This window comes from Struthio camelus, chromosome 1 (genome assembly GCF_040807025.1).
Source record: "Struthio camelus isolate bStrCam1 chromosome 1, bStrCam1.hap1, whole genome shotgun sequence".
NCBI classification, from domain to species: domain Eukaryota; kingdom Metazoa; phylum Chordata; class Aves; order Struthioniformes; family Struthionidae; genus Struthio; species Struthio camelus.
The window spans coordinates 124,373,689-124,444,885 of record NC_090942.1 but is presented as its reverse complement, the minus strand read 5'-3'; the positions used below and the strand labels follow the sequence as shown (position 1 = coordinate 124,444,885).

Genomic DNA, 71,197 nt, shown 5'->3' with positions numbered 1-71,197 from the left:
AAAGAAAACGGACCCAAACGGACAGCGTCGGCCAGGCGTTACGCACCAGGCGCCACCGTTGTGCCCTCTGCGGGTCAAATCAAAGCTCTTCCGTAGGAAATGGGGATTTCTGGTGAAATACGGCAGGCAAGGGGCGCAGGCCGCCGTGCCCCGAAGTATGCCTACAGAAGCGCCACCGTGCTTTCCAGCCAGAGGCCCTTCCTGGGTGAATCCAGCGATACCAGCATGGTCGGAGTTTGACTCTGCAGTCCCTCCGTACAGAGCATTCGTGTTTAGTGCTGCACTTCACCTTACCCTCATGCGATAACCAGCCCTTTCTTTCATCAACTCTCACATCCACTTCTCAAAGGCCACGTTAAATTTGTTTTGCGCAGGAGCAGGAGGCTGCAAGCCCACGCGCCTTCCTTCGGTTGCAGCAACCTGTCTCCCTCCCGCTGCTGCCCACAGGCGGACAAAGTCATCAACCAGATCACTGAAACCACGTAATTTCCTTTTTACTAATGGAAAACTCAACTCCAAGATGTCACATTCCTCCCTTTTACTTTGAAAACAGTGTGTCCATGGGCAGGTTTGTGATGAAAAGACTGAAAAGCAAGACCAAAAGAGAGAATAACCACAACCTGTTTTCCCTCTCCTCTGTTATCTCATAGCCCTCCAAGACAGGCCTCCACCAAAAGAGCTGCTAAAGGGAAGTCACAGTAATCAAGTCCTTTAGCCAGCATGACATGTTGTCTTTTGTAAAACAGCGATGTGCACCAAGGCAGCAAAAGGAGAACTCCCTGACACTCACTCCCACCTTTGTGCTGCTGCTGCAAGCAGTAAAAAGGAGATGCAAAGCAGTCGGGAAGCCCTTGGAAAATCACAGCTGCAGGTAGCTTTCCCACAGCGCTGAGCTAGAGAGGTCTGGCTCTGCAGAAGAGAGTGGTTTCAGCTGTATTTCAGGGCACGTCATTGACTTGCATTAGGGGGTTGTTGCCGCATGGCAATTTTGTTCTGGTGCACCGACCTGGACAGGCACTTTTTTTAGTGGGGGAACAAATCAAGGCAGCTTTCAGGGTCGTTCAAATTAGCATGTGGAGATACAACCTGCTTCTCCTCACTGCTCCTGCGCTGGATCTCTACTGATGCAATAATAATGTGACTTAGCTCGTGCAAATAGAGAAAACAGCAGCTGGGACTTTTCTGTGGCGAGTGACTGGTTGATGTGGCACCACAATCTGCCTTGCTGCTTCCAAACATATCTTCCAAAATAAGAGACCTATCATTTCTTCAAGAGGGACTAAACACTGTTCAAAATTAGAGAGATAACAAGGGATAGTGATCCCAAAATAATACACTGCAAATAAATGGGCATCATAATGGTCAATAAAAAGTTGCATACAACAGTTTTGGCTTTTGTCTAGCTGAAGAATGGGGTCAGCTGTGCTTGGTAAAGTATTTCACAGAATCACAGAATGGCCAAGGTTGGAAGGGACCTCTGGAGATCATCTAGTCCAGATCTGTTGATCTGTAGCCTTTCAGTACTGACAGGTCAAATAGCCCTCTTGTTTTGAGAAGCTGCAGTCCCTCTGTGGGCAGCAGCATTATGTCCTGTGTTCCAGATCTGCCTGAGAAGGAGCCTCTTTCTATTCTTCTTTCTTCTTTACATTACTTCACAGCCGTCCAGTTATGCGTACACATCCCCTTCTGGTTTCTATCTCCTTTAACTTACCTCCTTTTCAGTTCATCTGCTGCTCCTCCACAGGACTATCTTACACACCGCTTCTGCTCCCCTTAAACGTTTCTCCTGGCCTTCAGACAAAGCCTGTTACTTGCCCTCTGCCTACCTGTACGATCTCTGTTGTTTCTTGTCCCTCAGCCTCCAGTTCCCGGCCTCTCCTACTTCCTTTGCAATATCTGCAGAATTGAAATATATGGTACATGAGTTATTTAATTCTGAGGTGAAAGACATGCCACAGTTTAAGTCATCAGATAACTAGCTTTTAGTCAGAGGAGGGCAGTGCTACAAAACATGTTGGTTCCTGCTGCCACACTTCACTGCTCTTCCTCCTCCCGGTGCAACTGTGGCCTATGTTTGCGTTCTGAAGTGATCCAGGCTGAAAAGAAATACACTCAAAAGAAAAAGAAAAGGAAAAAATAGGAGATTTGTTCCAAGTCATTTCAGTGATGTGGCTTACAGCAGGGCCATGCTGACATTTGTACAGAGGAGGCAGCAGATGCTGTGGCCAGGGAATGAGCAGCCAAGGACAGGAAAGGAACTTCTCAAGCAGAATTCCTCCACCAAAGGCAACGTGTGGCTGCAGCCCAAGATTTCTGCATTTTTTTAAATCTTGAGATTTTAGGTTGGATTGATTTGGCCTCTTGTGTACATTAGAGTCCCTTTATGTGTACCTCACTCATTTATCTTGCTCACTAGCTGCTTTCTCTTCTCCTAAATTAGTTACCATGAATCATTGGTTCTGCCATGGGACAGTGATTTCTTTCTTTGAATAAGCAAGCGACAAAGATGACAATTCCTGCCTCAGTGTAGACATAGTGGCCAACCTCTAGCGTATGTTAAATCTAACAAATATTTCATGATCTTATTTGGGGGGAATAGGTGAACAGAAAGTCCCTTCCTTAAATCCAACTGAAAGCCATTCAATAGCAGGCTGTTTTGCCAAGGTAGAAAGGAAGTTATGTACATATCCAGGGGCATTTCTTTTTTGAACAAGCCCATTTATGACTTAGAGTTCATTTTCAGTGCAGTACACTGAGCAACAGCCATGGAATTTCCATTACTAGTAATATAAATGTTGTGGCTAATTGCATGGGAAACATTCCTCTCCCCCAGGTTTATTCACACTCAGGATCTTTTCTTCTGCCAGTCTAGCTCTCAAGTGACTCCCAGTTCTACAGATAAGGAACTGAAAACTACCAAGAAGTCTCCAAAGTGAATAATAATGGGTAACTGGAACACAAAATAAGGAGAATGTTCAAATGCATTTGCCATTTCATGACTGCAAGTTGGATTAGGAGGGGCCACAGCTGAAGAAGGATCGTGTGGATCATCTGGAGTGTGTAGGCTGAGGATATATGTGGAGGCTTTACCAGAAACTGGAGAGGAATCCTGAACTAGCACATTCCTCTACAGCTTTAGTGGTGACACTTACATAGGTACAGAGGGCCTGTGACTGATCAAGCATCTTGATCAGTCACAGTTTTTCAGAGAACCATCTGATTTAGGCAATTCTATATGGAGATGGATTTTGAAAGTTAGGAACTACACTGAAAATTTTTTGCTGTTCTACTTCTGGATGCTCCCACAGAGTGCTTCACAAACCCCTACAATATAATTAACTGTAGGGCCAGAAAATCTAATTGACTCTTTCTTACAAAATAGTTAAGTGACATGCCCAGGTTCTTAGAATATCTCAGTGGCAGGGAGAGCAGCAGAGCTGCAGAAGATTAGGTGATCTGATCCTTGGTGCAGTCGGACACACGGGAAGAGCAGAGCATACCTTTTGTCACATATTGGGAGTACTGAATATCAATGTGGCTGATCCCATGATGTTCCTTGCACCAACAGTTATGACTAGTACTCCTCTTCATTACTAGGCTGGTATGGCATTAGACCTTTGCTGATTTAATGGATACTTGGTCTCACTCTTAGATAGAAGCCTCACTCTCCCTCTTTTTCTCTTTGCCTTTGTGCCTAGCCATGTGCTTTGAAAGTCAGTCTCAAGCCAAGGAAGATATGGGTGCTCCAGTTTTTAGTAGTCATTTGATCAATTTAGCTTAATGTCAAACTTCATGTGTTTTTTCTTACGCACTGCTATTCCCCTACAATTCAAATGCCTTAAAATATAAAATTTGTATGGTTAATGGGAATACTAATTATGAAGTGAAATAGCAAGGTAATTGTTACCTAAGGTAACAACTAATATCTGTAAATTACAGTCAGATGATCAAGAAATGAAACGCAGAATTAAAATGATTTCTTAATCGTTTGCCAGATAATGGCCCTAAGACCGTTTACACTCATAATGACTCTAAGGGCTTTACAACTCCTCTTTAGTTGCCAGGCAACAGTTTTGTAGCTTAAAGGAGTGTAGCCGTGTCCGTTGTTCTGGTGTCATTCACCTCATACAGTGGCATCATTTAGGGGTTTATATACATTTATTCAGCTTGTGTGCTTTCAGGAAAAGCAATTGTATTGCTTCAGTACTCTTTAGTCTGTAGATTACTTACAGGATATGTACTGTTAGTGAGTCAAGCACATAAAAAGGAACCTGTTTTGGATGCAAAATCTTAAAGTGATGCTGAAAATACATACATAGGTAACATTCAGAAGTGGTTACTAGAATTGGTAATTTCCCTAGAAGTAAATTCAGTGACACTGCCTGTAAAGTAGCATTTGAGCCTGAGAAACTAACTTCTGAACTGGGATCAGCTAAACTTAGATCATTCTCAACAGCTGTTTGCCTTGAAAGGTTGCTTAGATTCCAGTGACTAAAGTGTATAAAACCAGGTTAGACCATCTACTTCTATGCTACTGGTAACATGGTTTCCCTAAGCGTCCATCCTAAAATTTATGCCATATTGTATAAATCTGTTAGCATGGAGAACTCTCCTTCCAGCTTTTATGCACTTGCAGAATTTACATTCCCCCTCTGCTTTAAGCTAAACAAAACTTAATTGTGTGATGTTTTCTTGGAAGTCATGGAAGAGGGATTATGCCACTGATCTTTCTTGTTGCTCTCCTCTGGACTTTTTTTTAAATGAACTGCATCCATTCCTGAAATGGTGAACCCAAAACTTCAGGCCAACACCAACTTCTCACCAACCCTAAGCAAGGAGTAGGGATTCCTTCCCTCCTTTCAGGCTCTCTTCCTATTGATACTTCCAGGCTGTGTTTATTTTTTTTTTCACAAGAGCATGACATTGGTGGTTGATGCTCAGCTTTTGGTCCGCTGTAGCCCTAGGAGTCTTTTCTGCAGAATTTGCTACCATTTTGACAGTGAACCACCACTGAGAACTGCTCTCAGGCCATGGCTGTCCACTTGAGTTTTCACTCCTGCTCTGCTACAGTAGTTTTATCAAGCTTAAAATGTTTCACTGGCATATCTACAGAAATGTAATTAAAGAAATAGTTAACAGTCATGAAATATAAAATGAAATTGTCACAAAAAGCAATGTGTGCCTCTGTCTGTGTTAACCTAAGACAGGCTATTACCTTTAAGAAAGAGTAAAAGATTAGAAATTTGTAGCATTAAAAATTGATTTCAAAAGCCTTACTCAGCTCAAGACAGAGTGCCAAAAGGGAGGAATCAGCCCCAAATGCAGGTATCTTAAGCTTCTGTTATTGACTTAGTCTCCACTGAGCTACACAATGAGCAGCATCTTTAGAAGAATTAATCTCATTCTAGTGTAGAAATTCAGCTTACAAGAAGACATCTACACTGTGGAAACCCAAGCTTAGGCATCTGTACCTGGCATCGAGTCCTATCCCTGTCCCTCTGTCCATCAGCCTGTCTATCTATTTACGTGTAATATCTACCTCTACCTTTGGTCCACAAAGCCTATTCCCCAGTCACAGAAGGGAATTAGAGTGGTTTGTCGTGTAGAAGGTTTTGCTGAGTTAAAAGGTGGGATTTGATGAGTTAAAAGGTGGGATTTTCTTCCCTAAAGTCCAGTCCCACTCACCCAGGATGCCACACTAAGTAAGCCAATACTGCGCCAGAGAAAGCACAAAACCAGGAACAGAAAAACCACGGGCTGATGAGCTTTTATTTATATGTATATATACCACCCCCTTTGTTCTCATTGAAGACATTCTCATTGATTTGTTCTCATTTTGTTCAGATCTGGAGAAATGTCAAATGCAGATGGAAAATGGTATGTGTGAAGGGCAGGGAAAGAAGGGAGAGAAATGTAAATCCCCAGTTAACCCTCTTTTCTGATTAATGTTACTGAGAAGGGGGAGAAGGGGGAGAGAAGAGGCTGTATGGGTTGAAATGTGAAGCAGGATTTATCATCTCAGCTAGAATTTAATTCCATTAACCACTAGCTAAGTGGAGAATCCAGGTGCCTCCATTAGCTGTAATAGCTTCCAGGGTTACAAAAAGAAGAAGAACATAGGCCCCAACATGGTTATGTCCCCAAAGTAAGTGGATATGGCTCCATACACAGCTGGGCAGAATTGAAGAAAAAGAAATTATATTTTGAAAAATGTATAACTATTTTTTCATAATATTTATGTTATTATCTATTTATAGTTATTTTTTCAGCCATTTTTATACCTGATCTGCGGTTTAAAAATAACACTTTTTAGTCATTCTTCTCCTTCAGAGATTATTAACTGTGTTACCTGTTCTCCCAGTTGTGACTGGAAAATTGAACAACGCAGATGCAAAGGGAGAAAAATGGAGCAGATCCAAAAAGACTGATGCAAGCAGTACAATTACCTGTGATAAATTATAATGACATGTTGATTTAGATTAAAATACAGTCTTGATGTTTATTCTGTCCTCTTAAGGCAGAGCACTGCCTGTACAGCATGTTTTCTGGATGAGAGGTGCTGACATGTGTCCTGCTGATCAATAACTGCTTGTTGGCAGATAGACCCTGTCAGGGCCATGCAAACAGCACAACAAAGGTATGTGTAACACACACATAGAGCTGGCTGTGTACATTTTTAGGCCAAGTGAAGCCATATTTCTTCCCTCCCTATCTTTCCTCTCTTTTGGCAGGAGACCCAGCTGTTCCCTGTTTATATAAAAGGTAACCTGTTTTCCCCGTCTTCATAGTGTCTCCTGCAGTATTTATTACATTTATCCTCACAAAATGGCAGGCAACTACTGTCAGCTCCCATTTTATCAGTTGAGAGAAGGAAGCAAAGGAAAACTGTGGTTAAATCTCCTTGTAGAGCCAAAGCACTCAAGTCCACTGAAAGGTATTGGTTGGTCACAGGGTTGTGATCAGTGGCACAGTCTAGTTGGAGGCCTGTAGCTAGCAGTGTCCCCCAGGGGTCAGTACTGGGTCCGGTCTTGTTCAACTTATTCATCAGTGACCTGGAGGAAGGGGCAGAGTGCACCCTCAACAAGTCTGCTGATGATACTAAACTGGGAGGAGTGGCTGACACACCAGAAGGCTGTGCTGCCATTCAGAGGGAGCTGGACAGGCTGGAGAGGTGGGCGGAGAGGAACCTCCTGAAATTCAACCAAGGCAAGCGCAGGGGAGGTATAACCCCATGCATCAGGACAGGCTGGGGGTTGACCTGCTGGAAAGCAGCTCTCTGCAGAGAAGGCCCTGGGAGTCCCGGTGGACAGCAAGTTGAGCATGAGGCAGCCATGTGCCCTTGTGGCCAGGAGGGCCAATGGTATCCTGGGGTGCATGAGGCAGAATGTTGCCAGCAGGTGGAGGGAGGTGATCCTGCCCCTCTACTCAGCCCTGGGGAGGCCGTATCTGGAGTACTGTGTCCAGTTCTGGGCTCCCCAGGACAAGAGAGACATGGCACCGCTGGAGAGAGGCCAGCAGAGGGCTACAAAGATGCACCTCATGTATGAGGAAAGGCTGAGGGAGCTGGTGCTGTTCAGCCTGGAGAAGAGAAGACTGAGGGGGGATCTGATCAATGTGTACAAGTGTCTGAAGGGAGGGTGTCAAGAGGGTGAGGCCAGACTCTTCTCAGTGGTGCCCAGTGACAGGACGAGAGGCAACGGGCACAAGCTGAATCACAGGAAGCTCTTTCTGAAGATGAGGAAAAAGTTCTTTGCTGTGAGGGTGACAGAGCCCTGGTGCAGGTTGCCCAGAGAGGCAGTGGAGTCTTCTTCGCTGGAGATGTTCAAAACCGGCCTGGATGTGATCTTGTGCAATGTGCTGTAGAGGTCCCTGCTTGAGCAGGGAGGTTGGACTAGATAATCTCCAGAGGTCCCTTCCAACCTTGGCCATTCTGTGATTCTGTGAAATTCCCCAAACTCCCACTCAACTCCATCCTCTGCCCAGTGTTTCTTTCCTTTAGACTCCTACAGGGTCCAGAAAACTCTGGTTGTACCTATCCATTTTTTCCTGCTTTCCTATTAAAATTAAGAAATTTGGTAGGGGGAAGAGACTGTGAAGGAGTACCCTGGCACGTGTACACCTCCTTCTAGGGATCTTTCCAAATATAGAGCCTCATGTTCTTCACAAGCATTTGTGAATTCACCTGAATACGTTACCTCCCCCTTTCAATTACAATTACCGCAAGTCCTTTGTTTGAAATGGTTATTTTATATTAAATATTAAATTTGTTCTGTGTAACATGAACTTCTCAGAGTCCCAAAACCCAGCACGTGTTAGGCATAGTCTACTGGCTACATGCCAAAGGGGAACACAGTTGTGCAACTACTAATTATAAGATTATAAAATAATAGCACTCTAGTAGCTGAACAGCCCAAAGGAAGTGTTATTATTCAAAGTTTTGGCTTATTCATATTACAAGGCACCAAAGGTCACCTTCAACTCAAAACATTCAACTTTAACTGTTAATAACTTTTATCATGTTACAGTAATTCAGCAGGCAACCAGGCACACATGAAAAAGATATTCTCTTGTTTACAGCTAATTGGGAAATTACATGTTCTAACATCAAACTTCAAACAAAATAAACTATGACTGTCTTGCATTTGCAGAACAGTTGTACTATAATTAGGTTTTAGTTTAACTTTATGCCAAAATAAGCTGCTAGGTGCACTGCCTTCTTCATAAAGTTAATTTGGACAGACAACTGAATAGAAAGAAAAGCTGTGGAAAAATGCTTTATATGCTTAAACAACATCTACTTGAATTCCAAAAAATAATGAAATAATGAAAACATGGAGAAATAGACCTGGATGTATTTTTATGAAGTATTAGCAACTGGGTCATCTGCCTAACACAGCGCTCCTCCCTGTAAAAGATACTTGGGAGTTCTCTCCTACCAAGAACGTTTCCTTGGAAGCTTGTTCTAAGGACAAATATATATGAAAACTTTCTTTCTGGTACTCTTTCTGGAACTCAGGCTAATTTTTCTTCCTCTTATCTCATTCCCTAGCTATGTTCTTGAACTATGCTATGCAAATAACTCTCTACCCTTGCTACAAGTGCCCTATAAGCTTTTGGGAACTGAACAACTGAAGAGATACTGTCACAGGCCTAACAAGCTAATTGTGTCTAGATACATTTAACTATTTTTATTTATAAAACATCCTGTCCAGGTCTTTGACACTCTTTTTGCACTTCTTAGAACTGCGTCAAATTTGTCCTCACCCGGCTACATAGTGAGTAAAACAACATTCAAACATCCTAGAATACCAGAAAGAATCATAGAATCACAGAATAATTGAGGTTGTAAGGGAAGTCACCACTCATAACAGGGCTGATTAGCTCAGGTTGCCCAGGGCAAGTCCAGTCAAGTTTTGGTTATCTCCAAGGATGGGGATCCCACAGCCTGTCTGGGCCCCTCTTTCAGGATCTCACCACTCTCATGGTGAACATTTTTTCCTTGTACCTAATCAGAATTTCTCATGTTGCAACTTTTATGCCTGTTGCCTCTTGTACTGTCACCCAGGACTTTAAGAAAAGCCTGGCTCCGTCTTTTCTGTATCCTCCCATGAGGTAGGGCCAGACACCAAAAAGGTCTCCCATGAGCTTTCTCTCCTCCAGGCTGAGGAGATCTAGCTCCTTCCACCTCTCCTTGTACGTACCTCCTATGCTCCAGCCCCTGACTGTCTTGTGGCCCTGTGCTGGACTCGTTCCAGTATGTGCATATCTTTGTTGTCCTGAGAAGCTCTGAAGTGGACACAGAACTCCAGATGTGGTCTCACCAGTGCTGAATAGAGGGAAAAGATCACCTCCATCGACCTGCTGGCTACACCCTCTGAACACCAGCCATGCCCTGAAGCATTATCGACTGCTCCCTGCAGCTTGGTATCATTCACAAACTTACAGAGCTCATGCCATCCCTCTGTTCACGTTATTAATGAAGGCATTAATCAGTACAGGTCCCAATATTGATCCCTGGGGGATGCTGCTAGCAACTGGTTGCCAGGTGGACTTTGTACCACTGCCTAATTGTAACCCTCTGAGCCTAGCAGTCCAGCCAGTTTTCTACCTACCTTATTGCTCAATTACCCAGTCCATATCTCACCAATTTATCCATAAGGATATTGTAAAAAACAGTGTCAAAGGCTTTGCTAAAGTCTAGCAATACAACATCTACGCCTCTCCCATCATCCACAGAGCCAGTCATGTCATCATACAAAGCATTCAGACTCGAAGGGCACAATTTGCCCTTGGTAAATCCATGTTGGCTGTTCCCACTCATCTTCTTGTCTTTCTTGTGTTTGGAAATGGCTTCTAAGAATACTTGGATCAAGGTGAGGCTGAGCACTCTGTAGTGCCCTAGATCCTCCTTCTTGCCCTTCTTGAAGATGGCTGAGATGTCTGCATTTTTGTAGTCATCAAGGACCTCAAACAATCACCGTGACCTGTCTAAGATAACAGAATGGCCTCTCAATGACATCAGCTAGCTTTCTTAGCACCTTTGGGTGCATCCCATCTGGTCCCATGGGCCTGTGTGTGTCTAATGCAGGCTCTAGTGGAGAGAGAAAGTCCAAATTAAACTACCTCTCCCCCTCACCTCAAAATCCCACTCCACAGTTCTCTCACACACCCATAAACTATGGCGAACTCTGCTTCAAATATTTCCTAGATTTGTTTTTATTCTGACTCCTGTGATACACCCAGCTTACTTAATAGCATGCAAATGCATTTTTAAAAAATGTAAATATATGCATATTATAAAAAATATTGTTTGATAGTTAAACAGCTCGTGGCCAAAACAAAGCAATTACAGTAGTGGAACGGTAATATGCATTTGTTCTCTAAGCATACAGTTGAAATTTCAAATAACCATAAATAGCATGTAAAATAGTGAAAGTAGAACTAAATAATGTGTAAGAAAATCCACAGCTCTTGATGTAATTTTAATCATTAATTTCTATTTACCATCAGGAGTTAGGTGCAGGCAAAACCAATTACTTTCATCATTTTAATTTTCTTTAGCAATAAACAGCATCCTTAAGACTCCCAGCTTTAACAAGATATACAGTACAATTACATATAATTTTCTTACCTCTATGCAGAAAAGCTCCTTCACCGGGTAGCAATGAATAATGAAAATAGCAACAATGATGGCACTAAACCCACAGACTTTTGTTCTTCAAAAACACAGATCCATCTATGTATGTAATCTTTATGTAACTATCTGTGTATCAGTCTATCTGTTTAGGAGTCAAACATGTGGTCTCTTTTACTTGTATAGCATTTTTCCACATTCAGCAAAAACAATTCACTTAAGAATTTTCGATATCTTTTCAGCTTTTTTTACCACTGATTCATTTTTAAAAAAACTTTTTTATTTTAGGTAAATCTAGATATAGATAATTCAATCAATCAAGAAATAAAAATTAGGGGAAAAGGTGCAGAAGATCCATGGTGTTTATTCCAGAATTTAGGAATGCTCCAAAGTGTATTGAAGAAATAAAATTTTCAAGTTACCTGACTGGGTTTGGGTTTAAAAGTGGAAGATCTGACTTTCTGAAACTCCATTTCTGAGAGCTGAATCAATTTTAAGAATTTGTTCCAAAAATCAAAGGGAAGGAGGGAAGGCATTAATGAAAGTGAAGTTCTTCATTTGGCAAATTATATTCTTCTGTGTAAGAGATGAGTCAAACTTTTTCCCAAAGAATGCTTACATCTTGTAAATAGCCTGAATTTTTCATTATGGTTTCAGTTAAGCTGCATGCCCTCCACCTCCCAGCCCCTGAGAAAAGATCATTAAACCGTCCCCTTAAATGCCCAGCTTCACTTCGGATCAAGCCCTTACACAGTCATTCATTTTGCCGTCAACAGTGATTTTAGTGTGGGCATCTTGTGGGTTTCTGCTTATGATCATAATATGCAATACAAGGGCCACCCATTTCCCCCACACTAAGCATCCACAGCCTGGCATCACTTTGAGCAGCACAGTGCTGGCACTATCCCCCCATGCCCACATGTCCAATCAGAGGAATGTCTGGGATCTTATCTGTACTGCGAAAAATGCATGAGGTTAGAAAGCAGAGGTCTCGCCACAGTCATTTTATTGCCCTCAGCATTTCCCACCCGCCACAGCAGCAGCTCTCGCTGCAGCAAGCATTGCCCCAGATGAGAGTGCCTTGGGGGCAGCGCCCCCAGCAAGCGGCCCTCGGCTGAGAGTGTCTGTTTGCTCATAGAAATTGCAGTTCTTAAAATTGATAGCCAGAGCCACATTGCAGGTATTAACTGTACTTCACCTGTGTTGCAATCAAGGGCAAAAATGCTCCTTTACAATCTCAAATTTGCGCTTTTAAGCAAGATGTTCCAGCAGATTAACTGCAAGAGGAAACAGTTATAAACTATGTATGCTTGTGAATACTGAACTACAAAAAGCCAGCTTGTGTTGATAAGGATGAAGGTATACTTTATTCCTTTAAAAATGGGGTAACTTACTTAAGGTGCGATGCAGAAACTGGATTTTGAAGGAGCTGGCTATTGCAATTTATTTTCAAAGCATTAATTTTTGTGTTTTCAGCACAGGCTGTGAGAAACTGCTTGCTCATTGTAGATATATAGTTGGTCATATGAATATCATCTCTTAAGTTTTAATATTAAAAAGTTATTTATATAGTGACAAAAATGGACTTGGCAGAGGTTCACAATGAGATGCAAATAAAGACAACTCTTATTCTGAAAATCTCAGCCTCTGAGACGACACAGGCACAGAGAAGATTTCCCCTTCCTGTTGCAACAAGCAGTGGGTTATTATTATGGAAGTAAATTTTTAGAAGGGCTTGGATGCAACAATGTGATGGCCTTACAAATTTAAGATTAGGAAAACATGGAATAGAAAAAGGAGGGGCAAAAGGGGGAAACCGGGCAGGTAATCTGTACTGGTTTTGCCGGAAAAGCAGAAGAGGGGTATGGATCACATTGCTGGGCGTTTGTACAAGTGAGGTAGATTTTCAGGCCAGCAAGTCGCACAGGCTCAAATCTCAGCAACTCCTGCCAGCACATCTCACGTCATACATGAGACCATACGTCATAAACCAAAACAGCTCCCAGGCTGCTCACTCCAACAATATAGGCAGAGAAAGCTGCCAAGGATGACACCTGTGCACTTCAGCGTTACCTGTGTCTATGTAATGTCACTCTGTGAAGCAAGCTCCGTCTCACACTGATTAAATTAAAAAGCTGGTCCTACACCATCACCCTATGGAGTGGAAAGAACAACTTGAAAGAAAAGTGAAGTGAATTCTGTTAGATTCATGAGCTGAACAGGTCAGTTAGACATATGCCTGCTACACACCTGGACCACACAGGGCTGGGTCATTTTAAATATTAGAGGCGAAATCCGGGTCAGAGAAAGGGGAAAGAGGAAGAGGGGGAGAAGGTGGCAGCCAACAGATGGAAAGTATGAATAGGTAAGCCTATTTAACCAAGATGGGAAGAGGAAAAAGAGAAGTAGAGTGCAGGAAAGTAGTCTCCAACAGCAAATCAAGTAAGATAGTTGAGGAGTGAAGAGTTCTAGCTTGCATCCTCTGGCTATTACAGGATATGTGCACTTTTCCCCAGTCCTGAATTTCTCAATGTGTGACTCCCTATTTGGCTTACCTGTCTGTGTGATGCTGAAGGCCCCAAAGCATGAAGAAATTCCTACCTTTTCTAAAAAACACACTTTGCAGACTACTTTTTAACCCTCTTGTTATCCGGATAAGGTCTCAATCCACAGACTGTACAGAGCTCTTCAGGCCAGTGGCTTGGGAGAACAGGAGGCTGCTGAACAGGATGTTTGACGTTCAGGTTAGCTATGGTGCTGGTCACAGAACAGCCCATGGCCCCGCTGATACCTACTGGTCAAGCCTGGAAGCATACAGTTAAGTTGATGCTTTTCCCCTTCTGCTTCAGTCTTCAGAAAGAGAACAGGCAAAGACATAACCTGCTCCTTTGCCACAAGCCTCTACAAGAAAGCCCGGGGGTGTCCCTTGATATCACAGTTAGTAATAAGTGAACACTACTTACAGCGCAGGGATACTTTAGGGATAAATATTTATGCATGTAGTATTTCAATTTAAACGACAGAGGCAGTCACTAGTGAGGGATAAATGGGATTTGGTTTACTGTGATATGTGAGAGGTTGTGCTAGATCTCAGAATTCTTCTAGTTCTTCCTAAGTGATGTGTGACACTAAAAAATCCTGTAGAACAAAAATTTATGCAGGCACCAGTAGTATGCATTGTTCTAGCATCTCACACAAAGTTCTTGGAGGAAAAACAGGCAGAGGTGTATTCTGCAACCTTGACTCATGTCTAGCAAGATAGGTAAGTCATGCACTAGTTTCTGAAGCAGAAAAGAGCACATACTAGCTTTATACTTGCTAACTCACATGAAAAATCATAGAAAAAAAAATTATGGTGTGACACAAAATAGCTTTTTTTCTGTTTGTTTCCCACACAGCTTTGCTGAAGCCAGTCTTTCAAGTCATCTTACCGCAGACTGATTTATGCAATAGTCCATTAAATGTTTGACAGATGAGGGTTGTTATTACATCCTGGTTTTTTGAAGTTGGCGCACTCCTAGTGCGAAGAGGCTGTTCTAGTTGTTTGCCCTTCAAGACTGACAGAGTCACGCTGCCTCCTCAAGAAGATATCTGGCCATCAGTCAAACTCTGGAGAATGTGGAAGATTTTTTATAGTGAAGTCTCTATCTTTCACCTCTCAAACCGTCCTGCAGGGACTTTAATCCCTAATTTCACCCTTGTAGGTTGCATTGAGTTTAGAGGATTTAGGACAAAGCAAAACAGAAGACATATCTGAAATAGGCAGTGTCACAGAGTCAGTGGGGCTCACCCCTTAAAAAAAGCTTTTTTTTCAGTGAGGGCCTTATTCAGTAGCCCAGGACCAAGTCAGTCCCCTAAGTAGGTCTTAATGGAGCAGTTCTGAGTGACTGCAGGAATAGATGATCAGCCCCCCAAGCTCTGCAGCGTGAGGATCTGTGCTAAGCCCACTCAGACCTCATCTTATGAGAAGTTGATGCTCTGCTGCAGAGTGTGATGCAAGGCAAGGAGGTGCTTGTTGCAGGTGCAAACAGCCTGCTATGAGCTAAGGTCTGACCTCAGGGCCCTTTCTTCCCTCAGGTCAGTGATAGAAAACCCTCATCATAGGCTCGAGCCATTCTGGGGAGGACAAACATTGCTGGGAATTTAGTACATCAGGAACTTTGTAGCCTCAAGAAAGTTTTCTGCAGTGACCAAATTTTCTTCCTCTCCCTCACAGAAATTAGTGCCAGCTTCAGTGTAACATGGATGTTCTTCTCCACCCATCTCCTGAGGAAACAACAGATTCTCACTTCCAAAACATAATTTTTTCCTGCTTATCAGGATTATTCTGCACTGAGGAGGCACAGATTCTTTCCTTCAGGATCCTGAAAGCCTTATCTTCATGGTAGCAGTATCCTTCATGGGGTCTGTCACTGCAGCTATAAGGGCAACTCAGCATGGGATGGACCATCTATAACAACTCACAGGAAAAGAGAGGAACATACCTGCCTCTTTATCCTGAGAAACTGGGTTTGGAAACAAGGTGACCATTTTGACAAATGCCAGGTTGCACTTTACCGTTCCCTTCAGGAGAACTTGGGCATTGGGAAGTAGCACACTTGACCAGGCTGAAGCCCTTCTTTTGCAGTGAATGCAGAACAGCCATCAGCTGCTACAGGTGGGACTCACAGTGCCATAGATGACTACATCACTTAAGTAAGTGGAGGAATACTAAGAACGGGGTATTAGAATTGATCTCAGCTGTGGACCCCCTCCTGGCAAGTAGCAGGATTTCCCAGTATCTCTTCATAAAGACAGGGATCCTAATGTACCTGACCTTCCTCAGCCATTTTAGTAACTTCTTAAGATAGGTCTGAATAAATGTCAAACTGAGACATGGTATTGACATTTCTAAAGTAAACGGAGAAGCAAGCCCATCATATGCATGGATGGATGTGGATGCCAGCTCTATACTTGTCACCAGACTGAACATAGCTCTCCATTTCTGGAAGTACTTGTCAGAAAGCCTTTAGCACTCTGTAGCCTAAAACTCATCTTAGCTCAGAGATCTTCTGGGTGCAGTAATGAAAACAACAGCAATGGTTCCAAACTGTACAGCACTGTGCTCTGTCTGCACCAGGAAGGAGCACCAGCTCCTTCTTGTTTTGGCACAGATCTATAGCCCTGGATAGCTTGTCTGCTTTGTTTTTTCAGGCAAGGTTTCAGTAAGCCACATAGTATACTTGGCAGGGTTCTTTTATGCTTACGTGTGAACTGACATAAATAGTTTTCTTGCACGGACGATGCAAAGTGTGGGAGAGCAAGGGAACGTTCTTAATTCCAGGCTTTACATCGAGCTTACTCCAAGCTCTCTTGTTGTAACACTTCCGCTGGTTAAACTGGGTCTGCCACGATCATCCGCCAGCCTTTGAACCTAAGACAGAACAAATTGGAATGTATTTTAGCATCTTAAAAAAAAACACTTTTCAATAAGTCTGGTAGTCCTATGGCCAAGCATTCCTAGCAGCGTTTTGGGGGGGAGGGGGGGAGGAAGAATCCCACTGAACACTATGACTTCTCCTAGGAGTATTAACAACAGTTGTACCATTGCTGTGCCTTGCACCACTGTTACTTTTTGCAGCATGCATTTTATAGATAAGTCAAACCTCCACATCTACCCATGTGCTTGTGGATGGTAGATAGTAACCGTGGATGTCTCAGTCATCAGCCTTTTGTAAGCCTTAAGCAAAGGCCAGGTGGAAAAAATGAGTTCCTGAACCCTTCCAGAAAATAATCTCAACACAAAGTAGTTTGCAGATGCTCTGCTGTGGAACAGAAGAAGCATGCAATGCTGGCATGAGAACAGTACGTACTGGTAACAAGATGCTGTGAAGACCGCAGTCTTACACATAACCAACAGAGTATCTAGAGCACTTGGTGGATCAGTGTTCTTTCCAGTACCTTCAATGCATACCATATTTATGAGGTAGCTCGTGACTTAGGCAGTCTAGAGAGAGTAACCAGAAAAGCCTCAGTGCTCCTGTGGATGCTTGACCAGAAAGAAAAGAGATAGAAAATAAAGGCATCAGAGAGAAAACAAGGTATATCAATTTTTATTTATTTATTTATTTATTTTTTGCCGTACAGACTAGTGCGTGCACTGTGACTTGGCTGGACTGGAATCCTGCAGAGCATAGCCACGTGACCTGTTTCATGCCATGTAACAAGTTCACTGTGGGGTTGGCCAAGATTTTGTCTTTTGTGCATCACAGCAACCTACTCTGAAAGTCCCATTGAAGAGATGACCTTCTTCCTAGTTTAAACCAAGTCTGTGGCACGTGCCTACTGCTCCTGCTGTAAGGGAAGACTAAATCTTTCAGGTTCTCCTGAGAGAGATGCACCGTTTTCCCCTTTAGTCTTCTCTTTCTCTGCTCTCTTTCCTTTTACTCAAGTGGTGGGAGAGCAATTTTAGCATCTCTCAGTTCTAAGAGCACCCCAGAAAAGATGCCTGTGTTATGGGTGTAATCGATTATGTGTCTTTCTCTTTGTGATTTTAGCTGTGGATATATAGCTATAAGCACAACAACATATACAAAAAGGCAATTCACAGAACTGGTTACCTTCTGCATTAGGACACTATATGGTCCCTGGAATAATGGAATATGAAAATTCCTCAGTTCAGAAAAAAGAGAGCTGGTGCTTCTGGGTGGAGGAGACTGTGTTGAGGGTATACATCTGACCTTTGCAGAGCTTGGCAAGGTTGCTTTCCTCTCGGAATTACCAAATCTTCTGGGTCACTGTATGTTTGCATTCTAGGTCTGAGAGCAAGAGACACTACACTGTTAACAAGTGTGTGCACAATTAAAATTGATGGGATATGCTACCTAGCCCTATTTTAGCATATACTGTATTTCATAGCAGCATAATCTGCATGGGCCTCCCCTGTCCCAGGAGGAACAGATAGAGCCCTCTATCCTCAGCCTGCTGGATATGGGTCACGACTTCCACTTACTTACCTCCGGACAGCCTGCACCTGGGCTTATCAGGATAGCATACTGAAGAGATGTACAGGTATACAACCCTAACCTACGGGGCTTGCACCACAAATTCTTCCTGGCTGTAAAGGCTGCTTGCATCCCTCTGTTCTTCTGGGACTTGTCATTGCCTTTCCTTCACAAGAGAAGCAGGATAACCTCAACTGGCTGAAATCATTTTTGCTAGCCCACTTTACACCTTTAGATGGGAGCATCTGAAGAAACTGTTAAGGGATTATTGCCAGGTCCCCTGGCAGCCCTTTGGGGACTTAGGTGAAATGACTCCATGCAGAATCACTGGCACTAGGTTTCCCTAGTCACATGCAAACATGAGAAATCTTACCACAGTGAAAGCCTGCTGCTCTTGCCCTATCCAGCACCTGACAGACAGCCTGGGCATCCTGTCTAGGTGAGGGTCTGAGCAAAGAACCTGATTGCCCTTGAGACCATTGGGATAGAATTGTCCCTCTCTCAAGCGTGAGGCACTTGGATTATCCTCTACCATCCTCCTTATGTTTAGCGACCAAATTCATCCAAGGTGTCACAGCTCCAACCTTCTTTTAAACACGCACTGTGGCAGGTTCATGAACTGCTTGAAAAGCTGCTGCTGTTGCTCATTGCTCGTTGTTGGTCAGTGCAGTCACATTGGGTTCATCTTTCTAGCGTATCAAGTCCATCATAGGGGTAATGCAGCTTTGAGGCAAGGCCTTTGCATGCCCCACTCTGGCATCTGGCTTAGTCCCAGGAGCTGTTCCCTCAATCTGTTGACACCCAGAGCAGGAGCTTGGGGTTTGATCAGCACCTCCAGTAGCTCTGCAGGTAGCAGCCAAAAAGAGGAAGGAAGCGATGCTCACTGTAAGCTCTACCACTCAGTTGCCTTCTCCAGCCTGGGCTGGACTGTCCTGGGCAGCCCTGATATCCAGCTGGATCCCTGTTGTGCCAACCTGCAGGCAGAGCACCCAGCAGCGGTGGGGCTCAGCCCAGAGGGGATATCTTTATACTGCTTCCCGCTGTCACTGGAGTTTTGTAGCCCCACCACATACTGCTAGGATCTTTGGATTAGTGCACTCAGGCTGCATTAAAAATACAGTCCATCAAGTTGTTCTGGGTACACAAGACGCTCTGCAGCCTCTCTAAAGTCTTTTTAGGAGTGACTAACTTCACATGTTTGACAGTCAATGAATTGTGGTGAATGAAACAACTAATTTGTTACCTTTGGTATATCCAAGACAAAAATGCTGTCTTCTAAGATAGGGTGCAGACAAGTGGTGTTTCACTGAAGCACTAGCGCTCTTCTGACTCATTATCTCCCTACCTGTCATTCTGATTCTGATTCATGGGCTGCTAAAGGTCTGAGTATTTTATTAGACGAAACTAAGACAAAGACGCCACGGTGCTTATCAGTTACAGGTAGTTCTCTAAGTCTCAGCTCTAATCTCTGCCAGGATACCACAAAAGTTGTATTTTCTGGATGGAATACCACAGTTCTCCTTGTTTTAAATGTGGTCCAAGGTTAAAAAATTGTGTATTGACTGGGCTTTCCTCACAAATCTGACTGGCATCAAGACACATGAACAAGAGCAGAACAACGTTATAATTTTAAAAGGATTTTTTTTATATCTATAAACCATAGGAATGGGTAAAGGCATAAACAAGCATTATAAAAACACTATATCTAGCTCACCCAAATCTTGCCAGCGTCTATAGCAAACACTGTAGTCAAGTGTTCACCTTAGTTGTTCCTGCTGGTCTTTGACTGACTATCTTGCAATGCAACCCACAACTATTTGAATTAATTTCCAAGGTGTGAAGCTTCATTTGTTTATCAGGTGACCCTCCTGCCTTCTGTGCTTGCACTCTCTTGATAAGCCAGTCTCCCTACAAACAGGTCTAGAGAGCTCAGTTAAGTGGTAGGACACAAAAGCACAGAGCTCTTGGCTCCTTTCTTAGGAACTCACTCATGAACAGCAATCTGACATTGTAATTCTCTGTCCCACTTCAACACACACAGTTTAAGAAGAGGTTAACTCCACGTTTTTGTGTAATAGGCACCTTACAATGTCCATGCTGTGTTCAAAGATGTGAAAAAAATCCTCTTTATCAGGCTGCAATAGTTCAGTAAAACTAAGTTCACTGAAAACAGAGTGCAGGTTTGGTTTGTTTTGAAGATGCAACAACAGAAGCACAGAAAATAAAACATGGTAATATTTCCAGTTATTATATAGGAAACACTAATACTGCAACATGTACATAGACCCAGGAATAAATTAACAAAAAAAAGACACTGATAAAGGGGCAAAAGAAATGAAAATGACAAAAGACAATTAACTGTTAGATATTTAGCATGTGCCTCCTATAAAATCTGAATGAGGAAGGATGGTCTTGTAAAAACAGACTTAAAAAAATAAACAGGAAATGTAAATACAACCTCCTCAAAATAATTACAACCCAGTTGGCTCAGATATTTGTTGTCTATGGAATTAGCTAGTAACTTAACAGCAAACAAAAAAAGACAGCAATTTTAATTCAGTCCACATACTGGGCTTCTTGTCCCACAGAAAATCTTTTTCTCCCCAGGGAAATATTCCTGGAATATTGCATGCATTGCTGGGTACTGCAGTACCGATATCTCTGAATGATTTTCTAGTTATCCAGTCGGTAGCAATGCAAGCTTTATGATGGCAGGAGCAATAGGTTAATACTATTGGAAAGGGAATGCGATGTACACAATAGGGCTCACTGAACAGAATAGTGTGAAAAGCAGAATCTGCCTATAAATATATTAAGGTGGGAAATACTTATTTGACTCATAAACAAGACTGGAAGAAAGGGGAAGTTAGTCTAACCTAATAGGCACATAAGCAAAACGGTAGAAGAGAGTCTGGGAACACGGAAAGTCCTGCACCGGACAACTGTTCATGGGAAATGGACTGAGTAACCTAATGCATCTTTTTCATCCCTAACTTCACTGTGGATCATAAGCAATCTGAAATCTTGTTCAATAAAACTATATAGGCAGTCACTGAAAAGCAGAACAATTATTTACCAAAATCTTTAATTAAAAAATGTTACAGGAAAATATGGGTAGGTAGAAATAAACCAAAAATTTCTAACAACTGTAGCTGCATATGAATGACTCCAAAGCACTCTGAATTTTGATCAGTAAATTATTCTAAAGACAATACGTAGGAAAGAAAAGCAGAAGGGCAAGAAAACCGGATTTCAAATACCTCCTAATTCCTGCAGTTTGCACAGCTTTCCAAAATACTGTGGTCTAGCTACTATGATTTTTTTTACATACTATCCTCTCAGTTTTAGCATTCACACTGTTCTAATGATGCTAGAAACAGAGAAAACTGAATACAGAGACATAATAATAGAACTGCCAGTTTTCTTTTGTTATGTAACTTCCATCTATGCTCTGTTCTTTCTTCAAAGCATGTGCAGACAGAAAACAAGATAGTCAGGATTTTGTGATGAAATTATATAAGCCACACTTAGCCTATGCCATAATTTGTAGTAGTGGCACAATGTTACCACCTAAACCATAAGCTTTGTTAACTTCGGATATTTAGGGAAAAGTTCATTTCTCACACACTATGACTAAGGCTCTTTTCTATAGCGTACATGCAATGTTGCCAAAGTGATTTTCACTGTACCTCTACCTTGAACAGTTTTACGCAAAACTGTAGTAAAGATGCCTGCTCGCGTTGGTACATTGGTTTTACGAGTGCTGTTACTGTTGTTACCAGAGAAGAAGTATTTAGGAAAAGAGGTCCGTTGCCAGCAAAATCTTGTAGTACCCAGTTTGTGCTCCTTTCTCAAGATGACCACAAATTGCCTTCGGAAGATTATTAATCCTGTGGTTTTACAGCAGTTTAATGACCTAAATCCAAATTCAATCCCAGAGCAAGCAAATAGTTTTTCTAGCTAGCCTCTTGTAGCTTCAAATGCAGTTCCGAAATGCTTCATTGTGGTTGAGATTTGATTCCAAAGGAATATATTATAATTACAAATATTATAAAGTGTGTAAAAATTATTAAAATTGGTATACAATTAGTTAAGCGAGCATAGGAACATCTCGCTCTAAAACTTGCTTGCTTAATGATGAAGTGTTGGGGAGTAAGTGAAGGTAGAGTTAAAGCATCAATCTTTCACCTCTTAGAGGAAAACGGCAATGCTGAAGTTCTCATTATCTACCCGAAAGGACTTGTTTTCTCATGCTGCCTTCTCTGAAGATAAGAAGTATTTTGGTTTTGTTTTATTTGCACCTTTAAACACAAGACTCCTTTAGATACACAGCAGGCCGGCAAACAGTCCCTTCTTAAGGAATTAATGCAGCAACTGAACCAGAACAAACCAATCGAGAGAGTCAGACCTCAACAAAGACTGATGAGGATATGTCAGCATATTTTAGTAATTCAGAAGGAAAATGTAGCAAGCAGTAAGAGTACCAAATCTGTGAAGTTTTACTAGAGATAAATACCTTTCATACTGGGATGTGCAATAGCACTAACTGTGATTCAGAAGGACTTTCAGAAAAACTTTTTCCTATGTTAGCTGCTGGCTTGCTGAAGAATATAAACACACAGAACTAAACTGGATTTCCACTCGCTTACAGCATGCCTGATCCAGTGAACTGGATCAGTATTTTGTTTGTGACTAAGCAGTGATTTACAGTTTTCTGGCTTCATCTACCCAGTTTATCCTGGAATTAAAACAATGTTCAATTGTTGATAAAAATCAAGCACTTTTATCTGATACAGGAATAGCCCATAAACGATTAACTACTTGCAGGTGAATATAAAGAGGACACTTTATTTTTACTCTTTTATAACATTCTAATCAAGAAGTCTCCAAGCACTTTACAAATATTTGGTTAAATAGCTATATACCTCCTGATAATGCATACCATTAATCACCTTTTACAGAACAGGAAATGGAGGCAGATAGAAACAAGTTAGCCAAAGTTGTGCAGCAAACCTAGAGCTGAACCTGGAATTAGAGGGGAAAAAAAAATAGTTCTTTATTGTTCAAACAAACAAAAGGCAATTCTTTTTGGATACAGTTTATCTCTGGTTATCTCATGCAAAAAATTCAGAGTTCAAAAGATCTGGTTCTGTTTTTTTTTCCTGTCTTCTATATAGCATTATTACCAAAGACACGAACATCAGTGGAACAATGGTCTTTCCAGATCTGAAAAAAAGTAGGTATTTTCTGATATAAGATGTTGTGAGTGACATTCAATGTATTAAAAACAAATTCTATCTTCTCTTAAACGTGCAGCTGAGAAGTTCTGGCTTCACTAAATCAATGTGAATTTTGTCCTAGATTACATACAGATCAAAACCACCACTTTTGGTTTCTAATTGGGCAAAGTCATCTTAATTTAAAATTTATTGTGATTTTATTTCTTTTTTTGGCCTATCAGAGTACTTTTCTGTGTGTATCAGCAACACTAATAAATTTGTTTCTAATTCTTACAGAAAGACAATTCTGCCATTTTATTTAAAAGTTTCCTTTCCTTTTGCAAATTCATGTTAAAATTTTTTAAAGCAACTGAAAATGTATTTATGTTATTTTTTATAAAACCAGTGAAATCAGTCTACATCAAGACTCATATTCACTGAGGCATTCTAGTTACTTCAGGCCTATCTGCTGGTACAAGAGTGACTAACCATAAACCTGGTTTAATTCGTTGAGTAGTCCGAATTTATGGCTGCTTTGCGTTATAAGCACAGCACAAATCAAACAACCAGATCACTGAAAAAAGTCCCAAGTATAAGAAAAAAAAATACAATAAATTAAAGTTGTCATCTGATTTCTGTGCCACAAGACTACCATTACTTTAATATGGAAGGCAGGTCAAATTCTATTATGGTGTGGAAAAATACAGCTGTATTTACATGGTGCACCCAGAAAAATCCATCAAGAACAGTATTTGAACTTTTATTCTCTCTTGTACAGTTAAGAGACAAGGAATTCATTGAAACCATCGTGACAACATGGACTGAGAGGAAAGTTAAGGTCACTTACTATTCCTGACAGTTTCTTCCCTCTGGGAGAGAGCAAAGAATTTCATAACTCTGAGACTTTCTTTGTCTCTATACTAGAAAGCTAAACCGGAGGAAAAACAAACAAACAAACAAAGGTGAGAGGGAGCACTGTACACAACATTTCCTCTCATATATCAGGAGTGAGCACTGCCTAAACAAAACTGAGTCAAGATCCTGCTTAAAGCAGTTTGTAAAGGAAGACAAAAACCCATTGTTCTCATGCATGAAAATCCCTTTTCCATACACAAGAAGTCAGTTTCAGTTTATGAAGTTTTCAAATCATTTTTCCTCTGAGAAGTGTTTGACAGAGGCAGACACAATGGCTCTATCCTGTACATCTTCTGAGCTCCAGGCTTCAAAGGGGAACAGGTGGAAGTTTTTCCTCCTGTGAGTCTCAGGGAAAACTGAGAACCAAGAAGAGCCTAGCTCATTTTCTCGTTCTCCATCTGCATAAGGCTTGAAGCTCCCGAAAAAGTTTCAGAAAGGCTGGGAAAGAAGTGAGAATGTTTGCAGTGACACACCTTTCTAATCTGCAGATGAATGCCACTCTCTCATAGTTCCCAGATAACAGTGTAATTGGTTTAAGTAGTCACGTTTTTTTTTCAGCATCTTTAGTGAATACCATAAGAAAGAACACCTCTTGTTTCCTAGGTACTCAAGATTTAGAATAAAAGAGGATTTTTGGAGGTGTCTCCCAGTTTATTTTGATTCTCAAATATACCTGCAGCAAGTATGTTTCTTGGCATGTGTTCTTATTAGTACCAGCAGATACAAACGTACTCTCAAAGTCAATGTACCTTTAGCTTACGCTTAGTTATCAAATGACAGACGACCATTTAAGTTTCTGAGTTTGGGGAGACTGCTGGCATAGTTTTATGGATGAGTGCGTGACTCTAGTGCTTGTCTGAAAAAGTCAAACAGACAGCTATTTCTTGTGGTAGTAACCCCCCTCCCCCCCCAAAAAACCCAACACATGGAGGACTTACCGCACTAGGGCACAGTAAGACTTCCTAGCACACACAGCTGGGCCATGAAAACAAAGGAGGTGTTGAGCTGGGTTAGCCAAGTCTTCATCTGAATGTTTTATTCCATTGAAGGCTTTGTAACTGAGTTTTCCTTGAGTCACCTTTAATTCTAGTTCTATTGAAAATGGTTTGGTAAAAGTAAGTAGGTATGGCCTCAAAGTCACAAGGGCAAACTCATTTTGAAATGCTTTGAGCAAGTACTCCACAGTTTTGCTTTTGAGAGGCTTTATCTCCCACTCTTCTGGGTTTTTGATTAGACTCTAGATACACACACACAAATTCAGAAGTGAGAAAGACAATGGAGCTAGTTATATATTGAGTATTAACAGAATAGGAAATGAAGTGTGATGACAAAGCACCACGAAAACAATACAAGTTATGATTAATAGGTGGGCAGAACTGTCTTAAAGAATAGAGTAAAAAAAAAAAAAAATATGTCCTAGGAAGCCAAAGAACAGCAAGGTTATCACATGGTAGTATACACAATGGTAGGTGATGCCAGGCATCTAAAGAAATCAGCTCATTTACCTGCTGAATTTCAAGTGCTTAGCACAAGTATCTAGAAGCCTTGGCTTATAGGTCTATAAAAACAAAGGAAAACATCCTCTCCCCTCCCCCTCTCCATGCATAAATGTGGAGGAGGAAGTGGTTCACTGAACATTGAAACTATTAAGTGAGAAAAAAGCATTTGAAGTAAGTGTTAAGATGATGAGTGTTATCCTGGATAACTTTTAACTTCTCAGATATCTGTAATTCTGGGCCATAAGTCTTTCAGAGGGATCCTGAACAAGAGGATGTCCCTGGCTAGCAGAGTACTCACCTACCCCTCTAGAAGCGTTTAGCAACTCTGAAGAACAAGGACAAAAAAACCCACCCTGAGCTCTCTTTTTAAGGTGGCTCATGACCCTTTAATGAGATGAAGAGCTGATATCCTAACTCTCTAAAACCGGACCTGCATAATTAAAACATAGTAAGACATATATGCAAATATTTTTAAGAAATCACAAGACCACTAACTAGTCCTCAACGAGAAGACCAGCTGAGCAGACCTTACAACTTTTGCTGCCAAGAGGAGGCAGTGTCCCCTTCCCCACCTCCACTACCTCCAGCGCTCCAGCTCTAGTGCACATTTGACCTTTGTTAGCAAACTCAGTTAATCTTGCAGAACATTAACCCAGCTTAAAAAAAAAAAACAAACCTTTTACCATGTTAGAGTACTGTATCGTCAGCCCTTTGGTGAGCCAAAGGCCAGCCTCATACAGAATAGGTTACAGCTTGGAGCGAGGGGGAGAAGAACTGCAGAAAAGAGAATGGGAATGCCCATTTCACTGGCAGCAAAGTTCTTGGCCCACTCCTCAGCCATCTCATCTGACTTCACTCTAACCAGTGAGAAGAGAAGGTGTTAACAGTGTTAATCAACGAGCTGCTGGCACACAGCCAGATCTTCAGGTATGTAACTGAGCAGAGTGCCATTAATTTTAATGGAGCTGCACTGAATCCCCGCTGATCTGGTATTATTTCATAGTTTGCAAAGCAACATGGTCACCTGCTAGAGTCTAAAGCTCCTCTGTCACAGGAGCATACAAGTATGCTCTGCTGGTGACTGGTTCAGTCCTGCTACCGAGTCCTTCTGCCCAGTTTTTATAATGCCTGAACTGACTGTAATATGTTAGAAATGCCCACATATGGACAATGCCAAAGTACACAGGAACTTGCCTATATATTTTATATCACCCTTTCATCTCACCTGTAACAAGATGTTTGGACAAATCCAAGATGAGATATGGGGATGTTCCTAAGCTTAAAAAAATACCTTTAGGAGCATTAATTGCTAGATATCCTAATAATTAAGGGAGCTCTTCATTAAGAGAGAAGCTGGACACAGCATCAGTATAGGAGTGCACGGTCTCCTGGACTCCAAAGGATCTTTGAGGGGAAAGGAAGAAAAAGCAATCAACTATGTGAATTTCCAAGGTCAGGAAATGTTCAGATTCTCCCCAGAGAGCACAAAAGATCTTGAGGGGTATCTCCCTGTATCATGTTTAAAATGGGACAGTTTGCAGAGCCATTTCCTTCTGTTTTGGTGAGAAAACATAACAGGGAAACCTTAAAACCAGGCACTGTGCTTGAGAACTGAAAGACCTCTTAAGCTCTGAAGGCCATTGGCAGAGATTCTACAGAGCAGAGACAGGGACATGCCACACAGCCAAAGACTGTAGAGAACCACAGCGGGTAACAAGGCACCGCACCCTGGCTCTAGGCATGACTTGGGATAATCCTATGTTTTACTGCAGGTGAAATTCAGGGTGCAGTTCCTGCAACTGAACGCACACTGGAAAATTACTGGCCCTCACTGACTCCTTTTGGGAGAACATGAGCATAAACAACCCTGCGAAAAGGTCCAGTTGAAAAAAAATCTAGGCAATTTTTAAGATATTTCAGCCTATGCTCTCCACATTTAATACTTTTTGTACTAAAGGGTCAAAAGATATATAGTCCCATTTGAATAAATATGGGAAGCTGGAAAAATACAGAAACGATGATCTTGACTTCCTGCTGCATTTGAGGTAACTCCTTGAGCATAAGGAAACAGGGCACTCTGGTTTGGGCACCATGAGCTATGGCACTGCGAGGCCACAGCCATGCAGGGATCTTGTAGTGCCCTTCTGGAGAGCGCACCATACATTGCCAGGCATGTCCACCGAACAGGGTATGGAGCCAGCCCCACATGTGTTTAAAGGCAGAAACAAAACCCAAACACACGTCATGCCAAACATAGGTATTTTCAGTCTTTCATTATTTGCAGTCTCATCATGGAGAAGATGTTAAACGTAGCACAAGGTAATATTCCAGTTAATTTGGAGCTGCTATTACAAGTGGATGGAGGTTTTTCACACATTTATAGAAATCCCCATCCTAAGTTGATGTTAACATAAATTGATTCTTTTTTTTTTTTTGTGTGTGGTAGAGCCGAGTTTTGGCAGCAAAAACGAGCACTGCAAACCTCATTTCTATGTCTCCTTTACTGGAGAGTTGTGTAAGTCACATGACAACTGAGACTGCAATAGTGCTGAAGAGTACCCCTTCATTAAATGGAGCTGGAGGGCAGAAGGGAGAAGCAGGAAGCAGTTTCCCTCCGCGTGGACACTTTTATGGGTATTCCTTATCAGCTCCCGACCTGCCCAGCTCCGAGAAGGGCTGCGCTTTCTTATTTGCACACGACCTCCCGAGAAGCACACTCACCGGGACCGATTTTTACCCTTACAGCAAGCCCGGCGCCGCAGGTTTCGCTCAACACCTGCAAGAGAGGAGCCGGCGCCTTTGGGGGCATCGCGGGCGCCTCGGGCGGCTGCTGCCGCCGCCGCCGCGCACGGGCAGGCGGCGGGGAGGGGGGCTCCGCTCGTTGCCGTGCTTGGAGGAGGAGGAGGGGGGGAGGAGGCAGGCCTGACCTCATCGCCCGGGGCGAGCAAGGCGAGCCGCCCGGCCGGCAGCGCCCTCCGCCCCCCCTGCCCCTTCCCGCCGGCTCCCCCCGGCCCGGACAAGCTCCTCCCCGGCGCGGCCCGGCTCCAGGGAAGCGCGGGGCTCGGCGGCGCGGTCCGGAGCGGGACGGGACGGGCGCTGCGCCCAGGGCAGCGGCGGCGGCGGCTTCCTACATCTTCGGGCTGTGAAGCGGCGGCGGGAGAGGAGCCGGCGTTTTCCCGGGAGGTGGGCGGGCGGGCTGGCCAAAATCCAGCAGGTGAGTAACCCCGGCGCTCGGAGCCGCGTTTCTGGCCAGCCGACTTCCTGCGTCAGGCGGACAAAATCTGTTTTTTCGTGGTGTTGCTGTTTCCCTTCCCCCCTCCGGTTTTCCTGCTTATCTAATGGTAAGCGCAGGACGGGCCGCTGCGGTAGGGAAGGCGAGGCCGGGGGCTGCGGTAGGCTGGGAGAGGGGAGCGGATGGTGGGAACGGGCTCATGCGATGCTCGCAGGTACCGGGTGAAGGTGTGCGCGCCCGCTCAAGCAGCCGCACCTGGCGCAGGCTGAGGCGAGCGGCGTCCTTCTCTCGCCCTCGTGGCCAAGGGGAACAAAGCCGCAGCGAGATTAGACACCTGGTTCAAGGTCGCGTAGCGAGTAGCGGAGAGTAAGCTAGGGGAGAATCCGGCTCTGGACCCTCTTGGTTATGTATCAGTGTCACCGCCGTTACGTAGATTCCTGCAGAAGTGCTAATTTTGGGGGGTGAGGGTGTCACATCTGGTCAAGTAACTTCAGACGAGTAACTTCACTGACAGACGGGCACCTCCTTCTCACGGGCACCGTATCAAAGCTCCTAGGACACAACTTTGTCGCAACCAATGCCCCCCCGGTGGCTTTACCCGTGGTCATAGCCTACCTGGACCTGAAATTTCACCTCAGCTTTTGGGGGGAGGGTGCCAGTGAGTTTGAGAGAGGAGACACCAGTCTTCCGTGGTTCCTTTGTCCTAAGTGTCCCGGTTTGTTTGCCCTGAGTAAAGTTATGTTAGTGCCCTTAGCACTTTAGAAGGCACCGAAGGAAGCAGCCTGGCCTGTGAAGGCTGATTTGCGTCGGTTGAGGCACAGGTAGGTGGGGGAAGAGATGGGTGTTGTGCGTGGCAAAGATCAGTGAAACGGTTGCAGTCGCAGCTGTTACCTTGGTATGTCAACTCAAAGGTAATACGGAATGACGTCTGGACCAGGGTAAAGGTCGATGTCAAAGTAGGACTTAACTTTTTCCATTTTTTGCTTTATTTTTAAACCTTTAGAAGTTACGCTGGTACATAGGAAAGTCAATCTAGGGCAAATGTATTATGACACCCTAGCCCGGGAAATGGAAATAAGTCGAAAAAGTGGTCTAAGACTACATTGAAAAGGATGCTGATTTAAAATACTTCCTTTGGAGATGCCACTCCTAGAGGTGTAGGCTCTTGCTCCCGAACACACAACCCGTGTTGGTCAAGGGTCAGTCCACACCAGCAATTGCAGTGTGGAGGCAGTGGCTAAGCCACGGCTGTGCCACCACACCCGTTGTTCTGATGCCTTTTCGATGAGTGGCTGTCTGAGCCCCTCTCTGGCAGCATGGACTTCCCCTTGGAGGAAATTTAAGCCTGCTGCCAGGAGGCTTGCTTTTCTTTCTTGTCTGCTGTAGACCCCTTAGAAGTGGTTTACAGCTCCTCAGGAGCCTGAGCTCAGAGGCAGGAAACAGCTGACCTAGATAAATATCTGAATCAGTCTACTTTGTTACATTTCTAGTCTTGACTTCTTTTTCTGCTGAGTGCATACTTACTAGTAAGTGATAACCATGTCTGTAAGCTCATTTATTTGCAACTTAAATATAGTAGACGAGTATCCTGGAGAGTTTTTTTTTTTTTTTCCCCAGAGCCAGCCAAAGATTCTCAGTCCTGTAGGGAGGCTTGAATTTTACTACCAGCAGGATGAAGCCATTTGCTGCTGCCGCAGAAGGACGAGGGCATAGGCAGAGCTGGGGATGTAATATAAGGAAAGACAGCATCCAAATGCTGGGCTGGCTGTTGCTGCATCCTCTAGCAAAGAAGTGATCAGTGCCCAAGGTGGTGGATATTGTGAGCAGCAGTTGCCCCTGCAGCTATTGCTTGGCAAATATATCCTTCAGCCTCCTTAGCCATGCGATGTAATTTTTTTTTTTTTTGAAATAAAATCATGTGATGTCCTTGTGAAAGACAGTGTTTCATGATGTCATTTGTTTTTAGGCAAGACAAATACACAATCACTCATAGTATGAATACGATGTCCTTTAACTTTTATAATGGGACTGCTACTCCTATAGCAACTTTTTCTTTTTTTTTGTGCCTGTGGAAGTAGTATTAGTATAATCTTGGTTTGCTGGCCTTGGGCATACTGCTGTGTTGTGGACTTTATTTGAATTGTTGGTAGCACTTATCAAGAGGCACTGTTTTTTAACACCTGTTGATAAGTAGTTCTACAGTTTAATGATATCTTAGGAGTTAATCTATAAGAGTTCCCAAACAATTTCTTGGGAAATCTAGGAATGCTGAGGCTGTATTTGCAGGAACCTGGCTTTCATATAAATATTTGCATAGTCTCTTAAAGCTCTCTGCCAGATGCTTAATGCTGCTATATGGGCACCCTAAGTAGAGCTTATGCCTATTGAGAAGGTTAGCTGAAAAAACAGGGTACCAGAAGAATGCAATTTTGATGACTTTAGTAAAACTTTCAGTTGCTTGTAGATTCAGTTTTGGCTCTTTCCCCAGGGTGAACTTTAGCCTGTGGAGTAAACAGCATTCTCATTTCTTTAATCCTCAATAAAAATATCCAGTACCTCTTCTTGAAGTAGTATCAAGGAAACGTTGTTAATGAAACTAGATGAACATTCTCATCTCCTTTTCTCTTTAATACCTAATAGTTTTTTTTTTAAACTTTTCTATACTTCGTTTGTAAGTTGTGATTTTTTTTTTTTGGGTGCTGCTTGTTAAATAGGAGTCTTGAATGCATTGCTTTTATTTTCTCCAGGAAGAAGAGAGGTAAGAATTGCCCAGTGTGTGGAAAGAAAGATCATGTGAGTGAACCTGGAATCATCTCTCTGTTCATTTTTTCTCTCTCCAATTTTTTTTTTTTTTTTAACTCTTCCCCCATTTCTTTCATGGTAAAATTCCTGTAGCGGTTGTGTTTAAGGTCACACTGCTGAGGATTCTAGAAAGATATAAAATTGGTGGGAATAAGAAATAAAAGCATGCCTCCTTTAGCATCAACAGCCATAGCATCAACAAAAGCTAAAGCTTTGGGTTGCTCTTTTTATAAATCAAGCTTTGCACTAGAGCTGTTCCTTTACTATTTTAATGAGTTTTCAGAGTCTCTTAATTTCTTTATCTGGAAAATGGGAACTGATAATTTCTTGGATATGACTTTGTATGAGGCAAATGTTAGCCACTGCTCATGTAGATTGTTTTACAGGCTTTTATTCTTCCTTTTAGAAGCTGAACTTATCTCAATGCATTCGGCTTTTAACTGTTCTTCCCTCTCCTTTCTTTCTTGTTTTCATGTGATTGCTTTTACGTAGGTATAACTATTAAGATCTAGTCTGTGGGTTTTTTTTTCATTGTTGATAGTTATCATACAGCTTAGCAAACAGCTAATAAAGTTTTTATTTCCGCAAATGACACAAAATATGTATTGAAGTAATACAAAAGTACAAGAAGTATACTGTTGTCAGTCTATCTCTGGCTTCACTCGCCAAGCAAAATAGCAGTGTTACATTAGAGTATCTGAAGGTAATTTTTCCATCCTGTGGACTTACGTGGAAACAAATATAGCTAGGAGTACTTGGGTAGAATGCTACAAGCATGGTACTGCTGTTGACTAACAGTTAAGAGCATGCTGTGTGATAAGGAATATCATTATTATTTCTTGCGTGCAGAAACTAAGGCAAAAGCAATCTATCTCAAGTCAGGCAGCAGTGGTTAACAAAACTGGGGTTAAACCTTTAGGATTTCTTTGCCTTTTGTCCTTTCCTGTGTCCTTTGGGGGTGTTAACTCTCAGCTAGTGAAGGATGCACACTATAAATGACCCACGGGAGGCATAGGCAGAGGCTTACCTTCATCCAACAGTCACAAGGTGAGGAGATTAGGAGGATGTGGTGGCAGAGAGGACCGCTTATATTTGAGCAGCACAGCTCAACGCTCGGTGGAGATAACGGCCCCTCCTGGAGTTAGGAGGGGGACCAGCCTTTGGAGGACTAACGTCTTAAGAAGTCTTTATTAAATAAAGACATGATAGAACTTTAGTTTCCACACTCCCAAGGCATAGATGAGAAGAAGCTAAGATATTTCAAGTTGGTGCCTGCTGGAAGGCAGTGTATTTCACTATATTTGTCAATATACTGTCAGTAATGGCTATACATTTTATACCCCACTATTTTTGACTGTCTTTAGAGACAGTAGCATTATTTCTTTATTTTCAGAGTTCTGAAACAAAAGCAGACTTGACTTTTAGGAATTCTGTATTTCTGGAAGTCCAAACACTTGCTCTGTTCCATACTGGAGTAAAGGGAAATTTAGGGGCTGACCGCTTCTAAATGTCAGGTCTTTTCCTCACCTGGGTGTATTTTTTTTCAAAGCTAAGACGTGAGCAGGCAATGTGAAGTCTTAGCAAGCTGCCCTGCAAGGTTCAAGCTCCACGGGCCCTGTCTCTTGCAGGGGTGAGCTCCATCCGTTTCCTAGCCTAGGGCTCGCTGTTCGCTCTGACTGCCCCAGCTCACTTTAAAGGACACTTAACGCTTCTTCGGATGTGCCCCCTTATGTGCCAAATACTTGCGAGATATCTGGGGCAATGACTGGCGATGGGAAACAAGGATAATTCTGTGTTCCCACTAACCTCTTCTATACCAGGGTGGGTTTATGATACTTTTATGTGGGGGTTTATTTAAATCTATCTGAAGTATGAGGTGAATCTAGAGGCTAAAGTATTGGACTGAGGTAAGAGAGACCGGTCACTTCTAGCTCTACAGCTGATGGGACAGGGCTTGTTTCTCAGGTCAGCTTGTTTCTCCGTGATCCGGTTTCCTCATCTGTAAATTTGTTGCACTACCTTTGATTTATGTGTAAAACATTTTGAGGTGTATCAGTGATGCATGTTAAAAAACTAGATTATATCATTTTTGAATGCTATCCATTGTTTTTGCCTAACTTTTAAGAGTGCAATCTACGGGGGACTCTCGTGTTTTTCGTTTAATCTCTTTGTACTAGCCTTGGAATATCTCCATGGAAATACATATATACCTGTGTCTTTCCTGTATTTTATGGCTTGATGGTGAAAAAACTTTTATTACTCAGCAATCGGATTGGAAATAAATTAACAAGAACTGCATTGGTAGTAATGATTTTAAAGCCAGTTAATCAACAAAGAGAATTTTTTTCTCATTTAATTGGGAAAAAAAAAAAAAAGGATGAGGAAGTCTGCCAACCTGCAAAGCACTTCAAATTGTGATGTTGTAGAAAATGTTTTGGTATTTTTTGGTTATAGTGTACCTGTTGACTCACCTCAGAAATACCTAGTAGTCTTCAGTTTGCTATCCCTAGTAGTCTTTAGTTTGTTATCCCTAAGCTTTCATATGACTGTTTTTTGTTTACTTTTCAGAAGACAAGGAACAAGAGTATCTTCCTTTAAAGTGTTACTTGGCCTCTAGGTCTGGGCAGAACTGCATTTCCCAGCACTGCTCTGAAGAGCTGGGTAAGAATGGATGCGACATAAACCAGAAGTTCTGAAGACTTAGTCACCAATCTTGATGCACTTACTGTAAGCAGTAGTAAAGCTTATTTTCCCCAGTCTGGTGTGTAAATAAGAGTTCAACAGCATATATTAAATTTTTTTGCTGTCTTTAATGGGCGTGTACCGGAATCGGCCTTCCTGAATTGTGATCAAGTATTGGCATACTCTGGATGCTGTTGAAATCGGCTTCAGAGACATTTGCAGCGCAGTTTAGGGTGAGAAGACACCTCAGTACAGGCTCTGAAACATAATGTTATACTTCAGGCTGAATTATGCTGTGTCTTAACTCAACTGCTCTTTACAATAGTGGCTCTCAACAGCATTCATGATGGTGTGCCTGTACACGAGGTACAGCTCTGGAGGCAGGAGAACGGTATTTCTCAGAGGATGACTGAGACACTTCCTATGCTTTTTTAATGTAGGATAGTATTATGAGAGGTCTGCATATTAAATTATTAAAATGATTGATTGGAGAGGGGCTATAACTGCCTATGTTAGAACTGTAGTGGCAGACACTTTGAATGTCTGGTATCTGTTCTAATCGGTGGTTTTTATTTATTTATTTTTCCTCTTCTGACTTTTAAATAAACTGATACGTTTTAAATGTGGGATGCAACTATTTTACTCTATTTTAAAAACTTTGTGTTGATATGGCATATTTTCTCCCTGCGATGCCTCTTTCTCTGTTTTTGGTGTACTAGCTAAAATTTGACCAAGAGGAGAGCTTCTTACAATGCAGGAGAGTGAAAATAATGTGACCTGTGGGGCTGCTTGCTGTAGCACTATTAAATGAGTTAGCTGAATTTGTATTTCCTGGTGCTTTGTTCATGTTCTCGTGTCTGTGTCATAAACTTCAGAATGATATATGAGTAAGTGCTGAGAGAGAAGGGAAGAACTGAACTTGGTACTGATACTGTATGGGTTGTTGCCAGGGTATTCTTTCTTTAACTCTAATGCTGTCAGTGAGTGAGCACTAACTCAATCTTCTCAGTGTGTGCGGCGTTCGTGTTAATGAATAGTTGCCAGTGTGTAATAGTCAAGGTTGCACTGAGAGGCTATTAAGATCTGATTTCATGCTATATCCTAAATTATGCCCTCTCTTGAAATACCTCTGGTATTTTCCCCCAGATTTGGCATTTTTCCGAAGGAAAACTGACAACAAAGCTGGACAAAGCTTTCGATTTGTGATCGTTTTCTGTTTGTTTATAGGTTGACACTTTATTTCCGAACACTTGAATTGATTCAGCATTGCTGACAAAGGAAAGATGACCTCTACTGTAGTAAGTAAACAAAACATTCCTTATTTTTTAAGTGGGCCTATTAAGTGATGTACTGGTTAGTACACCTTTTTAAATGTGGCTATAAGTATTTCTTCTATTTTCTTCTCTGCAAAACGGGAAAGGTGCACTGTGAGAGAGGTGGAAGAGGCTTGAAATAGCTACTGTTTCAAATGCTCAGTTACTACTGTGAGAGATTTATACTTTTAGAACTTGTATTTGAAGGATAGATTGGAATGGCTTCTAATTACTTCCTAAAAGGTCTTACCAGGTAAATATTCCACAACCTCTTATGGGCCAATGTGTTTCAGACATGGCTTGGGTATAGCTGGTCCTGCCATTGGACAAAATGAGTCAGTAAGCATTTTTCATAGACAGGGACCACTGGATACACCAACGCTGTTGTTTGTCAGCATTTCTTTTGGTGACAGTACCGCCTTAAACTGTCCTTGCAGCTCATTTCCACCCTGTCAGATGCTGTGATGAAATGGTGGACTGGGTTCAAGAATCCTTTTTAGGTTGCATTACTGATCTCAATATTTGTTCCAGCTGCACTATATGTTATTTTTAGTATTTAAAGGGTGAGATATTAGGCTAATGAACGGTAAATCTTTCCCCATGTAAATGTGAGCCGCTAATAGGTATGTATGGTGAATTTCTGCATTAGCAAAATTATAGTATAGTTCTGTATGTAAATAACATATTAAACTTATTTTTTTCTAATTGCAGTCTGGTTTTTTTTTTTTTTTGTCTTCTCCTGTTTCCTTCCCAAATGTTATCATTTAGAGGCTACCACCATACTATGAAAATCATGGCTTTCAGCCAGAAAACTTCTCCTCTGCCAGGCAACCAGTAGGTGCTAATGCATATCCACAGTACCTCTCTACAAAAGCTCCGTCAGTGCCAAGCTATGTCCCAAGAGTTGCTACCTATCAGTCGAGTACGCCAGTGGCACATTCGTCCAGGAGAACCTGTACATCAAGTAAGATTGTCCGGATTTCTTCCAGTTTTAGGCTTGATGCCTTCTAGAGTGAGCTTACAAATGAGAGAGTCCACAAGGGCTGGCCACCTCTCTATGGATGAAAAAATAGTATCCGGCTGGGATGCCAGTGTAACTGGATAAGACCTGTGTGATTTGGAGGAATGGTGATGGAATGGAGAAAAGTCTGACTGGCAAAAATTTTAATTTCAAGGAAATATAGTTCTAGTGGCCATGCTAGAAATGACCTTATTTGGGAACCTAATATGTCTTTTTATCCTTGCTTTCATTTCAGGTATAAAGAAAGTCATAATCATTATCTCATCCGTTTTAATAGTCATATGTTGTATAATTGCTGCTTTCTTCATTTGGTATTTTGGTAAGAATTTTTTGTTTGTTTTAACAAAATGTTTATTAAACAAAGCAAAGATGTATTCAACTTGTAAGCTCAGAAATACACGTTTTTGTCTTCCATTTGATGCTGAATTAAGGACAGGAAAGTCCTGGCTGCCTAGCTCTTAAGAGATCAACTTATGTCGCTATATAATGACTCAGTTATTTCGAGTAAACAGTGCTGCTATTGCTTTCCTTCCTCTGTCAAACAGATATGTTTTTGGCATCAAGAGATATCATCAGTTTTTTCACTCTTCTGAAGCGGCTTGTTTAGCTGACTTTTCTGGAAAGCTGCAATCTATCTGGCAAAAGCTGCTGCAGAACAGCTACACCAATTCAGTGCAGTGGATTTACTAAAGAGTGATTTGACCTCTTGCAAGGGTCTTTGCATGGAGGGAAAGCTGGTGTGTGACCTTGCTTGGATAACACATTCTACGGTGAATTTCATTAGGGAAATCACTGCTGTGTATTATCTCTGAAACTTATGTCTAAATTCTAACTTCACTTAACTTCAAGTTAAGGAGGGAGATTGAAATAAATTTGAATACCTTAACTGTAAGAGTACAAATAGTCAGAATATATTTTCTTTCTGGCAGCTGAGGAAGTAATTCCTGTACACTTATTTTTTTCTATGAGACTTTTGCTTTTGAAAATGTGTTAAAGTTGCGTGAGCCCAACCACGCTGGGTGGGAACACAGATGATACGTTAACCTTGGAAGTCATCCCCATCTGGAGTGACTGAGCTCTGAAATTGGGCTAGAGCAATCCTGTTCAGCTTAGGTGAAGTTTGTCTTGTGCTGTTTTAATTTCGCTTTCAGTGAAAATCACTTTTCAGAGGAGATAAAAACATAGTAAATTATTTTTTAAGGAAACTCTCTTTTTTCTATTGTAGTAGAGGAAAGGGGAGAGTAAGAGAGAAGGGAGTTAATTTAAAAATATAAGGATGAAACTTCTTGCTTTTGTGTTCTTAGGGTTTGTTTGTTTGCCTTTTTCAATCACTTTGAATTATACTGGGTAGACTAATCTTATTTTAAATTGCACCAAAAGTGGCAGGTTGTATTTGGAGTTAATGACTTTCCTCCTTCTGCTTATAAGCTTTGCCAGTGTAAAGTTGACTCCTTAACCAACTTGATGGTGCTTGCTTAATTCAAGGGAGGCAATGGACAAAATCCAATTAGCTGCATCAATGACTTAATCTGGCAAGCAGCGTATAGGACAGAGCAATAAATCTGTTGTGTCAGGCTAGGTTCTCCTCCCGTCTCTGAATTTGTTTAAGAGCTTTTGCTAATGTTTTGCTCTGTCAAACTGGCATACTCCTGAAGATGTGAGCTGGCAATAGTCACTTGAGGTTAAGTTGACGCGCAGTCTAACAGCTGGGTATTGCTCTTCCCTTGCAGTAGAGAATCGCTGTCTTGGCTCCTTAATAGAGTGCGGCTCTTCGGGAACGTGTGTGCTGCCCTCCCAGTGGTGTGACGGGGTGAGCCACTGCCCTAACGGCGAAGACGAAAACCGCTGTGGTGAGTGTCTGCAGGCTGCAGCGGGGAGAACTTCAGCTAACTGCAAGCGGTTTTGAGCAACTTCCCATGTCTAAAGCTTGCCTAAGTTAAAATGGGGCCAGTTTAGGTTAAGCTGTATCCCTAAAGTGGTTTAGCCTGTGCTTCAAATCCTGTGTCTTGGTCTTCAGTATGTTTCCGATCGTGTTGCACAGCTGAAACAAAATGACTAACCTGAGGGTTTAGGCTGGCCTAACTTAGAATCAATTTAAAAAATATTATCTTTTAAATTGAGCCTAGTACGTGCAGATCTGAATGTAACGTAGGCTCTTGAATAGCAGTCACTGTTGTTGACTTCTTAGTAGGACTTCAGGTGGTAATACTAATCCGGCTGTGTTCAGTGACCTGGCTCGTCTTTTTCCATACCTTACCATTCCTCTTTCCTTGATCTCCCAGTTCTTCCTGTCAATCACTTTGTAACTCCTCTGTGTAAGAAGGCAGGCTAATCTGATCAGTATTTTCAGCTGAAAAGATGGCAAAGGAAGCTTTAGTGCACAGCTCAGAGTATAAGGTGTAAATGTCGTTAATTTGTCCTTTCCAAAGCTGTGACACGCCATGTTTCTAGTGCTTTTGTTGTGCCTGTGCCACTCTGGAAAGCTCTTGCTGTGTCCTATTCTCTGTTTTTGAACTTTTTTTCTGCACGTGCCTCATGCAGTGTTAGCATTTAAGGACTTAAGCACTAAAGCCGTTTCTCTCCGCTTAGTTGAAGAACGCATTTTTGTAGAAGCTTGTTCCATCTTTTCTTTTGCTTGAACTATTTTATATTAAATTCTTCTGCAAATGAATGCATAATGCAGTTTGGAAGGGCAAAGCTAATTGCGTCATGTCACATTCTTGCTCTACAAGAACTTATATGAAGAAATATGGTATGTTAAGGTATAGTGTACTAATATAGTATATATAAATATATTCTAACTTATGTATGTTTAAAAGATGGTATATTAAGAAATACATAGTATATGTAGAGAAAAGATAAATAAAAATCAGATATTGCAGTCTTCAGTGGTAGAATATGAAAGAATCTTCAGGGTTTAAGAGCTGAGATGAAAAGATGAACACGATATTGTACATTTGCATTTTAAACTGGTAATTGTTTTAAATTGCCTTACACCAAAGAATTAAATAATTGTGGTATTTCTGTCTACCAGATATTTACCTAAAATTTGTATAGAGGGCAGCGTTAAATTAACCCCAGTTCATTCATACTTACAAAAAAATATTATGGCTAACAAATATCATGGGTAACAATAACTTTAAGTAGAGAAAGACTAGTAATGTAGAGTTTGTGTTGTTCTTAGGTCTTTTTCCTTTCATGGTAGTTAGACTTTCTGGACCAAATTTTATCCTGGAGGTTTATTCACCTGTCAGCGAGTCCTGGTATCCTGTTTGTCAGGATGACTGGAATGACGATTATGGAAAGATAGCATGTCAAGACATGGGCTACAGTGCGTAAGTATAACCTTGCTCAACTTCGCAAAGACATGGAAAGGTTAAAATTTCCCTAGTAGGGTTTCCTAAGAATGTGCATCTAAAAAAAAAAATAGTTTCCAGTCTAGCAGTCATGATCACAGATGGGTCTGATCTTAGCAGCGGTAGGTGTTGTAACAATTCTTCAACATATCACAGCGTCTGGCATGGATGCAGCATTTATGGTGTATTTGGATCACTTGTGTCTAATACATTCACTCACAGGGGTCTTTAAGAACTCACTTGAGTTAGTTCTGATTCTTTATAGTTGCTCAGTAACGCCCAATCTAACTCTTAATCTGTCATTGTTAGTGTTACATAGAAAGCCTTGACCTTCTGAGGAGATGAGTAACAAATGTGAAAGATCACCACAAACATTTGCAACGGGTGTGCTAGCCAGATTGGATCCACACAACTCTATAACCTCAATTTTTCTGTAGCTGAGATACTTTATGCTGATACTTTAAGTTGATAAGGTTGGCAAATGCTGTCCTGTGGTATGCACGAAGTAATAGGGTGAATTTTTTTGTCTAGGCAGAACTTGTGTTTGCCCGTGCTGCACAGGGACACTCTGTAGTAAGATATCTGAACTAGCAATGCCCAAAGTAGTCCCAAGTCAGTCAGATGGCCCAGCAGCAAGTCCTCGCAGAGCCAGTCCTCAGCTAAAAGGTGTTGCAGAATGGCAATACTTACTGTCTGTCACTGTCCTAAGTAAATGTAGCAGCAGAAGCATCTCTTCATCATGCCCCATTCCACGGGGCTGGAAATTCCTACTATTCATATTGGATGAAAATATTATTTTAATCTGGTTGTTTGATGGGAAACTGAACTTGAAAAATTGTTATTAAAAGATTACTAAAAGATATTAAAAATAATTATTAATAAATATTATAAATTATTGTTAAAAGAATCTGAGCCTCTGGCACTGTACTGTGTTTAGTGCAAAAAATAATAAAAAAAGTTTTATAGTGGTATTCATGTCAGAAGCTCTAGCTTGGTGCAGTTTGTTATTAGCTGTTTGAAAACTGAAACAGTTGGGTTTCTTAATGGACTTTTTCTGTTTTACAGAGATACATATTACTATAGTCAAGGAATAGCAACTGGAGTTGGCTTTAAAAGCTTTTTGAAGCTGAATACAAGTGCTGAGAACATAGACTTGTACAAAAAGCTCTATGTCAGGTATTTTTGCTTAATACAAAATTCTTTCCTTTTATCAGGAGTCTTTTCAGTAGGTGTAAGAGATGTAGCTTCTACCAGTAGCATAAAGCCAGCACATTTTTCAATGGGAATTAGTAGAGGAAAGGAGACTTTGTTTTTCATCTGATTGCAGTAACTACTCTCCCTGCTATTTAAAATCACAGTTCTCATTTTCCTGTCTTTTCACTCTTCGAAAAAAGGGAAAACGTCCCATTCTGTTTCTTCAATGCTGTGCAGAAGGTTGCCATATTAAAGAAACTATCATGACGCTATTTGGCCATCGATATGAATTCCTGTGAGATACTAATAACTGTGAGATGTTCGCAGCAGTTCGTACTGCTTTTCTTTTTTTCAAATCACATGAACACACGGCTTGGAAAATGGATCTTTCACTGTAGAAGGCATTGTTTTTTTTAATCATTAAACTACTCTAAAGAGTTTAGTTTCCAAACCTGTAGACTGCTGTACCTAGAAGGTTCCCTTGGCTCCCTGTTTAAGTTCTGCTACAGCTACTTCATAAATCAGTCCAACTTTTTCTTAGGCTCTCCTTCATTTTGTTCCTCAGTAGGTTTACAAGCCTCTTGTACTGCCTACCTGTGCTAGGGCCTGAGTAATTTTGGTGAATGGAAGAAACGGCGATGGCCACATGGGTGCTAGTAGCGTAGCTGGAGGGGGTGAAGAAAGGAGGGACCCTCAGCAGGAAGACAAGCATGAAGGCAGGGCACGTAGCTGGGAAGGACAGGAGGCAGCCACAGGGTGGCCTGTGTGCACCATTGGCTCTGCTGTGTGCCTAAAAGCCTCTTTGCCTTTTGATTTCTATTGCAGTGACTTCTGTGTCTCAGGAAACGTGGTTTCTCTGCGCTGCATAAGTAAGTGTCTTTTGTTTCTTACACTTCTGCTTGTTCGTGCTTTGAACTGCTGTGGCTGGAAAGCCATTTCAGGCTGCGTAAAGAATTGCCATCATCTTTTGATGGGTAGATGACTTAGCTGTGGTTCTCAAGTTTCAGACAGGGAATATGAGAGCCGGGGTGGGAGAGGAGACGTGGGGGATGTTTTATCCCCAATTGCTTTTGTCTTTGTTGCCACCAGTTCCTTGAAATACTTTGCCCATGATGAAACTCTCCAGCCATTGCTATGCAATTGTGGCGGGAAGTCTGTAACACATCTGCTGCCTGACACGTGGCCGTCGGGTGGGCAGTGCTTTCCCAATGGTGATGACTGCGAAGCGATGATTCCTAACTGTTTCCTATTTTTTTACATAGCACAAAGATGTGTATTTGTGTGGCTCATCAAAGATATTTGAATGCAGCAGCATTCAAAGGTATAGCAAACCACTGTTTTACAGTCATTTTGAACTGATAAATTGAGGGCAGCATCTGCCAAATCTGCTGACTGATGTTTGTAATGTAAAGAGGGCCTTAGCTAAACGAGTCGTGGGACCTCAGCGTGCAGCTCAGTGCTGCGAATCTGTGGCAGAGGCTTGGCTTGTGGCGTATCAAACGGTAGCCGCGTAGCATGCTTAGTGCACGCCTCTGCTGGGTGATAACGAAGCCTGAGCTGAAGAATCTGCCTTCTGGACTAACTTGTTCCTTGACTAATGTCTGTACGTATAACCCCTCAGAGTGCGGCCTGTCCACTAAAAACGTTATGAGCAGAATCGTGGGCGGAAGCATTGCATCGCTGGGCCAGTGGCCGTGGCAGGTCAGCCTCCACGTGCAGGGGGTCCACATCTGCGGCGGCTCCATCATCGCCCCCGGGTGGATAGTGACCGCCGCTCACTGCGTGGAAGGGTGAGTGGCAAACTCCGAGGCAGCTGACCTGCAGGGCCGAGCAATAAATGTGGCTGTCTGCGTTCGTCTTAGGAATGGCGAATTTTTGCCACTTCAGGCCAAAAGCGAGGTTAAACATTTGCTGAAGTCTTCTAGCTTTCCACTTTAAAACTGAATTGAATGCCTTTTTTCCCCTTCTTGAATGCAAGTGTTAGCCATCATATTTTGGCTGGGTAGCCACGTGGATTTAAAGCGTTGCAGGAAATTTTGTTTTGGAAGAGACTAGCTGCAGATTGGCTGTTTGCTTCCGATGGAAAGAAAATCTTTACTTACTTTTTAAAGGTGGACGGTGCTGTTGGGCACAGATACCCACCCAGCTTAAGAGGTGAATTCAAGGTAACCGAATTTACTCCGGACAGTACAAGGTTAATTGTCAACAAGAAGTTCAATTACTCTTTAGGGAGGGGGGGAAAAAAATCCCTCTAATGTCACAGAACAGTAAATATAATCAGTTTAAAGCTGGTCTAGATTAAGATGTATGTACTGTTTAGTTCCTCATATCTTCAGGCTACAGGGTAATAAAGCCCAATGGAGTATTAAATTTAGATTTTACCTGACCAAGAAACACTTTATGTGGATATCAACAACAAAAAAAGCTGGTGCTTTGTCTGTTTTAACCTATGAAAACAGAAGCTTAAAGGACACTCAAAAGTCTGATACCTTATGTTCTATGGCAGGATCTATTTAAAAGGTAGCCACTTTTATTGGAGGAAAAAATCCACTAAAACTAAGAAAAAAATTTTTTTTAACGGTTGTTTGGCTGGATCTCAGTTAGAGGCTAAGTTAAGGAAAAATAACTTTGTCCTTAACCTTGAGAAAGGAATGCAAATGTTTATTTTTACGCAAAGATCTTATCCCTCTTCTGTTTTCTAGTTTGAGCTGTGTAACATGTGAAAGTTCTAGGAGTGGCAACCAAGCCATGTAGCTGGTACAAAACTGTTTTTCAGTCTTGGCTTTTTGTGGGACCTACACAACAGCTGCTGCCTCAGCACTTCTGATCGAGAGAGGTTTAACACTCGTGGGCAGTTTTCTACAGAGCATTTGTAAACTGTATTAAATGACTCCTTAACTTATATCCAGCAAGTGTGCTTAACATAAAAAATCCTAGCACTTTCCAGACACTGAAATTCCTTCAAAGATCCTGGTTTTCTTAACTCTGGCTTCTGCTTCTTCCATGCTTCAGATAGTACACAAAGGTAATACCACTGATATGTGAGACTTACTTAGGAATAACTGCTTGATGTCTTGAAATCAGTAAGGAGACTGCAGTGCTGCAGTCTCAGAGGCGATTTGCTGAGCTGAGTGGCTAAGGGAGTAGGCAGCAATACTTAACCTATTTCAAAGAATTGTTATGTATTTATGTTTAGAAATTGGAATCAAGCTTTCCCAAAGCTCGATGCCTTGCACTTTGGCTTTCAAAAAACTGATTGCGAGTTGCATTTTTGTTGGGTTTGTTGTTTCTTTTTTTTAGTTAAATTATGTCCCTCTTACACTGTTTGTCTATTTGCACCTTTTTGATGTGTGTGGAACAGAAGTATCTGATCACTGACTTTTTCTACTTCTTTTCCGAATGTGTTAATACATTTGGATTAACATCAGTGAAAAATAGTGCTGTTAAAGTTGACAACTGAGGAGAGACTGGCCAAAAGTAAAGGAGTCAAAAGTTACTGTTTACCTTTGTCTTCAGAAACGGTTGTCAAATGCACGTGCATTCTTGGTCAGAGTAAAGATAATTTTTGAAGCTGTAAGCTGGGACGCCTTACCAAAGAAGCAAACTTTCTAACCTTTTGTTTTTTCTCTAGACAATTATCTGACCCGTACAGGTGGAGAGTTTATGCTGGGATCCTGAATCAGAATGAGATGTTCTTAAAAATGGGACACAGAGTGCAACAAATAATTTCCCATCCAGGTTATGATGCAGACTCTAAAGACAACGATGTTGCCCTTATGAAGTTAGAGGTGCCACTGACTTTTACTGGTACGCATTCTGCTCTTCCTAAAGGCAAAAAACTGACAGCAATGAGCACCTCTCTTAAAACTTCTGAAGTTAATCAAGAGATCTTTCTAGACACTTACCCATGGGAAGAACAGGAAATGTGGGTAGAGACATCTTAATGTCCCCTCTGCGATTTGGGCTGAACACTGAATTTTCTAAGTAGGGTTTATTTAAATCTAGTACCATACCAAAGGTTTGTATATAGAAGTTCATTGAGGAGTTTAGGTGAGCTTTTAACTCCTTCACTGTTCTCCATCTAAGTAATGTACTTCTGCAGCAAAATAGTATAAGGTGCCTAAGTATCATTGCCTCTTATATGTGCAGCCTCAGGATGTAATGGCAGAGCAATTGACTAAACCTTAAGCCAAGTTATATCAAAACGCAGTAGAGAAAAGTAGAATTGTTCCAAGCTCCTGCTCAGACTCCTCGTGTTAGCAGGTGACTTTATCTATTTATTTATTTGTTTTAATTTTTAAAATTGAAAGGGCCTTTTCTTAAAGGTGGACGTCAGCTGTTTGTAAGCAAGCAGTAAAAACTAGAAGACAAAGCATTATTTAAACTTAAAGGGCTTTATACAGGTGCTATCTCTATGGGTGCTTTATGTTTCAGTGCATCAAGTGAAAGCTACTGGAAATAACCTGAAAGAACTTTTCTGCTGCTGAGGGTAGGGAGGTTGTCTGTTCACCATGCACGTTTTTGTGCCTTGTTTTTCATGTGTTTAATACTGCTTATATATGGGCTACATCCAGTCCTGCTTGGGCTATGATTATTTTCAGTAGGGTTTTGCAAAGAGAATGCAGAGAGGTATCATGGAGGGTCTGTTATTTATCCACTGTTTCTATAGTTGTTGGAAGATTTTCTTCTCTCCTTTTTCTTCCTTTGCTGTCAAAGAGCGGATGTTAATTATCTTGATAGCCTAACGAATTCAGCTGTAACGATTAACTCTGCTTGTTCCTCACCTTGAGGTCGAGGCTAGGCAGCCTTTAGGAAAGGGCAGCTGCTAAGCTTTCCCGTGCCGCCTTTGCACAGGAATTGATTAACTGCAAGGAAGCTAGAGTACAGAGAAAATGCATAGTGTGTATGTATTTATGTATAAGCAAGTGCTGGTCATGCTCAAATATTTCAAGTGTATTTATTTTGCATTATGTCTGGACATCTGGGATTACAGACTCTCACTGTAATTGCTTTGTAGACAATATAAGGCCAGTTTGTCTGCCTAATCCGGGAATGACGTTCCAGTCAGATCAGCAGTGCTGGATATCTGGGTGGGGAGCAGAGTACCCAGGAGGTAAGCGCGGCTCCCAGATACTTTCGTCTTGTATAAAGCCAGGCCCCTTCAGTCTACAAATAGCTGCTGCGTGGGTTATAAGTCAGTGAACAGTTTTGAGCCAGATCTGTCAATGTGCCCAATATTATTTGGGGCTACAATAAGCAGGTTCCATGTTCTCTTGCTTTACAGTGCACTGACAGTGATGCACGATAATTTACTGACCTCTTGGAAGGGAATTTTAATGTCTTAGTATTCTGCGTGCTGTGGACCATACACTCAAGTGTCCGTTCCCATGTTTCTAATAAGTTTTTTCATCTTGGGTTTTGTGATAGCGACGTATTACGGTGTTTGTTCTAATTTTGTCCTTGTGTCTGTATTTTTGTGCATGTCTCAACTTCAGGTAAAACATCAAATAACTTGAATTATGCTACGGTACCCTTAATAGAACGTTCTAGATGTAATTTTATTGATATCTATAATGGCATAGTTTTGCCTACAATGATCTGTGCCGGATTTCTAAAAGGAGGAGTTGATTCCTGTCAGGTAATTATTTTTTATTAACATCTAGTAATCATGTAGTTGGTTATTTTAAGTCTTCTTATTAGTAGGTTATGTGTATGTGTTTGGTGTTTTTTTGTTTTTTATTTTAGTCATTTGCTAAGTACAAACTGATCATGCTAAAAAAATTAAGAAGTGACTAACATTTCAGTCAGGCTTGTAGTTTCTTTTGTGACGCATCCTTTTAAAAGGGAACGCTCTTGTTACGATCTTCTGAATAGCTGCCAGCGCTCAATTCTTGCTAAACATGTGAAGAGGGTGAGGCAGTCCCTTTTAATGCTTCAAGGATGTTTTTTGTTGTCTTGTGCTTGAAAAACGAATGAATAGTACTCTTCATGATAATGGCAACACTCTTAATATTATGCCTGTGAACAGGGAGGTCTATAAACTATCTATCTCATTTAGTGCTTTGGGCAAACAATTTTCATGCATATTACATAGTCATCATTTAATATTGTAATTGCTATAGCAAGCTGTTTTAGTTACTGTGCAGAAATGACATTTATTTCTCTTAAACCTAACTGGTATTCCTGAAGTGAAATGAATTGTGTCTTTCCAGGTGGCCACAGAACTAATAATACGCCTATGTTTTGTGCAGGGTGACAGCGGAGGTCCTTTAGTGACTTACGAAAACTCTCTGTGGTGGTTGCTTGGAGATACCAGCTGGGGAACTGGCTGTGCTAGTCCCAATAGACCTGGAGTTTATGGGAATATGACTGTGTTTACAGAATGGATTTATAAAAATATGCAGGTAAAATATTTGGAGGGTTTTAATATTTTTAAATGGAATTTAAATATTTATAACCTGAGACTTATCTGACCATAAAGCTGTTTCCTTGAGAAGCATCCATATAATTGATAAGATCGAGTCTCTTAGCAGAACTCCTTTGTTTGAACAAGCCTTTGCTTTTGTTTTTTAAACAGGCAAACAGATGACAACACTCTCTTTCCTTCTTTGCTGATCCACGTTTCTGAGAACAAGACTAAATTAAGCCATGGGTGCCTGGGATATTTATTCACCTTACAAATGATTTTTCTCTTTGAATTTTATTTTTAAAAAGTAACATGAAGGATCGCACACTTGGTTCTGTGCTGGTTGCAGTGACTGATTTAATCAATGAAGAATTATCACAATAAGCACCTTTCTCCTTAACGTGGTGCCTGGCAGAAAGTTGTTCTGCTTGGAGAAATCAGAAAATCAACTGCTTACTCTATTTGTAACTTTCACTTGATAATCAGGCACGTGTTTATAAGGATAATCTTGATCACAATTTAAATTAAGATTTTTGTAGCAGGATGTCGAGACAGTTGGTTTAGTAGTGTTTTTAAATTAAATATTAAGTAATGTGAACATCAAATCTCTGAGCTGCTGGTTGGCAATTTAAGGAAAAAAAAGTGAATTGTTTTTGGTATATATGAAGGGAAGCTTTCATGCACTACAGTAGAAGAAGAGAAGAGATACTGTATATTTAGCTTGTTAAAAGTCCTCAGGATCTTGACAGCTGTTGTCCAAGTCGTATTGTTCAAAGTGAGATCCGTCTGACCACCTCAGTTACTAAAAGTGCCGTTCTGCCGTAAGCCACTGTGAATCCCTCGAGGGCAAGACCTGCCATGGCTCCGAGCTGTGGCAGGGAGCAGTGAATTAAGCGTCCGGCTGGTGAGGTCTGTGACTGCACACGTCAGAGCATGACTCTCGAAGGGCAAAGTTTTTTTTTCCAATGAAGCTGTGTTGCAAGCTATAGACCTCCTGTTGCAGCTATGCATACAGAGGCAAAGAACACAAAGCTGTTTCTGCCTAACCAGATGACTACCTCGTTTATTAAATTTGGCTTGTAATTCCTTAAAGCTCTCCTTTATGTATTTGCATGTATGTTTTTAGTAAAATGTCTTAAATATCAGCACGCCATCTCAGCTAGGGTTTTAAAAAATAATTTATAATCATAGTAAAGAGGATCAAAAAGCCATAACAAGTCACTCTTAATAAGAAGGATACATCTTTTGAGTGAAATGACTCTACTAGTCTTATTTTCTCTGTTGGTACTGAAATGCAATTGTCTTGCATGGAAACACTGCACCAAATAAATATATGTTGGATTTTTTTTTACAAATAGTTTTCCTTAGTGGTGGTTTGTGTTTGTTTACTTGGTTTTTTTTGGAAGCAGCTGCTGAATTCAGTGTCTGAAGTGCTCTCAAAATCTGATTTTAAAAACACAAGTGGGTAATCCAAGAGATTTTTTTTTTAACTTCCACTATTTCAGGTCCTTGACAAACCCAGGGAAAAAAGTTGGATGTCTAGAAGCACTGAGCTTATTCAGTGGCTGGATTTGATGAAATCTCTCTTAAAGGCAGTGGGCTGAGGTTGTCGCACCCTGTTTTGTTAATATGTTAAGGCACCCATATTTGTTAATGCTGCCTGAAGCGATGTGTACCTGCCTCTTTTCTCTAGGGGTGAGAGGATGTTTTCAATAGCACATAAGCATCGAGTGTGCCTTGAGGGATACCGTGAAGTAGTCAACAAATTTAAGGAATGTTCAACATACATAGAAATAAAAAATGTTTGAGTGTTATGATATTGGGCTCTTGGAAGGCTTTAGACCCACAGTAACGTCAGTCAACTGTAGCAAAACACTGTACTGAAAAGTGAAAGACTGGCTCTGATGTTAAACAGGGTTTTAAGAAAGCTATATGCTCCACCTGAGGTGAATGCTGTACTGCAGGTTGATAGTCACCCACCTGCTGCTGCAGTTTCACATCAGCGGATCAAACACCTTCCATCATTTCTATCCTTCACTAAAGAGAAAGCTTTTCTTGTCAGCATCTTGCTTGGATATTACTAAATGACACACTTCTATAAGCACAAAATTTTTAGCTGAATGCAGGCTTTCTTTGTGCTATGCAAAGCACGGCTTTGTCCTTTTAAAATAAATCCTCCATATGAAAGATATCATAAGTATAACGTTATGCAGTATTATTATATTTTGCCCTGGCTTCCGTGAAAGGAAAGAGCCTTTGGAAAGGTTCGCTTAGGCATGGGGAGGGAAAGGAGAGAGGTAACAAGCCATATGCTGAGACATCCTTTTAATGTTTAATATCCTGGGTGGTTTAATCCATTTTGACCATCCAAACCTAGCCATTTAGTGAATTCCCCGTCGGCCTCAAAATTTCAGACAATGCCCCAGGCATCCAGAAGAAAAGTCCCTTAGGGTTTCTCTGCAGATCGGAGAACAGACCCAACAGCATCCTGTTAGGGCACTTACGAAATGTAGTTAAGGTAACTTTCTTTTCCCGATGGGCTGGAACTGTCTCATGCCCGCTGTGTGCACTATCTCTACATATTGGGATGGGACTTACAGTGGCAACGCTTTGCATGATCATCTTACAGGCAAGAACAGAAAAGCCGACAGCCACAATGAGGAAAGAGAGCAAAAGGAAGCAGGGAATCGGCACCCCCTAGAGTAGAGCAGCAAGCTTGATCTAGGAAAGTGAGTTATAATTTGATTTCTAAAGCTTGGAGAGTATACCTCCGCAATTCTCCCATCCTCATTTAAAAAGAAAACCTCCTGAGCGCTAGCTTTTTAATAATTATTTTAATGATTACAAAAAGTTGCAAAATTTACAAAAAGAATGCTTAAAAAAAACAGGATAGCATTAGTTTAATTTCAGTTGTGCAAGTGGAACATTTTATACTTTGGTAGATGTATTAGTGTGGAAAATAAGCAGAACAATTTTTGAACAATTTTGAGGATTCTAGAAATAAGTTTTAAAGGTCAATGTTGACATTAAAATTCTAGCAGATTTTAGAAAGTTCTTCAATAACACTAGAAAATAACAGTTGAAAAACACTTTAAAAAAAGAAATCAAGAAATCTGCAGAGAGGCAAAGTTTCTTAGATATTGGCAGGCTTTGGTAAGACGATTAACTCGTTGACTGAGTGAATGCCTGTATTTAGCAACTTCACTGTCCTCCTGAAGGAGAAGAGTTAACTTTTCTTTTTCTTGCAAAAGATGTAACATTGTGGTCTGTAGGGTGTCTCCAAAGTTTTGGAGGACAGAAAACAGAATTATCAAAGGAATTTGACTGGAGAGGCGATTCCTTGCTCCCTGCAAGGAAGAAAAGAAAATGACAGTTAGATATAGATATTTTTTTTTCTCCGAAAAAAAGAAATAGGAAGGAGTTATAGGTAATGTAGTAAGAAGTGACAGCACATTTTTATAATGTTATTGAATTACTATTCAAGGAGTATGTCCCTCTAGGAACTAAAAAAATGATTGATTGTCATAATCTCTTTCGTGGCTAAAGAACAAAAAAATGAAGAGACTTGGGAATGTCAGCTGCTCTTTTTCTCCTCAAGGATCTAAACCCGGAGGTAGGCTGTTCCCTACACAGCTCTCATGGCTATCAAAGGTTATCATTGGTACAGCTGTATTAGGATATACCTGATTGATAAATAATAATTGCTAACAGTTTCTGGCTTCATATTTGACGTCCGTAACCAATACCGATCCACTATGATATAGGAGACCTGACAAGGATTTTCCAAAGGCAGTAAACTTGTGTATTTAGATGCTATTTTTGAAGTGGTTGTCCTTTTAAGTAACAGCTTTGGAGTAAGCGTTAGCCTTAAGGAAAAAAATGTATTTGGCAATAGTGACATTGGACTGTGAATACATTACCACTATTTATATCTTAATAAGATAATTTTCTGCTTTACCTGACAACCTCTCTAGCCAAGGTTGAGAGGCCCTTGCCACAGAGAAGTCTGTATGGCTGCAAGGCGAGGGGTTAGCTTGCGTCCTTGGACGAAGGGAGGTTCAAAGCCTCTCAAAGGCCGAGAGGGACCTGAACCCAACTCTCCTCTTTCCGGGGAGAGCTCGAGTGTGGGGGAGTTGGCTACAGACGATAGCGGTGCTGTTCTCCTTGCTTCATGTGGGGCCTGACTTGAAAATGACTGGAGGGAGACCAGGTAAAGGCACACCTGATTTGTAGGTCCTAAAGGATTTAGGCAGCCCACTACCAGTGAAGTCTAAGGTTTTTCTGGCCTTAAATGCCTTCAGAGCCCACCAGATGCAAATCTTTCACTTGTAAGGATGGGGTTGAGCTCAGAACGAAAAATACCTAAATCTAGGTGTTTTAAGTTCCCTTCCTAGTCTGCAGAGATCTAGTTAATACAGAGCTGGGTCAGCTAAGGCACTTCCTGAGCCTACTTTTTTGCTGGGCACCACTGACTATGGTGGGAGGGAGGGCTGATGCTTTAAATGTGGGTGTTTTCTGGAGCTGAGTGCCACCCAGACCTTGACAGAGCTGCCAAAAGTGATGTAGGCTCATGCATGCTGTTTTCAAAAGCCACGAACATTTAAGGGCTCTAATCTCACTGAAAGTGAATTTGGCCTTGCCTAAGCATCTTAAGTCCAAAGGAGACATGACGCCCCGGTGTTTGTTACTGTTGAAAATTGGTGGTTAAGGCATTTATGAAAATGTACAACTAGCATTCGAGACTTTGTCCGCTAACAAAGTGTGCAGTGGGGAAGGGGGAAGGTGGGGAAGCTTATTCAAGTTTGCCTTTGGCTCTTGCTCTCTCACTGCGATAACCTGGAGAGAAGCCTTGAACGTTTAAGTGCAGGAATTTGTGAAAACCTTGCTATTGAAATTTGAGGTGAGCCACTATCTAAGTTACTGGTTATTAATATTTAACTTGTTGCTTTCTGAAGGACTTCTATGAAATAAAGATCAAAGCCAGAAAAGCAAATTCTCATACTATGTGTTCTCTATGCTGTCTCTCTCTCTCTCTCTCTAACATGATCCTCATGTTAAAATATCCAATTTCTTTTCAGAGACTTACCTTCTATTGAGCTATCTGTGATGCAGCACAGGTATCTGACCTCTATGGAGAGGCGAATCCATTTTAACTTCACATTTTACTATGCCTCCTCCCCCCCCCCCCCCCCCCCCAGTTAGTTTATGATCTGACTGAATGTTGCTGCACCCACTTTCTGCTGGCAGCAGGAATATGCAGAGAGGTTTGAGGCTGACCTGAGATCTCAAACTCTGCGAAATGCAGAAGTGCTGTAAACACTGTCGTTTAGCTAGTGGAAACTGTGGGATGGATTTGTAGCAGCAAAAGCAATCCTCGGGCTGCTTCATCCTGTTGCTCCCCTTACTGGGGAGCAGGGCTTGCTATCAGCCACATAGCAGTAATTTCTAACTACAGGGCTCTTCCTCATCCTCTCCTCTCCTCCAGTCGGGTAAGTACCTGTCCTTCCCCCTGCAATACTTGTCCCCAGAGGCAAAGAGAGTGTGCTGCTGTGTGGGGCCAGATAGGGGGCAGGGAGTTACCCCTGCTCCACCAAAAGCTGGGAGGGGGGTGAGAGGAGGACCCTTTTGCTGAAGGTACGCTGCCTGGGAGAGGGGCAACCACAGCAGAGAGCTGTGCCAGGCTGAGGGCTGGCTAACAAGTGGTTTAGGAGCTAGCTGTCATTTTGACAGCCTGCAAGCTTTTCCGATTTCCAGATGCAGCGATCCGTAATCTTCCCCCCGCCCCCTGCCGCTGATGCAGCCCGTGGAGCCAGCTTTATCTAGGCATTTTCATCACTGACTGCCAGAAGCTCCAACTGATTTGGACAGACACTGTGTGGAGTGGAGTGATCTGGATGGAGCACCTGCGCCCCGTGAGTACTATTCCCGGCATGGTAGCGCTAGCGTACGGTACCGTTACAGCACAGAGAGACTCGTACTGACTGCAGCAAGATCTGGATGAAGGAGATCTCCTGTAGCATTCAGAGCACAGCACAACCCCTGTACTGTGGTCTGTAAACTCACATTGAAGTAAGCCTGCGTGTGAGAAACCATTTCCTCGATGAAGGAGGTATCTTGCATTGAAACAGTTCCAATGGTCACCTCTGATGGGTACGCTTTCGCCTCGCTGTTCTTTTTTCTTCCCTTAACAGTTTTTAAATCAGCAATATAACTGTAGTCCTGGCAATATACAATTTTCTCCATTTTAAACTGGATCCGGATGTTTCTTTCGGCCTCTGCTGCTTGTTTCTCCTTAATGTCTTCAATTCTGGCCTAGGAAAGAATTAAACAACAACCTCTGAGAAGCTTGCTTCCTTTATGAAGATGTGCTTAGTACCCTCCCCAGGGAAAGGCAAGGTGGACACAGGGTTCAACAGTCCTTTCTGCCACACTGTCTAATCCTAGCCTGGCTCCTGGGAGCACGTCATGATGGTTTAGAGTCTGGTTCCTTTGCTGTGAAAGAGCAGGGAAATGTGACGTTATGTCTCCTCATGAACATCCCGAGCAGGATCACTCAAAACCTGCTCCTCTGAAAATACCAAGACTGATGGGAGCAGGCAACAACTGTCCGTGATATGTTAAGCCCACCCTCAGTTTTTGCAGGTATTTTGATTGCATCTCACTTTTGCAGTAGGCAGTAACAGCGGGTACCGATGTGAACTCCATTTCCTCTTCCTCTCTTCTCAAAAACTGTCTTGTCTTGTCTGGTATCAGCAAATCAACCCTAATTATTTGGCATCTTTATTACAACAATCTGCTGTTTTCCGGTGTTTTTGATACTTTAATCTGAAACTGTGGGGGAAGCAGAGTCCCTTCAGTCATCCTCAAAGTCTCTTAAAATGCTTTCTTAGCATCCCTTAGACTGAAGTCTTAAAAGACTGAAGTCTTTTTCTTATCTTTAATGCCTACTAGAACTTCCTCCCTTTTTCATCCCTCTCACCTTATGTCACAACTAAAGAGGCTCCCTAAACACTTCTATGCTTGGCTGAAATAACTTACTTGATTGCTGCCTGGTTGACCTGGGACTTCAGTAGGGTTTGTCCACACGCATCACATCATAGCGCCCACATTGACCTTTGAGTCTCCTTTTAAGGAGCACCCTGTGAGCGGGATTCGCTTCCTGGCTGGCCCTCAATGCTTCCAATCTCTTCCTCAAGGCTCTTTCTCAGAAAAGAGCTCCAGTGACAATCAGGACACTTCACCCCAAAATACACAGGCCCCCCGAAACATGAACGGATATCTTCTAACTCTTTCACAGGTGGGTGGTTTTGGCTTATCTACCGCTGCTCTCTTTTATGAAAGGTGAGATTCTTGCACTAACACTCTGGCTTGGATTTCAGAAAGCAAAAAGCACTCTTTAATTCTTTAAGGCTACCCGTAGGCTTGTAAATCATTGCAGTAGTGACATTTGAAATTAATTCTAAACTCTTCAAAGTCAGCATATGAGGTTCTCTTTGCCTAGCGTTGTGTGCCTCAAGAATGTGACCAGAACGAATGAAAAAAAAAAAAATCTGTATTTTAGACCTTGTCAAAAGGTATTGAAATACACTTTGTCAAAGTGTATTTGATAAAAAGCACTTTCATTAATTCCATTATAAACCTTCTATTGTTTTCAATCTGCTCCTTATTTTATAACAATCACAGACCTGCAGGAAATTCCATGGTTGCATAAAGGTAACGTAACTGGAGAGGTACCATAAGCAAAGCTGTATTTACAAGTGCCATTCTGTCTTGCTCTTGTCTTAGCCCAGGTTATATGTAGTCTCTCACCTTAGCAGCTCTGTATAGATTGTGAAAATCAGCAAAATGCTTTTTAGTGACTTCCAGAAAAGACTCTTCAACCAGTTCTAAGGGAAGAACAGGAGAACAAAATAAAGCCAGGCAAGCAAGAGAGATTTTTAAGTTATTGTTAATATGAGGCTTGGGAAAACTATTCCCTTTCTATATTTATCCAAACATTAGCTAGGCAGCTATGCTGATGCAATATGCTTTTATTTCCAATAAAAACACCTGACGGGAAAATTTATATTCCTAGATCCAAGCATGTGAGTCATTGAAGACCTCCTGTAACCACTTACAGCCTGAGACATTCAATAACCCTGAGCTTTCTTTGATATATCAATTGCCATACTTGTAGTTGTGTTTGACCACATGTGCCATCCCTTGGCCATGTAAACACACGTGCATTTCATCCTCTGGAAGTCCTATCCAGGAAGTGGGGCAAATACATACAATAAAGAGCGCCAAGTCTGGCACAGCACACGGAAGTGGTAGCTGCTTTCATTAGCAAATGTGGGCAAAGTGGGTGCTGGTGCTGTTCTCGCCATGAGCTGTTTGCACAAAAGTCTACTGCGGGACCTGAAGGCCAGTATTCCTCTTGCAGGTTACTAAGGCAGGCTTCCTCTGGGTTATTCTTCTGAAGTTTACATCCCTTTCTACCCAGTAGCCTGGTTGCAGAAAGGGCAGAGAGAGCTCTAATAAACCTCCTTTCCCCCTGCCAAGGGCTAGTTGGATTGGACTGTTATCAAAATCTCGCAGTCACAAAATCTAATTCTGGACTTTAGGCAGGTGGGTAAGCTCTGGGAGAGGTGGGATGATGCCATACTCCTTTCTTTGGTGTTTTTTTACTGGGTGAATTAAGTACCCTTCACCTTAACCCCACAGTCAGTGTGTAATATGTATAATTTCTTGCAATGAACTGGCAAAGAAGCTGGGTTCCTAGTTTAGGGTTTGTGCATTGCACTCCCTGGGTGAAGGCCTCACGTGGCCCATGAGACGTACCAACCACAGCGTTCAGTATTGTGATAGCTGGCTCCTCCAGTTCCATGATTTGTGCTTTTACAATGTCCTCAAATGTCCTGTAATTGGTAAAGCCTGGGAGCTCCCGTCCACGATACTGCACTTCGTATTTCCACACTTCTTTAGGTACAATTTTTGTAACTGTAAAATTAAAATAAAATTAATTTAAAACTAAGTTTATAAATTACAGATTGAAAAAGGAAGTCTGCTTCTCGCTGAAAATGCTCTTGAAAAGAACTACTTCTGAGCTGATCTTTCAAACAATGTGGTTACTATAGAACTGAGCTAACACACATTATTCATTATTGCTTCATGAATGAGACATTTCACTTATTGGCTCAAGCATCTAAACTAACAGAAAACAACCTAGAAATGATGAGAGGGCTCAAAATTACAGGCTCTTTCTGGAATTGATGCCCTCTCAGAAGCAGCTAGTATCAGACACGTCTGAGGTATTTAAAAAAAAAAAAAGTAAAATCCACTGAATGGTCTTATCTCAGAGAATCCAATGTTGACTAGATAGTTTTGGTTAAGACAGAACCATAACGTTAATATGCCTTTGTTAACATTACAGGAATTTGCCATCTTAAATGAGGTATATTCCTTTTGAATGGGTTTACACAGTCAGACAAAGGTGTGTTTCAAAAGGTTTTGATTTTTTGACCTGGTTTTTGGGTCAAATTTGTGAATTATGGATCAAGTGCACATGCTGAATTAGAAGTCAAGCCATGAAATACTGCATTCCATTTTAACATTCAGCTATATGAATTCATTAATACCCCCCCAAAAAAACCCAGCTCTAGTAGATATGGAGTATCTTGCTCAGAGTTTGAAAAACATACCCGCACAGAGAAGATAGTACAAGGCTGTAATATGGCCACAAGAACAACATCTATCAGCTTTGGAATAGAAAGTTCAAGGTTTCAGCTATTCAATTTATCTGCTACTTTTGATAATTACTTCATCTTTCTCCTGATGAATGATAAACAGGATCATCCAACATGCAATGATGTACCTTTAGAAATCTTAACGCTTTCTCATAACCCTGCTTTTTCATTGAGGAAGGTCTACTTAATACTACCTCTGGTAGCATTTTCAAGTTACCTAAGTGTACGTCTTCAGCTGAACAAGCAAATGCTTCCTACGAAAATGTGATACTGGGGTAGGCATATTGCACGCAAACAGCTACAGTATGGTGAAAGTCACCATGTGCTTCCATTGTGGTCCAATTGTGAAGTCAAACATAGTAGCTTAAACCAACTGGGATAAGTTAAAAGTGCCCTGAAAAGTCACTGCTGTGGTTCAGCTGCAATGTGAGGTCTTGCATATATCTATTGCAACGCAGCTTCTCTTCGTCCTGTGAAGATGCTGCATCCTTCTGCTTGTGTTTTCTGCCATTTTTCATCTATTTCTTTATGCCCTCGTTGTCTTACTCTTTCACTGCCTCCATAAAATCATTTTGATTGGCTTGGTACACCATGGCTAGGACATAAGAGACAACAAAGTACATCAATGTCTGTCTGTCTGTCTCTCTCTCTAGGTATGCATCTCTGGGCGCACTTTGTAGCTATTGTTTTAGAGTCACTAGTGATACTATCATGGATAGGCAGCAGTGCCAGAGAACACTTTTGCCAAGAGCTACTGCTTGACAGGCAGCTGATGTCTTCCCTGAGAGAAAATGATGGGGTTTCTGAAAGATGTGAAAAAGATGTTACAAAAGATGTTGAGTATGCAGCAGAGTTCTGCGTGCATATGTCCTCCTCCTCCTCCTCCTCCTCATTTTAGAACTGGGTGCAGTGAGCAGCTAGCAAGATGGTGATGTGCAAAAAGGGTTATTCTTTATAAGGCTGTGGTTATTTCAGACTCACATTGCTTTCTTTAAACCAGACCTGAAACAGAAATATGACCAAAATTCCAAAACATTCCTATTTTATTTTTTAGAAGACTGGTTCAGAGAATCAGCATCCAATTCTCTGCCAGGGTCAACTATCTTGACTTTATTGCTTTGCTGGGAGAAGAAGGATGTCCTCTAATCTCACTGTAATGACAGCAATTTACACCAGTTGTATCTCTGTCCCCAAGAACCAAAGCATAACTTGCCTAGCACTACAGCAAATGAATCCTTGTAGCTTCTTGCTTTTCACTTTCTTGAAAAACAACACATTGGTGGTGCTATATCTTAATTTAAAAGCAAGGGAATCTTTCAGATCGACTGCAACTGATGTTTTTCTATGCTTACCCTTTACACTACTGTCTTGGAGAACTCCTTCCCAATTTTGAAACTCTCTGCGGATTTTTGTAAACAGTCTGATTTCATTTCCAGATAAATGTTCCTCTCCATACATTGAATGGGCAATATCTTCATTAAACAGTTTGATCAGCTGTAATGAATTAAAAAACAAGCAAGTAATGTAGTAAAGTTTCATTTCTTCAGAAGAAATTTGTATACACATATATTTGTATATGTTCAAGTAGAGCCACAGTTCATTGAAAACATCCTTTAATTCTCTTTTGCTCTTAGCTCCTGGTACTTCTGCAAAGCCAGCACATCTAGGGGAGGATGAACTTGATCTGTGGATTCTCAGAACCATTTACTAAATTCTAACTGATCAGACTTATACAAAGTCTTTGAAGTCTGATGAGCCTGCACAAGCACCTCCACTGGCCTGCAGAAAATTTACTGTGAATGATGATTTGCCCATGAGGAGAGATATCCAGCTGGACTTGCAAACCATATTTTTGATATCAGGGCCTCATTTAATCTTATGAGTGTCATAAATGATGGAAACCTTCCAAATGCTAAGCTAGCAAGAGTGCAAGTTTTCCCTCTCTGACGTGATTGATTTTAACCAATCAATCAATCGAGTTGTTCTTCAGTTCTCTTGTCACATAATCACAGAAAATAGTGCTGGAAGGTCCCCTAGTCCATTATTTTTACCAGGAGGCATGATGGCAGATATTTGTGTAATTTACTGTCAAAATTCTTCAACGGCAGATCCTACAAGTTCCCCTCATGATCCATACCGATGCTTCACTGCCTTACCATCTTTAGAACATTTCTCTCTCCAGCATCTACCTCCCTGTGCTGTTCTGTAACCAAACCAATATTGATACTTACATCTGTAAGGAAAATCAGCTTATCAGACTCTGTTGTAGGTATGCCTCGTCTATATTTGTGTAGTTCTTGTAATGTTTTTTGGAGTTCACTGCGTATTTGGTTCTCTAGCGCAGGCAAAGTTTTCTGGAGGGTTGGCAGGAAAGAAAGATACTTAGATAGGTTGAACATCTTTTTTTTTTGGAGGAAAACAAAATCGTGCTGAGAGTGACCCAGGCCTGCACATAACCTTTGCTGCTGATAGGAGTCCAAGAGCTTCCTGTCGCCTGTATCCCATGTGCAATAGTGGGGTAGCACAGAAGTGCAAATTTGACCTTCACTGAGAGAAAACTGGGGGCAGGCTTAGCTCTCAGGGCTAGACCTTGCTGTGAGGTGGGCAGAGTAGCTGTAAACTAGCACCAGGTTTCACCTACAGTGTGAGCTAAAATTACGTCCCAACAGTTGTACCAGAGAAGTGGTGGTGTGGGGAAGGTACTGACACCCTCAGTCCCCGATAAATGTGTGACTGAACATAGCGGTTAAGTAAGTTGCTTATTTTATGTAAGGCTAGATAAATACGTATTTTTTCCTCCTTCAGGACTGAATTTAAAAGATCCTTGTATTTTAGCCTTTTCCCATAATAGAATAATACACATCATATATATATATATATATTTTATATATATATATATATATATATATATATAATGTGTGTGTCTGTGACATACACACATATATATAATAAAACAATATATTAGTATCATAGTATAATAAAATAATTAATTTTTTACTTGAGATTTTGAAGACATATTCAGTTGATAGAAATTACTCTGTTTTACAAAGCTGACAGTAATGACTTGTCACCCAGCCTATCAAAACTCTTCACAAACAAAAGAAAAATATCATGACTGACATTAAAAAAACAGGGGTTATGAGTCACAGGCAAATGAAGTGATTTGCTTGTTGTCAGTCCTTACTTAGGCTAAAGGCAAATCAAAGGACAGACAGGGTTTCCCTACCTATAACTCTCAGCTCAATTTGTTCTCAGGTTGCCAGACTGAAGGTTAATTAAATACTATGCACATAAAGAAATTGTTTTAGTTGCAATGCACGGCTGAAGGATTTGGCTTATTTTAAAATAGTGACGGATACAAAGAGCTTAATATGACATCTCTGTTACTTACAATAATATGTCCCACAAGTTCACTTGTGAGCTTCTCTGCCAGAAGAGGGATAGTAGCCTTTCCTTCGTGCAGAAGAATGCTGCAAAAAAAGGGGAAAAGGCGGTTATGGACAGAGCATGTTTACAGGGCAGAGGAGCAGCACGGATGTTCTGCTTTGTTTTTATTGCTACACAAATTGAGTAAAGGGGAGCGGTAGTGCAGATACAGGAGCAACCCAGGAGCTTCTGGGCGCAACAGCTTTTATACAAGATTTGACAACGACTGCTACTTGCTAAACAAACGGAAACAGAGAAGACTGAAAATAGCATTTGCTATCAGCACATTAGTATAATGCTGCATTATTGCTGCATGTGGTAAGCATATTGAATTAAAATCTTTTTCACTTGTAATTATACTATGGCTGATTTGTTGCCAAGTCGTCTTCTAGGGAAAACTGTGCCCTCAACACAAGCAGTACTTTTTCTCATGCTAAGTTTCACCACATTTTCTAGTGAATAGAAATACTCAGCAAAGTACTTAACCTGAAGTGCTCAGATACTTGACCTGCCTTCCTTCAGACTATGCTGAACTTCTGAAGTTCATTACATTTCTCCCAGGGTTAAGTAATACATCAGACTTGCATCCAAAATATATTTTTAAAAATTATTTGACATGTAAAATTGTGCTCGCTTAACTGGACAGTAACACTACATGGGCAATGACAAATAGCAAATATAATTCCTGTTTGCAACCCTAATTCAAATCTCAGTAAGTCAACAGGAGGTTTTTCAGTGACTTTAATGTTTTCGATTAGGTCCTTTATGTGAGAACTACCTAAAATGTTCATGAGTCTCAAAGAATTCTTTCTCCTGCTGGATGGCAGAGGCTAAGGTCAGATTGTTGCGGATGTCCTGTTGCCCACGACACTTCACGACCATGTAACCTTTTTTGAGGGGGACGATCAGATTTTGTATTATGTTAACAATAGACTCTTCAGTTCCTTTGTCCACCAAATCAGGTTTTGTGAGGATTCCTGTGAAGTTACACCAAGAGAAAATTAGTTGAGCACAGAAGTTAAACGTGGAGAAGATCCATTAGGATATCTCATCATCAGAGCAGCAATGTTCTGTACAGTGTTTTCTACAGTAACTTCTTATCTTTGTTTTACTTTTTCTTTCCTAGAAAGCTTTCAGCTCCTGGGCTTTGCACTGTAAAACTTACGCTACAGTTGGACTCTCACCACACTTCTTGCCTGGCCTACCTTTTTAATGGACAACAGCAAGGTTTTCCCACCATTAACTTTAAGGTTTTAAATTTCCAACTGTTCATATCATGAATATCAGCAACACTCAAAACTGAGGTATTCTTAGAGCTACTGACTCTTTTCCAGTTTTGGAAATAAATTCACAGTAGTTTATTTAGGCTGTTTTTTTTTTTTTCCTCATAGTAGCTAACTTTGCAGAACCAGTGTGGAGTACAAAACGCTAGACTTTCATGGAAAAAAGATTTGCACTTCTCTTCAACTTGTAGCATAAAAAGTCTCACCTAGTGTCCTTTCTCCCTTGGGGTCCACCTCTTGAGCCATTTTCAGTGCTTCTGTTGTTGCAATGTCCACATTACATGGCACTACTACCAAATTGAGTGTCTCTTTGTTGCCAATAATGTTTTTAAGTAGCTTTTTGATCTGTAATGTAATACAACAGTAATGAAGTTCAGTGAAATCAGATGCTAGCATGTAGGATGCGAACATTTCTATCAATACCAGCTACTTCACTGTCTGATGGTATGAAATGTCACATATAGTGAGGATGCTTTTACATGCTAAAGGATGGCATGGAAACATCAGCAAAAGAATGCAGCCTCCTTTGCAATCTAAAGATAAATACAAACATTTAATATAAATGAGAGCAGACTGTTGCTACACTTGTCCTGAAAGCTATTAAAAAAAGTATCCTCCTATGCATATAATCTTTTATGATGGAAATATTACTATTCCATAAATAACCATGTGTAAGAAAAATTCTGATGCCTAATTACAAACCTATGGAAAGAAAGCAAACTAGATTATGCTGATAAATCTCAAATTTGCATCTCTGAAAAGAAGGCAAATTCCTTTGGCTTGTATTTCAGTGGATGATTAGCACAAAAACAAATCTCACGTGACATTTAGTTGGCATTGTTTCCATGTTTCAGTGCCAAACTAACAGACTTTCTCATGGTTTGTGTTGTACTGCAAATAGTTCACACTGCTCCATTGTGCTTAAACGGAATTAAATTAACTCTTTATTCAGAGTTTCAGTAAAGTTGTCTCTATATTTTCTACTTTCCTTCCATCCCAATTTCTGACACAATAAAATGCTATGCCCTCCATATCTGAAACATGCAGGCATCTGGGGACAATGGATATGTATGGATGACATCACACTAGCTACTTTCTTCTGAATGTAATAGAAAAATTACTAATTGCAAAATGAAGTTACTCCTCTCCTGAGCAAAGCCCACCTATATTTCCTTTGTTACACTTGCAAGATTACCCAATCCTGTCTCATTCTTGAACTGATATGTCCAGTTTAGTTTGTGCTACTCTTATTCTAAGCTTCTGTACTTCAAGGTATCTCAGTAGAAATAATACACCCAACTCCTGCCCATCACCCTGAGAGCTGGTCCTGTCCTCTTATAGCTATATTTGCATTCCCTAGCATTGTCTTCTAAAAGCCACATGAGGAAGACTACAGATCCCCTACGCTTTAATACCTTTTCTGTTTACTTCATAAAGGGTGTGCTGGGATCCTTTAAGTGATCAGAAAAGACAGAGTAGGTCACATTCTGATCTAGTCTCTATAAAAGGGGCAACAGAGCTCTGAACCAGTAAGAGCGACAGGTTGCCTTCTTGCTCCAGAGGCACTTCCATGGACTTGGGTATAGTCACCTTTGCCAAACATATCCACAGAACTGGTTAGATACAAGTCATTTTGAGATGCATCTATCTTCCAGTCTGCAGTTTAGCCAAGGAACACTGAGGCAGCACTGTGTTCGAGGACAGTCTGCCTGTGAAATAGGGTTAATGTGACTGGGTTTTGCCACGTTGCCATGGGCGGTTGTGCCAGGCACCAGAGGAGGCTCATGTACAGCTAGGCTGGGCAGCTTCCTCCTGCACTACAATGCAGATAGAAGATCCTGCTCCTTGCTGTTCCTTCCAGCACTGTCTTGCTTGAAAAATAGGTCTGTTTGTTAGCTACCATATTGTTGCTCTAATTCTGGCTTGGAGGCCCCATATAACAATCCCAACATCCTACATTGAAGGCCCACATTCAAGGTAGGTTACGAAAGTGACCCTTTGTACAGGTTAGCACATAAGACTGACTTTTACCTGTTCCCCAATGTCTTCCGGCTGATCTCCTACAGCCACTCTAGCAATTCCAGGAAGATCAATTAGTGTCAGGTCCGGGACAGTTGGGGACCAGACTTCCAGGGAAATTAGTTCTCTACTAATGGCACCTTTGGTACCAGCCACAATATTCTGGGCTACAAGGAGAAAAGAGCAAGGCAATGAATATAAGGTTCAAAAAAAATGCATCAAAGTGAAGCTGAAATAGGAATATGATAACTTTGAAAAGTGTCTGCTACCCCCCAAGGCTCTTTTAGATATGACTTTTTTTAGGGGCAGCCACGTACAGAAATCCATTTATGCAAAATCCTAAGGAAATTATTAGGGAATACCTGGATTTCTTTTGGAATGTGAGCCATAATATTTTATAGAGCATATACTTACTAAGTGTCATATACACAGACAAAATATATGTAAATAAATATAACAGAAGTGATAGAATAAGATACTAGTCAGTTGCAGAAGTACTTTCTCAACAACAAAACACTTTGCAGACATTAATTAATTCTTGGCTGCCTTGAAAAATAAATAGGTATTATTCTATATTCTTCAGAAGTTGATAGTGAAGGTGAGAGGTCAAGTAATTTGTCCCACCTCTTATAAGGAAATAAGACTAGAACCATGAACAGCACAGAGGAGCAAGGAAACAGCATGTTCTGCTGTGAGCACTCAATCACATTGTCTAAATCATTTTGTTTCATTTACTTCATATAACTATGCAATTTTATAACTTCTGTTGGGGTTTTGATACAAAAACTAACTGGTAGAAACTCTATATGCCCTCCATTGGGTGCTCTTTCATTTTCTCCAGAATCATGAGGTTTCCAGCCCCGTATACCACAAGCATTCCCTGGGCTTTTGCACTGAAGATATGAGCCATTTAAGGCTTAGCATGTTTACAACTCAACAGACAGCCTTCCAAAACCAGCCAAAAAACATCCAGCTGAGGACATGGCCTGAACTTTTATCAGATGTCATGGATCATATTCACCACTGAAGTGATGTGTAGTACAACTCTCTTGATGTATATTATGCTATCCTACCTTCATCTGCTCTAAATTTGGTCCTTGGCAGTTATGATCACTCCAGCCCAAGAAAGGGGAGAAAGCATTCACAGGAGACTGAGCAAGTCAGATTAGAGAGCAATGCATTACAACTTACCTGCTCTTATTGCTTTCTCCACCTCTGAGGGGTTCTGGAGCTCTTCACTGGTATTGCGGTAACTAATTTTCCCTTTCCATTTCTGTGTAGCAGGTGTTTTTTTGAGTTTAAGTTCCAAGGGACATCTAGTAACAATACCTATAATAGTTCCAAAGATAGAATTAACTCATGTTAGCAGTTGTGACATATAGTACCCAGAGAGTGTGCTGCGAATGGTGTAGCATACACAAAGATACCTAGTACTTTGCACAGACCCATAGAAATGTTCCAAAGGACCTTTAAAAGGCTCTCATCCAGCTTCCCGTTCCAAATAGGACTGTTACCAGCTCTAGCTGCAATCAGCCATGGCTTTGTCCAACTACGTCTTGCTAATCTCTAAGGATGGAGATTTGCATGCTCTTTGAGTGACTTGTCTCAATGCTGCACCACCATCCTGTGAAAAAAGTTTTTCTCAAGTTCAACATGAAACACTAGACGTGCTGAGAACTGAGGAAATTTCAGCTAATGCAGAACTTGTAGAAATCGTAGGTGTGTATATACATACACGCATTCGCACACATATGCAAATATACATATGAAGTTGGAAGGTGAATCTTCCTGAGCTGCAAAGAAACTCTTCCAACAATCTTCTCTGACTTGAATGACATCCAAGGCAGGTGTTTATAAGTAAAGGTTATTTTACATTTTCTGCCTAAAAAATTGCTGTAAGAAAACTTTGATCTAAAAAAATCTAACCCCCCAAAAAGTAAATTTCAAAATTAGTGTTTCGTATGGAACCAATCAACCCTATGTTGCACTTGTACCATTGCTTTCTGCGGAATACACTGAGTCAGTCAGCTGATGCTACCTCTCAAGCTGTTAACAATTTGGGGCAAGTGTGCTACATTATACTTCTCTTAGTCTGGTCCCTTGATCATTCAGACTATGCAACATGCTAGGGTAACATTGCAGTCCCCCACCTGCACATCCACTTCTTTTAAGGGAAATCAGAGCTGAGAAGGTCTCCCTTGTCACACAACTTAGATACAGTCGCAGTCATGAGTTATCTACTCCCAAATGGAAAGAAAAAAAAGCTCTTCCACCTCATCAAAGTGAAATTCAGGTGAAAACCTGAGAGGACTAATTCTTACCATTTCCTCTAGGAAGAGCAATACCAGACAGAGCTTCTAGGACAGAGCTTTTTCCAGAGCTCTGGTCTCCGATCACTGCAATCGCAGGCAAAGCCAGATCTTTTTCTACTCCAAGAGCCCTCAAGCTGTCGATGAGATCAATACAGGGGCGGATCTTTTGCTCATATTGGCTGTACAAGGTGTGTTCTTCCATCTGCTAGAATTAAAGTTACATTGCATTTTCTGTAATTTTTAGATAAGTTAAGTTGTTTCCACAAAAAACTTCTAGGTATCCCTTCCAGCTCATCATCCTCTAATAAACCTCATGTACTGATGTCAGTCTGTGCTTCATATCACTGTACATCCTTGCACCTCCATGTTATAAATAAATACTTGCAAATACAACAAAATCAATTGACATTGGCTAATAACTGAAACATCTTTGGTAAAAATACCAAACTTTGTGAGCTATCATCTGAAAACTGTGCAGGTGTAAAGTTAGAGAAGACCTCACTACTAAACGTGCTTTGTTGATTTATTTTTTTAATAACTGCCATTTCTCTTTCACTCATCTACAAGTGTACTGAAGGATATGTATGCAAATGAAGGTTGGTCTCAGTAATAAGATAATTTAGTATAGAAAAGCATATTAAATCTTTATTTTGAAGTCTGAAGATTTAGTTTCTGTGCAGATACCCAAAAGATTCTGCTGTAGTATCCTTAATAGGTGGCAAAAAGTCTTTTAAATCATGATATCTTCTTTCTTCGCCTCATTTTAGTTTCAGGTAAGGTAAGGTAAATGAATATGATGTATTCATATAAATGTGATTTATTTAAAATGACCAATTAATATCATTTTTTTGTTTTAGGTACTACAGATCAGATATTAACACAGGATCTTCATTTTTTAATGAAGGTAAAGGTAACTATCACCTTGAGCTAAGAAAGCCACCTCTGAAAAAATGTATATCAAACGTAAGCAAAAAGAGCAGCTTTTTCTTTCAAGATAAGAAAAATAGTACAAATTCCTGGATGCAGACATTTTTAAAAAATTTTAGTAACCCCTCCCCACTATCTTCATTACAATGTTTACTAGCTAGTAGATGCCTAACCATTCTTAAAAACTTTATTAAACTGTGACACAGACTTAAAAAAATTATTCTGCCATTCTAGTGTTAAATACAGAGCACACATATATCATAGAATCACAGAACAGTGGAAGCTGAAAGGGACCTCTGGAGATCATCTAGTCCAGCCCCCCTGCTCAAGCAGGGACCTCTACAGCACATTGCACAGGATCACATCCAGGCCGGTTTTGAATGTCTCCAGCAAAGAAGACTCCACAGCCTCTCTGGGCAACCCGTGCCAGTGCTCTTTCACCCTCACACAAAATAAGTTTCTCCTCATCTTCAGAAAGAGCTTCCTGTGATTCAGCTTGTGCCCGTTGCCTCTCGTCCTGTCACTGGGCACCACTGAGAAGAGTCTGGCCTCACCCTCTTGACACCCTCCCTTCAGACACTTGTACACATTGATCAGATCCCCCCTCAGTCTTCTCTTCTCCAGGCTGAACAGCACCAGCTCCCTCAGCCTTTCCTCATACATGAGGTGCTCCAGTCCCTTCATCATCTTTGTAGCCCTCTGCTGGCCTCTCTCCAGTAGTGCCATGTCTCTCTTGTCCTGCGGAGCCCAGAACTGGACACAGCACTCCAGATGTGGCCTCCCCAGGGCTGAGGAGAGGGGCAGGATCACCTCCCTCCACCTGCTGGCAACACTCTGCCTCATGCACCCCAGGACACCACCTTGTGGCCCTCCTGGCCACAAGGGCACATTGCTGGCTCATGCTCAACTTGTTGTTCACACCACAACTCCCGGGTCCTTCTCTGCAGAGCTGCTTTCCAGCAGGTTAGCCCCCAGCCTGTCCTGCTGCATGGGGTTATTCCTCCCTAGGTGCAGGACCCTGCACTTGCCTTTGTTGAACTTCAGGAGGTCCCTCTCTGCCCATCTCTCCAGCCTGTCCAGCTCCCTCTGAATGGTAGCACAGCTCTCTAGTGTATTAGCCACCCCTCCCAGTTGTATATCATCAGTATTCATTGGTGAACAAGTTGACCAAGACTGAACCCAGTACTGACCCCTGGGAGACACCACTAGCTGCAGGCCTCCAATTAGACTTTGTGTCACAGATCACAACCTTCTGAGCTCTGCCATTCAACCAGTTCTCAGTCCATATCCCTGTCCACTCATCCAGCTTGTGCTTCTTGAGCTTGTCTATGAGAACGTTATGAGAGACAGTATTAAAAGCCTTGCTGAAGTCCGGGTAGATGACATCCCCTGCTCTCCTCGCATCTACCTAGTCAGTCATTCCATCATAGAAGATTATCAGGTTGGTTAAGTATTATTTCCGCTTGGTGAATCCATGCTGACTACTCCTGATCACCTTCTTGTCCTTGGAGATGGCATCCAGAATGAGCTGCACCTTTCCAGGGACTGAGGTGAGGCTGACTGGCCCGTAGTTCCCTGGCTCCTCCTTCTTGCCCTTTTTGAAGACTGGAGTGATATTGGCTTTCTTTCAGTCCTCAGGCACCTCTCCTGTTCTCCATGTCCTTTCAAAGATGATCAAGAGTGGCCTAGCAATGATATCCACCAGTTCCCTCAGCAGTCATGAGTGTGACCCATCTTGTGATCACTGCAGCCAAGGCTGCCCCCAACCTTCACATCTCCAACCAGCCCTTCCTTCTTTGTCAGTACAAGGTCCAGTGGTACACCTCTCCTCGTTGGCTCCTCCATCACCTGTTTCAGAAAGTTATCCTCAGTGCTTTCCAGGAACCTCTTGGTTATTATTTGTCCCTTGCTGTGTTGTTCCTCCAGCAAATGTCAGGGTGGTTGAAGTCCCGCATGAGAACCAGGGCCTGTGATCGTGAGGCTACTTCCAGCTGTCTGTAGAAGGCCTCATCTACTCACTCTTCCTGATCACGTAGCCTGATCACGTAGCAAACACCCACAACAGTGTCACCCATGTTAGTCTGCTCCTTAATAAGCTCTCGAACCACTAATCATCCACCCTGAGGTGGAGCTAAATATATTCCAGGTGCTCTCTCACATAAAGGGCAACTCCACCACCTCACCTTCCTGGTCTGTCCTTCAAAGAGCTTGTAGCCATCCATGGCAGCATTCCAGTCATGCGAGCTATCCCATCATGTCTCCATAATCGCAATGAGATCATAGCTCTGAGACTGCACCCAGACACTGCTCTGAGAACTGGCCTCCAGTTCCTCCTGTTCATTCTCCATGCTGCGTGCTTTTGTGCACAGGCACTTCAGAGAGGTATTCAAGCATGCTGATATCCCAGAAGGGTTCAAGAAGTTTCCCCATAGTCTTATACGTACTTCCTTGCCTGCATGCACTTGCCCAAGGTGTCCCCTCTTGAGCCCTATTTTGCTGACTGCATGGTCTGTATAACTCTCCCCTTCCCCCATCTTTCCGAGTTTAAAGCCCTCCTTACCAGGTCAGCCAGCCTGTTGGTAAAGACACGTGTGCCCTGTTTAGTGAAGTGGATCCCATCTCTAACATATATATACTATATACACTATGTAATATATTAACATTTATTTCTATTCGTATTGAAGGTAGTGGAGCCTCAAGTAAAAAGTATCTTAGGATTTCTGTTTAACATTTGCTAATTGTGACCAATGAAATAGATATATGTTATACAGTAAATATGCTGCTAGGCTGTTGCCATCCTATTTTTTATACTTGTATTTTTTGTGCCTGCAGATTAATTGCCTGTACACATGTTCCTAGTTACACAAACGACTGCTTGGGCCCTGATCCCAGAAGTACTCCTGCGCTTAGACCTAACAAGTGCAGATTACCAGAGGAGATGCAGGAACTGATTTGGGGGCACAAAGTGGAACACAGGAGTAACTGTGGGGAGGATCTTTGCCCTCCTCTGCTATCTGGCTTACCTTATCTCGTACTCGGTAATATAGTTTCTCCAGCTGCTCTTGTTGCTGTTGAGGCTTTCTCTCCAAAACAGACTTTCTCACTTCTGCCTGTGATGCCATCTTGTTTTGATTCACAGGAGCTTCTTGATCATCTAAATCCGGTGGAAGAGGTACTTCAGAAGCATCTATAAGTGGTTTTGTGGAAGGTAACGCAATGCCTCTTTTCTCCAGAAAATGTTTATTATCCATGACCTGCTGATTTCTTGGCTTATTATGTGGCTTGTTCATAAGCGTTTCACTAAAAGGTGATTACTGTCTGGTCCAGCCACTCCTCTGTACAGCTTCTGAAATCAAACATGGGATGTTGAATGAATCCAACTTGCAATAGTAGTAACAGCAGAGAAAATCAAAACACCACCGTTATTTACTGAGTCAAACCTTCAGCAGATATTGTGTGCCATAGTTCTTTTCAAATCAATGAAATTGTTCTCCAGAAGATAAATTTGAAACACTTTTCCCTACCTCTCCTCTGCCTCTTTGACTTTTTAAAAAGAGAAGTTGCAACAGAGTAAACAAAAATATTTTGAAAAAAAATGCTAAACCAGTTTTTGTGGAAAGCCTGTTTTCCTCAGTGAAATATTTTGCTGAAAAGCATTTTGAGAGGCTCAGTCACTATGGCAGCTACTGGGCAGGTTTGGATAGAGCATGTGAATGCTCAGCTTCAGTCACCTGAGGTCAGATATTCAC

General features: G+C 41.5%; 2 protein-coding genes across 20 annotated transcripts; one reads left to right on the top strand and one right to left on the bottom strand.

The window, feature by feature from the left end:
• The first annotated feature begins 26,409 nt into the window (after positions 1-26,409).
• Positions 26,410-49,830, top strand: TMPRSS2 (transmembrane serine protease 2). 18 transcript variants are annotated; one of them, XM_009679492.2, is made up of 16 exons: positions 26,410-26,677; positions 31,730-31,775; positions 34,353-34,511; positions 35,694-35,764; positions 36,548-36,743; positions 37,036-37,119; positions 38,531-38,650; positions 39,985-40,135; positions 41,222-41,332; positions 42,176-42,219; positions 42,972-43,140; positions 44,982-45,157; positions 46,368-46,463; positions 46,846-46,988; positions 47,602-47,754; positions 47,928-49,828. In XM_009679492.2, exons 4-16 carry the CDS (start codon positions 35,750-35,752, stop codon positions 47,937-47,939), a joined length of 1,470 nt encoding a protein of 489 aa, XP_009677787.1. In that variant the 5' UTR covers positions 26,410-26,677; positions 31,730-31,775; positions 34,353-34,511; positions 35,694-35,749; the 3' UTR covers positions 47,940-49,828. The 18 variants fall into 18 exon arrangements, with proteins under 18 accessions (XP_009677787.1, XP_068770564.1, XP_068770486.1 ...); XM_068914473.1 differs by having other exon boundaries at positions 26,445-26,677; positions 34,402-34,511; positions 40,006-40,135; positions 47,928-49,830; XM_068914434.1 differs by having other exon boundaries at positions 26,445-26,677; positions 34,356-34,511; positions 40,006-40,135; positions 47,928-49,830.
• Positions 49,831-50,079: 249 nt separating this feature from the next.
• On the bottom strand, positions 50,080-70,738 carry LOC104147099 (interferon-induced GTP-binding protein Mx). Of its 2 annotated transcripts, none has more exons than XM_009679489.2 (13): positions 70,472-70,738; positions 66,531-66,726; positions 65,401-65,538; positions 64,222-64,376; positions 62,397-62,535; positions 61,686-61,884; positions 60,873-60,951; positions 59,713-59,835; positions 58,834-58,975; positions 56,577-56,735; positions 55,566-55,642; positions 53,820-54,068; positions 50,080-51,103 (listed from the first exon to the last, which is right to left on the bottom strand). In XM_009679489.2, exons 1-13 carry the CDS (start codon positions 70,736-70,738, stop codon positions 50,861-50,863), a joined length of 2,166 nt encoding a protein of 721 aa, XP_009677784.1. In that variant the 3' UTR covers positions 50,080-50,860. The 2 variants fall into 2 exon arrangements, with proteins under 2 accessions (XP_009677784.1, XP_009677786.1); XM_009679491.2 differs by having other exon boundaries at positions 66,531-66,723.
• Positions 70,739-71,197: the final 459 nt, after the last annotated feature.

Excerpts from the sequence above, each read along its gene's own strand:
- TMPRSS2 (XM_009679492.2), top strand. Across the intron at positions 37,120-38,530 it reads TTTCTTCATTTGGTATTTTG|TAGAGAATCGCTGTCTTGGC; the intron begins GTAAGAATTTTT and ends CTTCCCTTGCAG. Across the intron at positions 42,220-42,971 it reads GGTTTCTCTGCGCTGCATAA|AGTGCGGCCTGTCCACTAAA; the intron begins GTAAGTGTCTTT and ends ATAACCCCTCAG.
- LOC104147099 (XM_009679489.2), bottom strand. The coding sequence starts at position 70,738 with ATGAACAAGCCACATAATAAGCCAAGAAATCAGCAGGTCATGGATAAT. Across the intron at positions 64,377-65,400 it reads GGAGAAAGCAATAAGAGCAG|CCCAGAATATTGTGGCTGGT; the intron begins GTAAGTTGTAAT and ends TTCTCCTTGTAG. Across the intron at positions 60,952-61,685 it reads GAGACTCATGAACATTTTAG|CATTCTTCTGCACGAAGGAA; the intron begins GTAGTTCTCACA and ends CTTTTTTTGCAG.